Below are 70,992 nucleotides of genomic sequence, written 5' to 3'. Positions count from 1 at the left end.
TGTAAACAAAAAAACACTCTGATAATATATGCATCGTCCTTGAAACTGATTGGTTCACACCAGAGACGCCTTTCTTTTGAGCCTCATCTCAATTGGTGCTAGACCCATAGGACGCCAAAAAAAGGCGTCCGCTGGTCTCGCCAAATGGCGTCCTCTGGTCTAGCACCAATTGAGATGAGGCTCAAAAGAAAGCAGTCTCTGGTGTGGACCAATCAGTTTCCAGGACAATGCATATATTATCAGAGTGGTTTTTTTTACATTTTGACCACAAGTATTGTGGCTAATGCACACATGATTCCTTGTAAAAAGGTTTAAGTTTTGTTGCCAGAAAAAAAGGGAAAAACCCTATTATTAAGTATTTACACTTGCAGCAGATTGGCTAAAGCGCTGTCTAAGGTACCAGTTTCACTGTCGTAATACCAATTGACAGCACTTCTCATTTGGAATGGTCATGAATTGTGACAACTAAAAACCCTCCAGATATTGGTCAAGACACCGTATTGCTCATCACTGAGAGAGTGCACTCTGTCACTGGGAGACAATAAACGATGTCTCTCTCTGATGCTTTTACAGTCTCGAATCACAAGACCAAATACGTTTAAGTCCGAAATATTACATTCGCGTAATTATTGATACTCTAACACGTATACATTTCATCTGCCTAAAAATAAAATCGGAAGAAAAAAATCTATAAATTCTGCTCACTTGTATAATCCACTATTTAAATTGCAAAGAGCAATAAGGAGTGGAATGTTAAACAAATACACACCTGTACCACTTTCTGGAGAGCTTCGGTCGTCCCCTGACAGTTTTATGCCAAACCACTGGGAAGTTTGTGACGCTTGCAAAGTTTTGGGTCACTGCAATTGTGTTTTCGAGGTTGAGGACAACATGCCACCATCCACCTGTAACAAAGGTGAATCACTCTTTCATTTGTTTACATTTCTACCAGTTCACGATTGACAAACAGTAATATTTATAACAGTTCCAACATGAGCACAGTGCCACATTTAATATCTGCCCTTAGCAGATATTAGGAGAAATATAATTGCAACTTATTATGGCATTGCGTTTTGAATTTGTTCACGATTGTACGTACACCTTCATGAATGCCCACATACATCGTATATGTCCCTTTAATGGTAACTCAGTGCATTACTGTACAAAATTTAGCCTGTGTGGCCGTGCCATGTTGTGGCCAGCAGAGGGCAGTGCAGCAAAAAACCATTGTTGTACATTGTTGTACTGTGATTCTATGCTCCTCAGCCTTCACCTCACTGAACTGATCAGCGTGAATTATGGTCCAATAGTCCCATGACACGCACGGGGCATGCAGAGCAACTCGTCAAGCAGTGGATTCATACAAGAGCTGTACATTTACATCTAGCTTTTGTACACATTACTTCATTTGTGTGCACAAGTATTTTAATCGTGAATTTACAAAGCTACCTCTGAATCCTATGTAAATATAAAATTATTACCCACAATTTTTTTATCCATTCATCTGGAATCATCCTCTAAAAACCGGCAGTCATATCATCCTCATAATAACCATTGACCAAAGAAGATCAACATTTTAGACAAATCTAACCATCGTGACTGTGATATAATTTCTTCCATTCAGAGGAAAAAATGAAACTCCAAGAAAATGTCTAAGAAGTGTAACATCTTGCTTCAAATGATGTTTTGGCTTCCAAATGTGGCATGTGCCTAATCACGTGTGCTGCATGCGACACAAACTGGAGTAGTCATGACAAACAAGTCAAGAGAATATTCCCCAACACTGGAGATGCACTTGCTTCATCTCTTCTGTGCACTTTCATTAAAGAGATTAAGTGAACAATAAACAGCTTACCCCAACTAGCAGTGGGTTAAGAAATTCTGAGCATTTCCAAATGGGACATCTATACTTTGATATCATGTGTCACACGTGACTCAGTGTGGATATCACAAGGAAGCACTGGCAATTCCTCTTTCCCAGCATATAGTTGACCTCGTCTCCCTTGTAATATATACATTAAATGCTCGCCATGCTAAGTGACTATGTCCATCGCACAGATGCCGTGTGTCCACCATATGCCTCAAGCACATAACATGATTTAAAGCTTTCGTGACTGCAGGGATTCATCTTCTTGGTTCTTTCGGTAAAATCACGTAGAGTGGAAATAATAAAATAATAATAAAACATTATAAAATAATTCTCACGACGTTTCGCCCACAACGCAAGCAGCCGTCCTCAGGTGGAGAACAGGTCTGTCGAGAAGGCAGCTTAAATAGTCGCTCCAAGCCTGGGGTGTGTCATTCAGACTGTCTTCTCGACAGACCTGTTCTCCACCTGAGGACGACTGCTTGCGTTGTGGCCGAAACGTCGTGAGAATTATTTTGTTTCATTTTTATTATTTTATTATTTCCATTCTACGTGACTTTACCGAAAGAACCAAGAAGTCACATAACATGACACAAATAGACATCACAGAGCACAAAGAATCCATGTTGAATTCAACAATAGCGCAAGGAATGTCTGTTTGATTCCTTTGGTAAAAAATGCTAATAATTTGATTGGGATATGGCCGTGTTAAGTGGGCACCAGGTGTTGTACTCTTATGCGTTGTATATGAACGCAAGGGCTTTGGCAACGATAAAACTAAAGAATGTTGGAAATAGCGAAACAAAAGGGGACTGCCGTTCCAGTCAGCTGGGCCACATTTGTGTACGGAAAATGACGCATTTTATGCCTGTACGTTGCCAGTGAAATAGAGCATAATAAGCTCATTGGGCCCTTCCTGCTGAAATAAATAAAATATAAATCAACACAAGTGTCTGTGCCAAGGGCCACATCAGTGTATCCCTTATGGCTGTGGGGACGCACAGCACTTCCAGAGTGCTTCACGAGTTATTTATTTGGCATCCCTGGTATGCAGGGATTTTAATCAGGGTTAATATTTAGCCATTTAGAGGTTATCTTTGCCTTACTGCTATTTATACTTTTCTAAATGTCATTCATAAATTGGTTACAATGTATATGCAATGTTTCTACATCTAAGCCAAGCGTTCGTTAAATTAGATTATGCTTTATTTGTCATGTACATTAGTTTATAGACACAAATAAAATGGGGGACTGACTTGATAATCACCACATCAAGCTGTTCCACAACAGACTTCACTAACACCAAAGCGTTCCCCTTAATAATACATTTCAGGTCTGCATTTCTTACTGTTTAGTCGATTGAAATGTAATTGATTCTGTTATAATGCGATGCAAGTTCCGTTTAAAAGCACAACGATTTTAGTTTTGGTGATGATAGTTCAGCAGCGATTTGCATCAATAAAAAGCGCTTCCTCTCATTGTTTCACAGCCCTTTGTCAATCCACTGCTGAATAATGACCTCCCCACTGAATCCTGGGGATTGTTTCAGTACTAAGTAGCCTAACCCAAAAACAAACACTGAATATACAGATCAAAGTCAGCATTGATCAGTGCTGGTTGGTATCGGGAAGGGCCGAGGAAGGTTCAGATAGTTGCCATGAACGGGGGCCAAGATTCAAACTCAAGTCATGGGGTTCCTTGCACAGTGCATAAACAACTGCACCACTCCACCCCCTGGTATCAGATTTGTATGAAAGAAAAATCTCAACAAATCCTTCACGTGCAGCCAAGTAAAAAGCATCAGGATTTTCAAGTGCTATGACACAGTACAGCGTCTAAACTTTTCAATAAAAAGAATATATCAAATAAATTTGCATGAATTAAAGCAATCAAAACCTACTCTTAGGTTTTTTTCGGTAAAGTCACGTAGGTAAAAAATAAAATTAATAAAAGTAATAATAGAAATAAAATAATAAATCACGTTTCGGAGGCAACACAAGTCTCCGTCATCAGGTGGGACCGTCACAGCTAGATTTACTGTGTCAAGTGAGGCAAAAATTCCAAGACACAAGTTCTTAATGTGGTAGCCAATGAATACGTTCCATTCATTGGCTACCACATTCAGATAAGCCCCTCCCCCCCCTCCTACCCCCTTAACTTGTATTTAAGAACTTGCACGCCCACAACATAAGATTGTCTGGAATTTGGCCACGTCGGCTTGACAACAGCATCACTTCTGCAGTCAAAAAGTGACGGCAGTTTTTTTTATTTCAGAAAGATGTAGGGATTAAATAACAATGCCATTCTTGTATACATCCCACAAATTGCACTTTCCCTTTAGATGAAGACACCGATATTCTAAAATACATCAAGTTTAACAGGAATGAGGTGAAGATTTCGAGTCGGCTTAGTTTTCACAAAAAAAAATGTAGAGCAGCAGAAATTGTGAATTAACTAAATAATCATCTATCTTTTGATTTAAAGCTTTCGTGACTGCAGGGATTCATATTCTTGGTTCTTTCGGTAAAGTCACGTAGAAGGGAACCAAAAAAAATATAAAACAATAAAATTCTCACGACATTTCGACTGCAACACAAGCAATCATCATCAGGTGTGAAAAACACAGCAAGAAAATTTGAAAAAAGTGCTTGTGTTGCAGTCGAAACGTCCTGATAATGTTATTGTTTTATATTTGTATTCTTTTATTGTTTCCCTTCTACGTGACTTTACCAAAAGAACCAAGAATAATCATCTATTTTTCAATCTCCCACAATTTGCCCTTGACATTCGCAGGCTGCAGGCTTACCTGGGACAAACACTGTTTCTCCAGGCTTCTGCAGGATCTCGAGTGGCCTGAACTCTGGCGGCCAGGAGGGCTCTTGTGTGCGCGGGTAGATGACACTAAACCACGTGATGGCCTCGTCTTGCTGGATGCCTCCCTCTTCCCGTGCCACTTTGATTAGTTCACGGGGTGTATTGGTCGGAAACAGACACCAGCGCTTGTGCCCTTTCACCAGCGCGTTCCAGGCACTCGTGCCCAGTGGATCAATGTGAATTCCTGTTCCTGACCTTGCAGGACCCATCACAAACCACCTGAAGAAAAATATAATTGCTGTAATTACCAGTGTTTATATGTCGTACGAAAAAAAACGAATTGTCTTCACCTGTAAGGTATTTGATAAATATATAATTTGATAAATATATCAAAAATTTATAAGGTGCGAGACTATTTTAAGTAAATACCCCGAGCTTTTGTTTCTCCCAAGCACTTAATCGGAGCAAACACGGGGGCTATCAGTCCTACAAAAAAAGACAAAGGCAACCCAATCCACACTGATAGGTGAACCCACTGATACCCCTTCATATTGCACAGACTGGCACAGGAATATGCTTCACCCACCCCCCCACCCATCTTGCGATGAAGCGTAGATTGAACTATGAACGCACCTCCAAGAAGCACGGTTGGTTACGTACGGTGCTAAAGAAGTTCAACATAATTACCATCGTCACCTCACGAGGTTTTGTTTGAAAAAAATCTGCCATGATCAATTCATGTAAAGCTACATTTGTATTTAATTCTTCAACTTATTTTGTAGTAATGTCACTCAAATAATAACGTTTATACCGCTATTTATTTAATACATTTTCACTTTAAAGTTCAGAAAAATAAAAGGCACCAGATTATAATTATATAAAAAATATAAAACAGCAAGGACTGTGCAAAAAGACTGAACACAAGGGTACAGATAAAACAGCTGATAATATGCGTTGGTGCACAAGCCAGTATACAAACACTCTTCATTCCAGGACACACGGGGAAAAAACATGATACAATAAGATAAACATTGGCATTATAGAAACTGAAGGTTGTACTGAGCTCTCATTTTATACATCAGGAAGACAAGTGTTGCCATCCAGTGTGCATTCTGAGTCACAATGCATTAAGAACTTGAAGTATATTTTGTTCAATGTATTCTTGGTACCAAATCCAAGGGCAAAACATAATTGCTATATTCTGTGATTAACGGTATCACTTAAAAGTCAAAGAACCGACTCCCATCACCTATAATGGAAAAAAAATATTCGATTTGAAAATGTAATCGCCAGCTATCATTGATGATTCATCAAAAATTGCCAGAGGGTCATATCATTCCAGCCTGCTTGTTTTATTAGAGTTTAATATTGTATGAGCTGTAATTTAGTATAAAATGTCAAGATAAACCGAACATTAACTCCACTCATTAAGAATTCTAAGACTGTAGAGTCTTAAAACAAAAACAGATACGTGTTTTGAAGGCATTTTTTTGGCTTAAGATCGTGTTAAGGTGTTACATTCTTTGGAAAATTATAGTACAGCTATTCCTAATGGGACAAAAAAACAAGATGGAAACACATTTTATTTAAATTTCGATTTAAAGCTTTCGTGACTGCAGGGATTCATCTTCTTGGTTCTTTCGATAAAGTCACGTAGAAGGGAAACAATAAAATAATAAAAATAAAACAATAAAATACAATTCTCACGACGTTTCGGCCACAACGCAAGCAGCCGTCCTCAGAAACGTCGTGAGAATTGTATTTTATTATGTTTTATTATTTTATTATTTCCCTTCTACGTGACTTTACCGAAAGAAGCAAGAAGACATTTTATTTAGATGTTTTTAACAGATTCCACTTTGAAAAGTCTGTTAATTAAACACCATATAAACACTATATGCACGGGTTGCCATATTCTAAGAAAACAAGTTTTCATTTTAAATATATGACCATGCAATCCTACAATTGCAAACTAGGAAATATGCAAATGCATGGATCATGTAATACTTTCCAACATGCGTTTATCTTCAGAAGTATTTAAACAGTATGATGGAACCCGACAAGAGATGTCAGAGCTAAATGTATTTGCATGTTTGCAAAGTAATTTTTTCACTTTAATCAGTGTGGCCAGTTTTCAGTAGGGAATGTTCCGAGTAGAAATATAACTATATCTTGGAATATATTTACCAAAGTTATAATGACACCACCCTTTATGGGCGGAAAGAATGTGCAAATCGATAAATTACCACAAGCTTTCAACCGGTGAGAAAGCATTAAAATAAAAAAACAGGCAAAGGCAATGTCACCCACGTTTGAACAATAAAGAAGGATTTACTTTATCTCACTCGTGCTGAACCAAGTGAGGTGAGGAGGTAACATGCTAAAATGACCTATGGACTGGGCGTCATGGTGGCGAGATGCTTACTACCTCTCCTGGAATGTAGGAGGTCGTGGGTTCGACCCAACGCCTGTATATTTGGAGTCTGTGTGGTTGGGTGGATTTTTTCTCCGGGTCCTCCGGCTTTTCCTTCCACATTTAGAAACATGCGTTTAAGAGTATTTGGCTGCTATACATTGCTATGTGATAAACCACTTCGTTGAGCTATTAATTGTGACCAGGTCACTTCTGAAAAAGAGCTATATAGCTCAGTGAGCCATACCTGGTAAAATAAAAAATGTTTTTTAGTAATAGACTTCATTTAATCCTTTGGAATTGGATAATGTAAAATGTCTCCTTTCAATATTCAACATAAAGTAATATATAACCAAATAGAGCATGAGCACGTATTTTTACAAAGATATATTTTAAGTTTTGCAACATGTCCATCTTCCCATTCCCCATCCCCCCACACCACTGTTCCCATAATTTTGTACTGGAGGATACCTCCGCATGCAAGCGTTTAAGACCCAAACCTCTGCACAGATAGATTTAAGAATTCATTCATTTACTGGCATCTGCTAGCCATCCCATAAGCCCAGGCATACAGAACCTGGCATTCCCAGGCAGAATCAAATTCAAGCAATAACAAGGATCAATCTTGCCTAGCTTCCAAGTTCTTGAGAGAGCGAGTGCTTTCAGGGTGACATGGTAGAAGCCATCTGTTAAATTATCCATGGAATTCCAATAATGCTATCCATGACATGGATAGCCGGCCAGGTGCCAAGATATGACCAGGACTATGCTCATATTCACCAGGGTGCCAGTACAGATCCTGATTGCAGAATGACTCTGTTAATCTTCTATGTGAGGCTGATGATATCAGCACCGCATTGTGGTAAACCAATGGAGGTTTTCCAATAGAGGAACTGGCTCCCATCAAGGAAGCATGGAAATTCGGGCATCTGCCAATGCTCAATTGAGAAGGCAGATGCTTTCATAGTTTTTGGTGTTGTCCGTTTTGCTTGTTTTACATTATGTATAAAAATGTTTGGATACAGAATATTATTTTACAATGTTAATGGCAGCCCTTTATTTTTTAAATCACCCTTTGTTTGAACAACACTTTGCTAGCTCTACCCTTTTTCCTACGTTAAATAAATGAAAGTGGTGAAAATAAGGGTATTTACCTGTAGGGTGGTCTTCGCTTTTCCCCAGTGTACTTAAAAAGATCATCTTTAAAAAACACTGGGATCTCATAATCCTCCAGAAGCTTTCCTTTCTTGGCATGGTCTCCAAAGCTGCTATCAAAGATGTACAGTGGGCTGTCGTCATTCGTAGTCTCCATGTAATCTATGTAGTACTTCATCTTCAGCTTGACCGAGTAGCCGTCATTGTCCTCGCCGCATTTAAACTTTTGGTTTCTGTATTTCCTCTTGAGACGATCCAGTGTCCATTTCTCATTCGCTGCCCACGTCTTCTGGCAATTGAGCAGCACACAGGGCTTGTACAGCCTCTCGAACTTCTCGATAAACTCTTCCACTGAAACGAGCTCAGCATCGATCCTCTCCACGTTATCCTGCATGACAGCAAAACTATTTAACTTAAACTTTTAAGCAAGCAACAACGAATAAATAAACCATCACCAGCTAAATAAGGTACAGTAAAATGTTAACAAATATGTACGATTTTACCACTGGGCAAAACAGAATATAATTCAGTTGGATTATATATATTATTTGGAAGGAACACAAACAATACTTAGTGAGCTAAAGATCGGGAAATAAAAAAATCCATGTACACATGACATTGACACAAATATTCAGACTGCTACTTATTTAGGTACATAAACGTTTTTTAAGCAACAAACATCAATCGCAGTATCGGCATAATAGTTGAGGCAAGGAACAGTCCCAGTTATTGCGGCAATGTGGAAGGAAATACCAGGGACAACATAATTTCAGAATTGAAGGAATTCTAGATGAGTAATGCAGTGACAATGACCTGGGGCATGGTGTACCAATGTGCCTCGGTGCAACATTCACAAAGCATCACAGACAACGTGAACTACAAACAAGGCAAGGGAATCAAAGCTCTGATCTCTCTCCACGTTTGTCTCTTTATTTTACTGTGCTTCTACAGTCTTCGCTCGATGTCTATCTATCATTATATCTATTTATCTTTGCGTATCTCTCTCACTGTGGCCGTCTTTCATTCGGAATTCGTGTCAGAACTTTTTCACCTCATCTGGGGATCCGGGCCTCATTACTACTATTTATGAAAGTTTTACAATACAGTATAGGCAAAATCATTGTATGTTATAACTGAAATTGGAAAACGCAAGTAAATATAAAGGTTTGACTTTAAAACTGGTTTATATATCATTTTATATTTACATGTTTGAAAAATAACAAAGCTATTATTTTTCTGCTATCCTGACCATAATGACCGCCAGGACTTCCCTGACATGCCACGAACATTATCGACCCCCATCTTGCACGGACCTTGGCAATAATTAATGGGTTTTAATCTTCACATGGAAATAAAGATAAATTAGGCCAAAGTTGGATAAACAAAAACTACATATGTTATAGTGTAAAAAAAGTTAAATGTATAATTTTTAAAAAGTTTTATTTCACTAAATCAGGAACTTTATTCACCGCAAATTAACAAATGCCATTATTGGTAAAAACAATGGAAAACCATCACAATAAGGACAACCATTTTCGGCATTAATTTTACAAAGACACCACTTAAAATGACACTCAGATTAAAATGGCCTTTTATCACATTCAGCATTATGCCAAGCAAATAGGACAATAAAACGACTTCCTCTCTAAACCGAGCTTCATTTCCTGCACTCAACAAAGGTCACTGGCAAATAAAGACATGACAGGCTATTAAATCAACACAGCACACCGGCTGCAATACGGTACAGTGCTTAACCAAACGATGTCAAATTCGATATTAATTTTGTTTACTTTTCAAGCACAACTGGGCAAGACGTGGTGACACCATTGTACGAACACACTACTAACCCGAGGGGTGTCCCCAATTGCCAACCTCACAAAACCAGTGACATCCTCAACATCCACAAAATACAGCCCTTTCGGACATAACCAAACGTAATATCCAACTTTATCAATTCATTCTCTCGCAGACAGGCAGGGAAAAAACACGTAATTAAGGTTCGCACCAACATACACAATGGCCTCAATGCAAGACCTCACGCCTTTCCTACCTACCTGTACGCTCCATGTATTTACTGAAATACACATGTAGGGTTAATGTAACGTATCTTTCTAAGAATGTGTGTATGCCACAGACAGGTTCGTCATACACGCGTGATATGTTTGAATGAGCTGTGCCTACGCATTTGCCAAGTTTTTTCACTGCTTCCCAGAGAATTCGGATGCAATAATGCACATATCGTTTGTATTCCACCTTAAAAAAACACATTCAACTGCTCAGAATCTGGTGAATTTTGTTTAGAAATTATTGTCATGATCCAACCACTATCACCATCACCGAAAGCCCACATTTGTTCTAATATATGCATCTCTTTCTGTTCACATCAGTATATCCTTAAGGCCTGAATATCGCGTCCTATTTTCCTCTGTGACACTCATATAGAGTAGCTAAGAGGAGCTTTCCAATTACAAAGTCTTGCATTTGATGTTAAAATATGCGCCCTTAAACTCATCACCAAAACCCACAACGCTTCTTCACGACACTGGGCTCCCCGTCAAAGCCAGCACGGTAATCCGATGCACGGATTTCAGAATACAAGGGATATAAATCTGGCTGTCCGTCTGATGCTAGTTGTAATTACTGGAGAAACGTCGTACTCAGAACGTCGCGCTCGGATTTAAATGTTGTGGATTTACTCTCCAATACACCAGTGTGCTGCTGTACTAGTAACTAATCGGCGGCATCTGTTTAGGTGACAAACCTTACTTATTTACGCGATCTAACCCAAGAAAAAAACCTGTATTACGAATATAAATAGGGTCCAAATTGACAAGAATGTTGTTGCACATTTTTACCTTTAACCCTTAACTAAGAAATGAACGCACCACGGCGTTTCACGGGAAACGGTTCCCAATTCCAGAACCTTTGGAACCGGTAATCAATAGTAAGGTTACCGGTTTAAGTTTAACAACCCTGAAAACTACAACCTGGAACTCGAGATGCTAAATGAAGAGACATCAACACCAAAATGATTGGATCCGGACGGAGGTTTGATGAGTGTAAGTAAACAATTGGTAATGTTGATTACGAAATAGTTGTTTATGCAAATTCCACATTTTAGCGCTAAACAATATAACAATTCCTTTACGTTTCAATTTAAAGCTTTCGTGACTGCAGGGATTCATATTCTTGGTTCTTTCGGTAAAGTCACGTAGAAGGGAAACAATAAAATAATAAAAATATAAAACAATAAAATTCTCACGACGTTTCTGAGGGACGGCTACTTGCGTTGTGGCCGAAACGTCGTGAGAATTTTATTTTATTATGTTTTATTATCATTTCCCTTCTACATGACTTTACCGAAAGAACCAATAATAGTAATCCCTTTACGTATTTAGTTTCACGTACGTCTTGTCTCGCTTGCAAAGTACTCGTTCCACTCTCGACTACTTATAAAGTTAACGCACTTATGCGGGTTTCAAATTGTTCTAGGTTATGATTGCTCCAGGTGTGCATCTGGTATATTGTTAGTGTACTGTAGAGTCTTGTCATTGTACGATTTCATGTATTGGCATTGCACTCCGCTCGATGCGTTGTTGCTACGCTGCCAAAAGCCTGCTGCTACTGCCACAATGTGTTGTGTTAATGTTTTTGTTGCTTCCACTGCTGTGTCCACCACACCGCGCTGTGTGCATTGTGACACATGCCACCGCTACGTGGTTGTGCTCTGCCATTATTCCATGTTACAATCGAACGTTGTACACGGCCAAGTGTCGCGTTACGTTGCACTGTTCGAGGCTACTATAAATAGCACTGTGTTATGTATGCTATAAATGTCCCCGTGTGAACCGTGTCACACGTTACTACTACTACATACACACACAGCACGCCCTATCTCCACCACGTTAACCCCCCCCACCGCTCACCTGTACGGCTCCACGCACTCCTCGCAGCTCCCAAGCTTCGCGCAGCCCCTGGCGATTCCACGCGCCGGGCTCACGCAGCTCCGGCCTCGCGTTGTTCTTCGCCTCGCGGATTCGCTTCCTGCTCCTGTGATTCATCGCGAGCGAGCGTGCGGTCAAGTCGCGAGCAGCAGCAGCAACAGCAGCTACAGCGAGTAGCTACAGCAGCACACGTGCGCCGTGCCGCGAGGAGGATGGCGACCGCCCTCTCCTTCCTGTCCCCCTCCCCGGAACCTCAATGACCGGACACGCGGCGGCGGCGCCAAGTGGGAGGGAACCAATCCGTGTCGTCACTTCCGCCCAACCCCCCCCCTCCCCCTGGCACGCGCACCCTTTCGCTGGTACGTGCAGGGGGTTGGGGGGAGGGTGACGTCACCTTTTTGTGACACGCACAGCGTGACGTCATCGCTGTCACGGAGCTGTCGCGCGCGCGCGTTGTGACGGTTGGAGCTCGTGCGGCCTCTGAAATCGTCGGTTTGGTTCACGGGGCTTCTGACGTCATCGCTCGGTTCGGCCTTGACGTCGTCGCTTCGTTGTGCGGTGTCGTGGGACTTATGACGTCATCGCTCGGTGAACGGGCATCTTGTGTGCCCTCTGACGTCATCGTTTCGTTGCGCGTCCTCGTGCGGCCCATGACGTCATCGCTCTGGCATCTCGTACGGCCTCTGACGTCATCGTTTCGCTACGCGTCCTCGTGCGGCCTCTGACGTCATCGCTCTGGCATCTCGTGCGGCCTCTGAGAAGAGTGATGAGCAAAAACCCAAAGTGTTTGTGGTCTGCCAAAGTCAGTTCTGAAACTCATGACTCGAGTGTGTAAAGTGTAAACCGTACTCTTTGGTTCTTTCGGTAAAGTCACGTAGGTATAAAATATAATAAATCACGACGTTTCATCAGGTGGGAAAGCATGGTCTGCTGAATCGAGATTTGAAGCTTTCGTGACTGCAGTAATCCATAATATATTATTTTATTTTATACCTACGTGACTTTACCGAAAGAACCAAAGAGCATGATCTGCTGCTGAAACTGTTTTAAAAGGTTTGAAATGGGTGTAGCCCAAGGGTCATAAAGAAGTGGGGGGGGGGGCTAGTGATGTTAATGTGTAGGGGTGTTAAAGAGAGGGCCCGTTATGCATGGCAGCCTATGGAAAACAAACACAGTGGGCGGGGCTACGTAAGTGCACGAGGGGGTGCCCTCTACGACGTCCGAGCCAGACACCCTGGGGGGGGCTGGTTCGAACGTTATGATCCCCCGGGGCCCCACCCCTCAGGGAGGGGTTGGGTATAAAAGGGGATGTTCAAAGGGCTCGAGTCAGTTATGTTTAAGCTAAGGGAAGAAGACTGAAGACGTCTTAGATAGAGCCCTGGACTCCCCTAGTTCGATGTCCTTTTCAGGGCCGGACAGGACTGAGCCAGCGGCGTGGTCTCGAAAGCCAGAGCCGGTGCTCTTGTAAGAGCTGGTCTGGAACTCCGGGTACCAGGCCCGACTTACCAGTGTCGGGCCAGTTAGCCTCCCCTAGCCCATTAGTGGAGGATTCGGGGCTAGGACAGAGTTAGCTAGGGGTGTATCCCGAGTTATACGGGTGAGGGGGCCGATACCCCCTCGAGTGTGTATATGCCCACTGTCGTATTGTGAAATAAATATACGTGTGCCTCAACCTCGGCGTCAAGCGTCTTCACCGGTACTTCAAATGTGAGAAATTAGCATGTAAAGGTGTTAATTGCGGCGGGAAATATTTCTGTAATTGAAGGGTTGCTGCAGCAGTGCAGTGATGTCGTGCAAATTAGCGCACGCTGGTTTGTTATTTACATATCGATTATATATGTTTACAACTTTTAATACACGTACAGTATGTAATATATCCTCAGTTATCGACATTTACTATAGCAAAATCTAAATATTTACTCATCCTGGATTATCGACAATATGAAATATTTTGTAAGATTTGAAAATATAAACGTAAAAATAACTGAATAGTGTATGCATGCCAACTCGCAGGCCCCCCGCGCGAACCTTGACCCGTGGCCCCACCCCTCCCCTGGCCAACCACACCAGATGTCACGCGCCGGACGTGAAGGGATAATGATCATTAGGGCTGAACGATTTGGGGAAAATATCAAATTGCGCTTTTTCTGACATTGCGATTTGATTTGCGATTCAATGTTTTGAAGCCAAGTTTCAGTTCAATGTTGAGTGCAATAGATTAAAATCATGTGATGGAGCATTACCACATGATACCATGAAAATATGAACTGCTCTATATATTCTAATGCGAGGATGAGAACTTAAAAGACCTGAATTGCTTCCAAAATGTATTTATAAAAATGTTTTAATTGACATAGAACAATGAAGCATAGAACAAATATTAAGTAAAATTAATTGAAAATAATAAAAATAAATTCCAATAAGCCCTTTCGAATCGCAAAAAATTGCAGCCTTTGCGATTTACTAATCGCATTGTTTCAAATTGCGATTTCTATTTTAAAACTCGTACAGCCCTAATGGATAATCTACACTTGCAAAACCCGACATAGATAAATTAGAACACTCAATTGAAAATAATTCTATCTTTGCTTAAAATCGGGGGATAGCGCGAACGCAGTCCCCCAGTACCACAAATTATACAGTCGAGTTTCCCGCATTTGGGGAAATCGCAGGGGTCAACCCACCCGCAGTGCAATGGATGAGCCTCGCCCTGGGAGGACCACCTAAGTGATCATGGTGCCTCCCCTGTCAGGTAAGTATGAGTTGGGCTGCTCCCACTATCCCTATATAACCCAGAATCCTGTACCTTTACTCTATGGGCCCTCGAAAAGATTTTTAAGTGGCGATAATTATAAATGTTTAATAAATGAACGTGCATTATACACGGAAACTACATGATTAAAACAATAATTTGAAAAGAGATCCTTTTATTAAATACTTAACTACATTAAACACTTAACTGACAATGTAGTTTGTGAGCAAGCCCCTGAAATGTATTGTGGGTAATGTCGGCTCAGTTTCGTCCGTACGCATTGAGGGGGAGGGTCTACTGACAATGTACGTAGGCAACGGGGGGGGGGTGGAGCCTCGACAATAATTTGTCTACATTGGCCTTCAAATGAGTTAGATAGTCCGGCGGTGGACTATCTGTTTCCCTATACACGTTAATATTATTAATCTTTGATCGTTTCTGCGTGGATTAAATATCGGCCGTTCTATAGGAATCGGGGGGGGGGGGTGTAAAAAGTCCGCGTGCGTACAGGGAGGGGGGAGGGGTCAAGTTGTGACGTATTTTTGCGTACCTACTAAATGGATGGCCCCTTACTAGATTAATGGTTTGATGGCAATCATTTGTTAGCAAATAATGCATTTAACCGTCAGTGCTCCTCCTAGCGATTACACTGTGGAACAAGCAAAGTTAAGAATCCACTCCATTAATAACATTGTGTAACAAATTTATTTTTATTTTGTGCCTGGGTAGGAAGTGTTATTTCCTCATTGCTTATGCCTCAAAAGTACAGAAAATGGCTATTATTCCCCACAAACTTTGCTTTTGTGACCAGGACAGTGATATTTTGAAATGTACCTATTTTCAATGAGAAAACGCGGTGTGCATTTGTGTCATTCCCTCACGTATAGCCCTGGTCACAAAAGCAAAGTTTGTGGGGAATAATATCCATTTCCTATACTTTTGAGGCATACGCAATTAGAAAATAACACTTAGTACCCAGGAACAAAAACCGTGTTACATAGCGTTATTAGTGTGTTTGAAATATTCAAATAACATTACTCTCTGGTTCTTTCGGTAAAGTCACGTATATAGAAAAAATAATAATAAAAGAACACGACGTTTCGGTCGCAACACAAGCGTCCGTCATCAGGTGATGAAGAATGATCTGCTGTTGTGGCTTTACATAGGCACGAGAGGGGGGTTTGTAGAGTCGTGGCTGCAAGAGTTCACGGGGGGGGGGAGAGGGGTATATGTCCATAATAGAGGTTTTTAGGGGTTAAACCCGCCACCACTCGACACAGCCAATTAGTAAGATTTGTCACGTAAACAATGTCGGCTCACGGTACAAAGTGGGGTTACTAGATTAATGGTTTGATGGCAATTGTTTGTTAGAAAATTACGAGTTACGAGTTTAGCACACCGATGTGTTGGAGAGTAAACCCACATTCATAATTCGAGTATGACGTTTCGCCAGTAATTACAACCAGCCTCATCAGGTGACAGCCAGAGTTGTAGAGAAATGTTCCTGTTTCAGTCTAACATAGAGGGATAAATGTGATGTCGTCACTTGAACCAATCATGTCCAGTCAATGTATAACATGAATGACAAAAGCTATCTCTTATTTTTCGATTTAAAGCTTTCGTGACTGCAGGGATTCATCTTCTTGGTTCTTTCGGTAAAGTCACGTAGAAGGGAAGTAATAAAATAATAAAAATAAAACATAATAAAACAATTCTCACGACGTTTCGGCCACAACGCAAGCAGCCGTCCTCAGGTGAAAACCAGGTCCGTCGAGGCGACAGAGTCTGAATGAAACAGCACACGAGCTTGGTGCATATATATAAGCTGGGCGCATTGACAAAGGAATTTGCATATCAAAAGGAATTTAGCATATTTATGGGAAATGCAGGAATGTGATTAGTACTGCATATGCATGTGCATTATGCAGGATTAACAGCATCAAAGGGAGCTGCAGTTACTGCTGCTGCAGCAGTTGCTGCTGCTGCTGCAGTTTCTGCTGCTGCTGCAGTTGCTGCTGCTGCTGCAGTTGCTGCTGCTGCTGCACTTGCTGCTGCTGCTGCACTTGCTGCTGCTGCTGCACTTGCTGCTGCTGCAGTTGCTGCCTTATCCATTTTATATAACACTATGTATTATTCTACCCACCCTAATGTGTATCATACTGCTATATGTTTACTGTACAATTACGACACCATACATTACTCTGCACACTGCACCATGCCAGTGAGTGGAACGTGGTCTGAAAGTCACCGTAAACGTGAACACAATCAGTTAAGATCCGAAATGGTTTATTACGTCCTTCCAATGATTGCTAAGCCAGAATCCATCTTCTCGGTTGAAATTGTCTCTGTGTTTGTATATGTGGATCGCCTCATGAACGAATCTCTCATGATAGCCAGATGGCTTGCAGAGAACCTCTGTCTTGGAGAAGTCAATGTCATGTGAGCCCACTGAATTGTAACAGTGATCTGCCACGGCTGAGGTGTTTGTCCTACCGTGTTTCAGGTCTGCCTTATGTTCACGGATGCGGTCCGAGACATGTCGTTTGGTTTCCCCAATGTAACTGCTACCACAGAGGAAACTTAGTTTGTAGACGCCAGGGTACTGTATGTCTGGAACCACATCTTTTACAGACGGGACCAGATCACGGATTTTATGTACTGTGTTGAATCGGACCTGGATCTTGTGTTTAATCAGGATTTTGGAGATCTTTTTTGTGACCCCAGCAATGTAGGGTAAGGTGATGGTCTTGAAAGGCTCCTCAACAGGATCCTTCTTGATGGTTGGAGTGATGGCTTTGCGGATTGTGTAGTCGGAGTAACCATTAGCCTTAAGAGCTTGGCGTACGTGTTTGAGTTCACTGGAAATGTGTTCATGGTCGGAGATGCATTGGGCTCTATGATATAGAGTCTTGATGAGGGAATTCTTCTGGGATGGATGGTGGTGGGAATCCGGTTTTAGATAAGCATCCGTGTGGGTGGCTTTCCTGTAGACAGAGTGGCTCATTGAACCATCAGGTCTCCTTTTGATTAGGACATCCAAAAAGGGTAGCTTGCCATCATTTTCGACTTCCATGGTGAATCTGATGGCTGGGTGTATGGAATTGATGTGGTCGAGAAATTGGTCTAGAGCAGGCCGGCCATGTGGCCAGATGACAAAAGTGTCGTCTACGTACCTCTTCCATAAGGTCGGGCGTAGAGTGGCAGTCTGGATGGCGTCCGTCTCAAATTTCTCCATGAAGATGTTGGCTACAACCGGAGATAGGGGAGAGCCCATTGGGGTGCCCTCAATTTGCTTGTAGAAGGTTCCATTCCAGGTGAAGTATGTATTGGTTAAGCAGTGTCTCACCAGGGGGGGTACCCCAGCATTCAGTCCTTGATGAACCAAGTCTTCAATGATTGCGATGGTGTCAGGCACAGGCACCTTGGTGAACAAGGAAACCACATCAAAACTGACAAGACCATCACCTTACCCTACATTGCTGGGGTCACAAAAAAGATCTCCAAAATCCTGATTAAACACAAGATCCAGGTCCGATTCAACACAGTACATAAAATCCGTGATCTGGTCCCGTCTGTAAAAGATGTGGTTCCAGACATACAGTACCCTGGCGTCTACAAACTAAGTTGCCTCTGTGGTAGCAGTTACATTGGGGAAACCAAACGACATGTCTCGGACCGCATCCGTGAACATAAGGCAGACCTGAAACACGGTAGGACAAACACCTCAGCCGTGGCAGATCACTGTTACAATTCAGTGGGCTCACATGACATTGACTTCTCCAAGACAGAGGTTCTCTGCAAGCCATCTGGCTATCATGAGAGATTCGTTCATGAGGCGATCCACATATACAAACACAGAGACAATTTCAACCGAGAAGATGGATTCTGGCTTAGCAATCATTGGAAGGACGTAATAAACCATTTCGGATCTTAACTGATTGTGTTCACGTTTACGGTGACTTTCAGACCACGTTCCACTCACTGGCATGGTGCAGTGTGCAGAGTAATGTATGGTGTCGTAATTGTACAGTAAACATATAGCAGTATGATACACATTAGGGTGGGTAGAATAATACATAGTGTTATATTAAAATGGATAAGGCAGCAACTGCAGCAGCAGCAAGTGCAGCAGCAGCAGCAGCAAGTGCAGCAGCAGCAGCAAGTGCAGCAGCAGCAGCAAGTGCAGCAGCAGCAACTGCAGCAGCAGCAGCAACTGCAGCAGCAGCAGAAACTGCAGCAGCAGCAGCAACTGCTGCAGCAGCAGTAACTGCAGCTCCCTTTGATGCTGTTAATCCTGCATAATGCACATGCATATGCAGTACTAATCACATTCCTGCATTTCCCATAAATATGCTAAATTCCTTTTGATATGCAAATTCCTTTGTCAATGCGCCCAGCTTATATATATGCACCAAGCTCGTGTGCTGTTTCATTCAGACTCTGTCGCCTCGACGGACCTGGTTTTCACCTGAGGACGGCTGCTTGCGTTGTGGCCGAAACGTCGTGAGAATTGTTTTATTATGTTTAATTTTTATTATTTTATTACCTATCTCTTATTGGTTGGATTATTCACAGTTAATCAACACCATCACGCATGCACATTGTGTCGTTTTTGGGCACTCAACATCGTTACACTGACTCCAAAAGAATGAACTTTCAACCATTGCCTTTTATTTAATTATTATCGGGGGATAGCGCGAACGCAGTCCCCCAGTATCACAAATTATACAGTCGAGTTTCCCGCATTTGGGGAAATCGCAGGGGTCAACCCACCCGCAGTGCAATGGATGAGCCTCGCCCTGGGAGGACCGCCTAAGTGATCATGGTGCCTCCCCTGTCAGGTAAGTATGAGTTGGGGGGGCTCCCACTATCCCTATATGACTCAGAATCCTGTACCTTTACGCTATGGGCTCTCCTAAAGTTTTTAAGTGGTGATAATTGAAAATGTAGAATTATTTAACACTGTAATTTTACAATAAGAATAAAAATGTTAGTCAAACAATCACTAGTTTGAAAAGGTAACATTTATGTTAGCTGAAAGCAGTTTACGAAGTAAATCCGCAAATGCATTCTGGGTAATATTTGTTCAAGTAAAGTTGCCATTTTAGAGGTTTTACCTTCATTTACAGGAGTACTTATATATTTTTGTTATATCCCACAACTATACCAAGGGAACATTCTCATTACCATAACCATCATAAACCGATAGAACTCATAGCCATTGACAGCAGACTTTCAGGCTTCGCTATTAATTCACATGTCCACAATGGCCATTTCACCCACTATGCGCCCGTCAGACAAGCAGGGTGACCAGCAGAGGGCAGTGCCTCGCGATTGTGGGAGTGTGCGCAGAAAGAACCACGCAGGAGTACAGGAACCCCCCACAATTTCACGAAAAATAAAATATTTAAAAGTACTTTTTTTTAAACATGCTTTAATGAAATGTACTGTCCGAGCTGCCCCTCCCTCTGCCCCCTTCCCCCATCGCCCCTCCCCTCCTTCCACATCCCCCGCCCCTTGGCGTGGCTCCTTGAGGCTTGCCGTGACGTAAGGGACCGTGGTGATTTACAGGCAACGTGAGAGGAGCGTCGACAATTAGAGCCGTTAACAAGTAAACCCGTAAAAACAAAGTTTTTCACTATAAATCCTTTATATGCGTGGCGGCTAGAGTCCTCTCGTCCTCTGGCTTGAGATGGCTGCCACCTATGGGTCAGATGATTGCATTGCACCATTAAGCAATTGGTAATTAAATATAATATTTTTGTCCTAAAAAGTGTAAAATTTTGGGAAAAAAAATTCACGAACATTAATTGTCACGCACAACGAGTCTGTGTGGAAAATGTCAGCTCGATTGGATTACGGGAAGTGGGTTAAAAAACGACCGAAAGATTTGCACGGTCGTAAGCGCGCAAGCAAGTGAACTTAATGTAAAGGATTTAAAAATAATGTTTTCACTCCCGTGAAAATGGATGTCTCCAAGGAGCTTCTTTACACCTCTATGTACCAGGACTCTGCGCCTCACTCAATGGACCTTGTTTCAGTCGCTTTCTCTCTCTCACCGGAAGACGGTCGCTTGTGTTGCGATCGAAACGTCGCGATCAATAAATTTGCTATCTACGTGACTTTACCGAAATAACTAAAGAGTATTGCTGGTAGGAACCTCCTGGTTACACCAGCCCACAGGGGATTATTGTGTCTGTCCGTCCGTCGTGCAGGGAGGGGCTAGGTGGGGGGTACGAGGGGTGGGGCTGGGTGGGGAGGGTGGGGAGGGGCTGGGTGGTGAGGGTGGGGCTGGGTGGGAGGTTGGAGGGGTGGGGCTGGGTGGGGAGGGGCTGGTCACCCCGTGGTGCCCTTATAAAAGTCAACGTTTAACCTACTCACGCCGGCTTGTGCTCGCCCTCACAGTCGGCCATATTTGCGGAATACACCACGCCGCCGTTGACCTAGGCCATTGACCGAGCAACCCAACGTTCCTACCAGCTCCCTCCGCAGGAATGTGTTACTAATTCTGGCTATACATCAACTTCCGTGTACAGTATTTTTCATTCAAAGCAGAGTGCGATTTTTCCGCAACGAAAGACTGTTTTTGATTATAAATATGAAAATAACATCACCTTTCCAAGATATTTCACAACGTGCATATTTATTCATCGAATAAAAAAACGAACATTTCCAATAGTTTAACGATGGTTCTGGCTCAATGCAACTACAAATAAATCATCTTCGTCAGTGGTCCTGCAAGCGATTATTTGTATGTATTAAATGTTCAACGTGAAAAAACCGTAAACTTAGGATGCCCTTATCATACGTTGGGTTCGGATCGGAGACCTCAATTTACCACGTATGATTTAACACGTAGGATTTCACGACCAATATCATCCAAAATAGGTTTTTTTGGGTTACATCGCGTAAATATATAAATGTGTCGTTAAACGCGCCACCAATTGGGAAGGTTTGTCACGTAAATAGAACACGCCAATTCGTTACTCGTACAGCACACCGATGTATTGGAGAGCAAAGCCACAACATTTACAATCTGAGTACGACGTTTCGCCAGTAACTACAACTAACTTCATCAGGCGAAAGCCATAATTTGTGGAGAAATCCTCCTGTTTCGTTCCTTAAACAGAGGGGTAGATGTGATGACGTAACTTGTGAGCTCTTCTTGATCGAAGCGGGGAGTGGGGGTTAATGAATGCATATAAATGGAAATGCGTAACAAATGCCGATTGGGTGATTCATATGCTAATCAACGCATGCATGCGCATTATTACCACAGACCCCCCAACTTATAACATTTGTCCTAATCCGTCGCCGAATAAAGAAACGCTTCATTGACAAACATTATTTTTCTTTAAATATTCGGGGGATAGCGCGAACGCAGTCCCCCAGTACCACAAATTATACAGTCGAGTTTCCCGCATTTGGGGAAATCGCAGGGGTCAACCCACCCGCAGTGCAATGGATGAGCCTCGCCCTGGGAGGACCACCTAAGTGATCATGGTGCCTCCCCTGTCAGGTAAGTATGAGTTGGGCTGCTCCCACTATCCCTATATAACCCAGAATCCTGTACCTCTACTCTATGGGTCCCCAAAAATCTTTTACGTGGCGATAATTGAAACTGTTAAATTATTAAACACCGTCATTTTACAATGAGAATAAAATGTTATTCAAACATGCACTAGCTTGAAAAAGAAACATTTATGTTCGCTGAACGTTTACAAATGAAATCTACAACAGCATTCTGGGTACTGTTGGTTCAAGTAGAGTTGCCATTTTAGAGGTTTTACCTTCGGTTAACGAAGTAATTATTTTCAGAGAAGCAGGGTGACCAGCAGAGGGCAGTGCCTCGCGATTGTTGGACTGTGCGCGGAAATAACAAGGCAGGAGTACAGGAATCCTCCGCAAAATCACGAAAAATTACGTTAAGGGAACTCTGAGTTCTCATAGACATTTTATAAGTCCCCGACCCCACCTCCTGAATCAGCAGCAGACCATGCTTTCCCACCTGATGACGGACGCTTGTGTTGCGCCCGAAACGTCGTCATTTATTTTATTTTGTACCTACGTGACTTTACCGAAAAAAACAAAGAGTAAGCGATTTTCATTTAGTGCTTTAATGCATTTTTCAAGGAAACACCCGAGATCACAAAGTCATGAAAAATACCACTAATGCCACAATGTCAAATCATTTCTTCTTTCAAGATGTCTACGTATGAAATGTAATGATAAAAATCCATTTGTTAAGGGAAGATATTTATCATGCTCATTTTTATGTTTAAATAATGAAACGCCGCTGAAAGAATAATTGTGAGTAAAGCTGATAAAGGCATTGTGGTGGATAACGTTGGCTCTATGTGTTTGGTTAATTGTGCTGATTTTGTTTTCACGGTGTAACTTGCGTGTTAAACCAGCAGGTGCTCAAACTTTACTCTGGTTAATCAGTGACGCGCGGTGAGATAATACACTGAGGGGGCGTGAACTCACTGAGGGGGGCAGATGTGATAGCTGCCTCCCCTGGTGCTTTTTAATTGCAGTTTCATGACGAGACCAGCGAGCCTGAATATCTGTATACACGTACGTGAAAAAAGTACGGAAGGCGAGGAAATGAAATGGTCTACAAACATTACATTGGTGACATACTGAGATAGTAACAGGCACGCGCTTATTGCCCGCGCTCCATCCAATTACTGAGGGGTTGCACAATCCGAGGGGAGGCTGAGCTCGTCGCTGCCTCACCTCTCGTTTCTTCCTGTATTTGCAGCAGAGATTTGCAAATTTAGTAAAAAAAATTATTGGAATCGTACAGAAATTACATTTATAACACAGATAAGTGGAAAAATCGTAATATTAATTGTATTCTTACTTTTCGTTGGGAGTATTACAGGTGAGGCTCTGGTCCCCCTGTCCGCACGTCACTGTGGTTATTATAATAGAAAGACGCGTACTCCACATTAATGAATCTATTTTTTTCTTAAATATTCGGGGGATAGCGCGAACGCAGTCCCCCAGTACCACAAATTATACAGTCGAGTTTCCCGCATTTGGGGAAATCGCAGGGGTCAACCCACCCGCAGTGCAATGGATGAGCCTCGCCCTGGGAGGACCACCTAAGTGATCATGGTGCCTCCCCTGTCAGGTAAGTATGAGTTGGGCTGCTCCCACTATCCCTATATGAGCCAGAACCCTGTACCTCTACTCTATGGGTCCCCAAAAATCTTTTACGTGGCGATAATTGAAACTGTTAAATTATTAAACACCGTCATTTTACAATGAGAATAAAATGTTATTCAAACATGCACTAGCTTGAAAAAGAAACATTTATGTTCGCTGAACGTTTACAAATGAAATCTACAACGGCATTCTGGGTAATGTTTGTTCACGTAGAGTTGCCATTTTAGAGGTTTTACCTTCGGTTAACGACGTAATTATTTTCAGAGAAGCAGGGTGACCAGCAGAGGGCAGTGCCTCGCGATTGTTGGACTGTCCGCGGAAATAACAAGGCAGGAGTACAGGAATCTTCCGCAAAATCACGAAAAATTACGTTAAGCGAACTCTGAGTTCTCATAGACATTTTATAAGTCCCCGACCCCACCTCCTGAATCAGCAGCAGACCATGCTTTCCCACCTGATGACGGACGCTTGTGTTGCGCCAGAAACGTCGTCATTTATTTTATTTTATACCTACGTGACTTTACCGAAAAAACCAAAGAGTAAGCGATTTTCATTTAGTGCTTTAATGCATTTTTCAAGGAAACACCCGATCAAAAAGTCATGAAAAATACCACTAATGCCACAATCAAATAATTTCTTCCTTCAAGATGTCTACGTATGAAATGTAATGATAAAAATCAATTTGTTAAGGGAAGATATTTATCATGCTCATTTTTATGTTTAAATAATGAAACGCAGCTGAAAGCATAATTGTGAGTAAAGCTGCTAAAGGCATTGTGGTGGATAACGTTGGCTCTATGTGTTTGGTGAATTGTGCTGATTTTGTTTTCACGGTGTAACTTGCGTGTTAAACCAGCAGGTGCTCAAACTTTACTCTGGTTCTAGATTTACTTGATACAGCTATCGTGCTGTGACGGTTCCACCTGAAGACGGGAGCTTGTGTTGCCTCCGAAACGTCGTGATTTTTATTTTTTACCTACGTGACTTAACCGGAAAAACCTAAGAATATGCTTACTCTGGTTGTGAGATTCACACACTGAGGGGGGCGTGGTCTCACCGAGGGGGGAGTGGTGTGTGTCTTATAACACGCCCCCCTCAGTGAGGCAGATGTGATAGCTGCCTCCCTTGGTGCTTTTTCATTGCAGTTTCATGACGAGACCAGCGAGCCGAAATAGATTTAAACACGTACGTGTAAAAAAAGTTACCTGGAGTAAGGGGTCTACAAACCTTACATTGGTGACATACTGAGATAGTAACAGGCACGCGCTTATTGCCCGCGCTCCATCCAGATACTGAGTGAGCTCGTCGCTGCCTCACCTTCTCGTCGCTTCCTGTATTTGCAGCGGAGATTCTCAAATTTAGTAACAAAAATGATTGGAATCGTACAGAAATGACATTTATAACACAGATAAGTGGAAAAATCGTAACATTTATTTTATTCTTACTTTACAGGTGAGGCTCTGGCTCGCCTGTCCGCACGTCACTGTGGTTATTATAATAGCAAGACGAGTACTGTACATTAATTATTCTATTTTTTCTTTAAATATTCGGGGGATAGCGCGAACGCAGTCCCCCAGTACCACAAATTATACAGTCGAGTTTCCCGCATTTGGGGAAATCGCAGGGGTCAACCCACCCGCAGTGCAATGGATGAGCCTCGCCCTGGGAGGACCACCTAAGTGATCATGGTGCCTCCCCTGTCAGGTAAGTATGAGTTGGGCTGCTCCCGCTATCGCTATATGAATCAGAATCCTGTACCTTTACGCTATGGGCTCTCGTAAAGTTTTTAAGTAGTGATAATTGAAAATGTTAAATTATTTAACACTGTAATTTTATAATAAGAATAAAAATGTTAGTCAAACAATCACTAGTTTGAAAAGGTAACGTTTATGTTAGCTGAAAGCAGTTTACGAAGTAAATCCGAAAATGCATTCTGGGTAATGTTTGTTCAAGTAAATTTGCCATTTTAGAGGTTTTACCTTCATTTACATATATCTTTTTGTTATATCCCACAACTATACCAAGGGAACATTCTCATTACCATAACCATCATAAACCGATAGAACTCATAGCCATTGACAGCAGACTTTCAGGCTTCGCTATGAATTCACATGTCCACAATGGCCATTTCACCCACTATGCGCCCGTCAGACAAGCAGGGTGACCAGCAGAGGGCAGTGCCTCGCGATTGTTGGACTGTGCGCAGAAAGAACCACGCAGGACAGGAACCCCCCACAATTTCACGAAAAATAAAATATTTAAAATTATTTTTTTTAAACACGCTTTAATGAAATGTACTGTCCGAGCTGCCCCTCCCTCTGCCCCCTTCCCCCATCGCCCCTCCCCTCCTTCCACATCCCCCGCCCCTCGGCGTGACTCCTTGAGGCTTGCCGTGACGTAAGGGACCGTGATGATTTACAGGCAACGTGAGAGGAGCGTCGACAATTAGAGCCGTTAAAAAAATAACCCGTAAAAACAAAGTTTTTCACTATAAATCCTGTATATGAGTGGCATCGGTTTCATTTTATTATTCATTTCAGTTTTTCTTGAGTAAGCAAGCAAGCAAGTGAAGTTAATATATAGGATTTAAAAATGAAAGATCACCTCTTGACATGCCCCGTATATTCCCGAGGGCACAAGCGTTGACCCGTTTTACCACTTTCAAGAACCTGGCGGCTTCAATTTAACTGCTCTATAAATAGTCTCCATTGTTCAGCGTGGGGGCAGGAATTTCATGCCATGTGGTTAGTCAACATTTGCGTCATCATGAAACGGGCGGCTACAGTCCTCTCGTCCTCTGGCTTGAGATGGCTGCTACCTATGGGTCCGATGATTGTCTACCACAATTAAGCAATTGGTAATTAAATATTTTTAAAAAATTCCCTAAACAGTGTAAAATTTTGGAAAAATTTTTTCACGAAAATTAATTGTCAAGCAAAACGAGTCTGTGTGCAAAATGTCAGCTCGATTGGATCACGGGAAGTGGGTTAAAAAACGACCGAAAGATTTGCACGGTCGTAAGCGCGCAAGCAAGTGAACTTAATATAAAGGATTTAAAAATAATGTTTTCACTCCCGTGAAAATGGATGTCTCCAATGAGCTTCTTTACACCTCTATGTACCTGGACACTGCGCCTCACTCAATGGACCTTGTGTAGGGCTGTTACAGAGGGGCTGTTTGTGTAGGGCTGTTTGCATAGGAGCTAACGGATAACAAACACAGTGGGCGGGGACTCCGTGAGTACACGGGGTGGTGCCCGCAACGACGTCCGCACCGGACGGCGTGAGGGGGGTTTCGATCCTCTAGGGGGGTATAAAAAGGGATGAGCCAGAGAGCTCGGGGTTCAGTCTTGGAGTAATTAAGGGAAGACGGAAGACCGGCCAGATAGGCCCTGGACTCCCCCTGGGACGCCGCCCTTGTAAGGGCAGCGCAGGCTGGAGCCAGTGGCGTGGTCCCGGAACCAGAGTTAGTCCTCTGGGACTCCGGGTACCGTAGCCCGACTGACCAGTGTCGGGCCAGACAGCCTCCCCTAGCCCGTTAGTGGAGGACTCGGGTAGGAAGGCTAGCTAGAGGTGTATTCCCAGTTATACGGGTGAGGGGGCCGATACACCCCTCCAGTGCTGTACGACATTGTGTAAATAAATACGTGTGCCTTACTACGGTGTCCAAGCGTCTTCAAGAGTACTTCATCTGGCGTCAGAAGAACCACGAACATGGACACGCGCCAATCAGCTCGGGCCAAAGTACAACAAATGGAAGACGCCGCCGAAATTGTCGAGCCCGAGATGGCTCAACAAGACAACGTGCAGCCGGGGCCGGACGCGTTCTTACCGGAGCGTCGGCATGAAGAGGAGCCGCGGACAGACGAGCTGAGGCTGGCTCACGAGAGGCTGGCTGAACTGCTCTACGCCGCTGCCGCCACGCTGGAAAACATCACGCGGCTGGGGGCTGGTGGTCCACCGCGGGGCGAGGGGAGCCGGCGTCCGGAGCGCCTTCCCGCCATTTCCGAAGATTCAAACTTTGAATTTCCCGCCATCGACGCGGCGACCGCTAGGGGCGTGGCCAACCTCAACCTCGGGTCCGACATCGGCCGCGCTGGGGCTGCCGCGTCAACGACGGAGGAGGGCGCGTCATCAAGGCTGCGACAGGCGATACCATCTGCCGTTCGCGCCGAGACACAGCCGAGTCGGGGAGACAGCAGCCCGCGGGACTCCACGGCAACCGCTGCGCTGCACCAAAGACTGCCTCCGCTTAAAGAATTTGTGGGCGCAGAGGGCGACTGGGGCGGCTTCCAGAGACGCTTCCTCGCCCACCAAGAAATGGCCAAATGGACAGATGCTGAAGCTCTCTGCGCGCTGCCGGCGCTCCTCGACGGCGACGCGCTCGCCGCCCTCACATCAGCGCCGAAGGAGAAGCGCTCTACGCTACCGATGGCGCTGCAGCTGCTGGCCGGGGTCTACGGGCCTTCCGCGGAGTGTAGGCAGCAGTTCTACGACCGCCAGCGGGGCGCGAAGGAGTCGCCGCTGGCATACAGAACAAGTCTCCTGGCGTTGGCCAAGACAGCCTTTCCTCGCATGGACGAGGACGGGGTCGACGCCATGGTGACTGAGAAAATCCTCCTGCTGGCAGACGACCTGGACATCGCCGTCGTGGCACAGGAGGATACAGAGATGACTTCTCTACAAGCGGCGCGACTCCTCCACGCCAACCTGCTGTCGCAGCGGCGGAAGGCCAGCAGGGCAGCGGCTGGGCGTGCGGTGGCGGCAGCCACCCTCCCGGCGGAGGAGGTCTTCGCCGTCAACCATCGTCGGCAGCAGGGGACGGGAGCACGGCCGGGCCGGGATGGGTCGAGCCGCTTCGACCGTCCGTCATCGCCGCCGGCGCTCCCGCGCTGCTTCAACTGCGGCGTCCGGGGCCATGTCGCCTCGGGGTGCCGCTCTCCCCGACAGCGCGGGACGACGCCTCGCCAGGACGCCGGGCCTCCTCCTCCTCCCAAGCTCCATCAACATGATCCGGCGAGTCGCGACACCACACATGTTTGGCCAACACACACACCTGTCGCACACTCTCGCATCGCAACGAATGGGGGGACGACGTTGCATCGCGACGGGCCGGCGCGTACCACTGTGGGGACTCGAATCGAGCCCGGGCAGTGGTCCGCGTTGGCCCATCGCGTTGTGGCCGCATCGTCAGGGTCGTCGGCCGTCGTGGGACATATTGACGGGGTTGAGGTACGCATCCTGGTTGACACGGGGGCATCGGCGACCATTATTTCCGAATTGATTTACAACATTTTACCTGTCCAAAGCCGTCCGTTACTGCCAGTTAATGTCCCATTCTATGCGGCGAACGGGGGCTCCCTTGGCATCATTGGACAGATTCGAGCGCAAATTTGTATCGGGGATATCAAATTATCAGGCCCGATTTTTGTTTCCTCCTCGCTGGCGGTTCCGTGCCTGCTGGGGACGGACTTCTTGGGTAAAATGCCGATCCGTATTTTAATAGACCAGGGATGCATTGAGCTCCCGTCGGGACGGCGCATGGCGTTTTTACCCTCCCCTTCTGTGATTCGGACGGCGTTCGTAACTATACCAGCGTCCGTCGTTGAAACGGTTCGTGTGCCGCCGGGAGCTCAGATGTTAGTGCCTCTAAGACTTCGTCGGCCCTTCGCAGAGGGCATCGGGGCCCAGGGAATCCTGTTGGGACCGTCTAGGGCCGGGGTTAGTTGACCGCATTTGATTCCGGCCCTGACCGTCGTGAGGGGAGATGGGGACCCTTTCATCGCGGTCCTCAATGTGGGATCGCAACCTGTTGTAGTTCCTCGAGGGACGGTGCTTGCGCACGCGACGCCGATGCCCTGCGAGGAACCGGTTGCGAATAATGTCGGCACCGCCGCCCGACTGCACCCACATTCGGACAGCGATGACGGGTGGCTCGACGCGCTTTGTGCGGGATCGACGGACCTGTCAAATTCAGAGCGCCAACAGCTTAGATCGCTACTGCAGGAATTTTCCGACGTTTTTAGTCGGAATAAATACGATTTGGGTTGTACTCATCTGCTGCGTCACCATATTGACACGGGTGACAGCGCGCCAATTCGCCAAAATCCGTTTCGGTTGAGTCCCGCCGAAAAAGACCATGTCAAATTGGCTGTTGATGACATGTTAGCCGCCGACATTATTTCTCCCTCTACCAGCCCTTGGGGAGCGCCGATCGTCCTGGTTAAAAAGCAGGACGGCTCGTTGCGGTTTTGCGTTGATTTTCGGCGCCTTAACAAAATTTCGGTTGCCGACGCATACCCGCTCCCATGGATGGACGAATCGCTGGACGCCTTGGCGGGAGCGCGATTCTTCTCCACGCTGGATTTACTTTCGGGATTCTGGCAGCTTCCTCTGGATGATGAATCGAAACCTAAAACTGCTTTCCGTACACCGCACGGCCTGTTCCAATTCAACCGGTTGCCGATGGGCTTACACTCAGCGCCGGCAACCTTCCAACGTTTGATGGAATTGGTTTTGGCTGGATTGCAATGGGAGTCGTGCCTGATTTATTTGGATGATGTTATTGTCTTCGCTAAAACTTTTGACGAACATCTCCAGAGGTTGCGGGCGGTTTTCCTAAAGATGCGGGCTGCTAATTTGAAGTTCAAGCCCCAAAAGTGTCATTTGTTACGCGATTCCATGCGTTATTTGGGCCACATCGTAGGGCGCTCGGGTATTGCTACCGATCCCGCCAAAACGCAGTGTGTCAGCTCCTGGCCGACTCCCACCTCGGTGGGAGAGGTCAGGAGTTTCGTCGGCTTCGCGTCATATTACAGACGGTTCGTCGCCGACTTTGCAACAATTGCCAAACCCCTACACGCATTAACATCAAAAGGGGTTCGGTTCCACTGGGGTCAAGAGGAGGAGGCTGCTTTTTGCTCCCTTCAGGACGCCCTGGTAAAAGCTCCTCTCTTGATCTACCCCGATTTTTCAAAGCCGTTTCTGCTCGACACCGATGCGAGCAACACGGGTATTGGGGGCGTTCTTTCCCAGGTGGTTGACGGCGTCGAACGGGTGGTTGCGTACCGCAGTCGGGTGTTGTCTCAAGCAGAGCAAAGATATTGTGTCACCCGCAGAGAACTGTTGGCAATTGTCTATTTCATCCAACAGTATCGCCCATATCTGTACGGTCGGCGTTTCACCGTCCGCACAGATCATGCGGCACTGCAGTACGCCCTGCGAGTTCAACAGCCATCGGGACAATTGTCCCGATGGTTGGAGATCCTCCAGGATTTTGATTTCGACACCACATACCGTAAGGGCGTTCGCCACACCAACGCGGACGCTCTGTCGCGCATGCCAACCACCTCGGAATGTGCGTGCCTCCTGGGGTCGGGACGTTGCAAGCCAGCAGGGGACGTGTCGGTTCCGGGCCTTGCGGCCGCCGCCGACGGCGGGACAGTTGTTCCGAATTCTATTGAACAACAAGGGAAAGATTCCCTGCTGGGTTTGCACATTCAGGAATGGGGGCGCCTCCAAATGGAGGATACCTCCCTCCTCGCGTTGCGTCGTCGCGCCGGGGAGGCAGGGCGGGGATCGGGTGATGCCGACGCATGGGAAATGCACGCGGGGTTGCTGTTGCACTGGGACGGAAAATCCCACCGACACCGGCTGGTGGTCCCTTCGGGCTTACGGGGTAGGGTGGTGTGGGCTGCTCATGAGCGCCTCCTCCACCTGGGTACCCAAAAGACCCTCGCCTTGCTCCAGCGTGATTTCTTTTGGCAAGGCATGACAAGGGATGTCTCAGATCTGTTGGCTTCATGCCCGCGGTGTGCACAGCGAAAACCACCAGCACGAGAATCAAACCCGCCCTTGCAGTCTATCAGGGTCTCCAGAGTAAACGAACTTGTCGCGCTGGATATTCTGGGCCCATTCCCCGCCACCCCTAGGGGTAATAGATATTTGTTAACCGGGGTCGAGTACTTTACGCGCTGGCCTATGGCCTGGCCCCTGGCCAATCAGTCGGCAGCAGCCATCGTCGACGCCTTTGTCCAAGGCTATGTCATGGACAAAGGTGCCCCGGAGCGGCTGCTGACCGACCAGGGTAGAAATTTTTCCGGAAAACTCCTCCAACAGGTTTGTGAGCTCCTAGGAACGAAAAAGATTCGTACTTCCCCCTATCACCCGCAAACTGACGGGATGGTCGAGCGTCTGCATCGCACCATCTCGTCTATGTTATCACAGCAGGTTTCGGACTCACAGACTGATTGGGACTTGAAAATCCAAGGGGTCTTGGCAGCATACAGATTGGCCCCCCATGCTGCAACGGGATTTTCACCATTCTTCCTCATGTATGGGCGCGACCCTGACCCACCCATTCGGGCGCAGCTGCAGATCCCCACACCACTGGGTAAAACAAAATTAATTGACCATGTCAAATTCAACCTTGAAAAATTGACTGAGGCACGGGATGCTGCCATGCTAAATTCAGAACAGCGTCAAAAAGCAAATGAGCGCCTCAGACTGGGTCGCGCGCACGTGCTGCAGTGGAAGCCGGGGACAGGGCATGGCTGCACTGCCCCCAGGTACCACTCGCAACATCCCCTAAACTGGCGCGGCCGTGGAGGGGTCCTGTAGAGGTGGTCGAGGTTCTGCGGCCTCAGTGTGTTCGCATCAAATGGGGGAAGCGCCGGTGGTTTGTGCACCCCTCGAGACTAAAACCATTCGTTGCGGTGCGAGGCCCCACTCCACACACGCGTGGCCAAACATGTGGGGGGTCGGCCGACTCAAAGGGTCCGTCCTTGCTGCCCTCGCCTGACGTGTCGCCGGCTGTCCCGCCCACAGGTGCACCGGGATTGACGGGCTCGCACCCACCTACCGCTGCGAGGGATGCCGAGGGTCTCGCGACGTCAAACGCGGACTCAATACGGAATGAACAACTGCCACCGGCCGGTCCGCCATCCGGGGTTGCCCCGTGTGACGGGCCTGCAGCAAGGACGCGCGCAAAAATGCGCAGACTCTTATGATGCATTGGAAGAACACTTAATTCTCTTGTGTACGGTTGCGGGGTGCTGCGTCGGTGGGGAGCTCCTGCCACATTTTTGTTGTGTTGCATGTGTGCTAGAGGTTCCCTGCTAAACCTGTATATACGTCGCTCTTACGGAATTCGTATTTATTCAGGGGGGGTGCGTCGGATTGTTCCCTTCGGGGTTTGTGGGTTTTGTTGTTGTTGTTGTTGTTCCCTTCATGTTATCGTTAAAAAGTTTTTTTGAGGCACACGCGGGGATCCAGGGGTTAATTAACCTTTATTGAAGTTGTTGCAGCCGGGACGGCTGCGAGCTGTACAGGGGGGGGTGATGTAGGGCTGTTACAGAGGGGCTGTTTGTGTAGGGCTGTTTGCATAGGAGCTAACGGATAACAAACACAGTGGGCGGGGACTCCGTGAGTACACGGGGTGGTGCCCGCAACGACGTCCGCACCGGACGGCGTGAGGGGGGTTTCGATCCTCTAGGGGGGTATAAAAAGGGATGAGCCAGAGAGCTCGGGGTTCAGTCTTGGAGTAATTAAGGGAAGACGGAAGACCGGCCAGATAGGCCCTGGACTCCCCCTGGGACGCCGCCCTTGTAAGGGCAGCGCAGGCTGGAGCCAGTGGCGTGGTCCCGGAACCAGAGTTAGTCCTCTGGGACTCCGGGTACCGTAGCCCGACTGACCAGTGCCGGGCCAGACAGCCTCCCCTAGCCCGTTAGTGGAGGACTCGGGTAGGAAGGCTAGCTAGAGATGTATTCCCAGTTATACGGGTGAGGGGGCCGATACACCCCTCCAGTGCTGTACGACATTGTGTAAATAAATACGTGTGCCTTACTACGGTGTCCAAGCGTCTTCAAGAGTACTTCACTTGTTTCAGTCGCTTTCTCTCTCTCACCGGAAGACGGTCGCTTGTGTTGCGATCGAAACGTTGCGATCAATAAATTTGCTATCTACGTGACTTTACCGAAATAACTAAAGAGTATTGCTGGTAGGAACCTCCTGGTTACACCAGCCCACAGGGGATTATTGTGTCCGTCTGTCCGTCGTGCAGGGAGGGGCTAGGTGGGGGGTGGGAGGGGTGGGGCTGGGTGGGGAGGGTGGGGAGGGGCTGGGTGGGGAGGGTGGGGAGGGGCTGGGTGGTGAGGGTGGGGCTGGGTGGGAGGTGGGAGGGGTGGGGCTGGATGGGGAGGGGCTGGTCACCCCGTGGTGCCCTTATAAAACTCAACGTTTAACCTACTCACGCCGGCTTGTGCCCGCCCTCAAAGTCGAGCATATTTGCGGAATACACCACGCCGCCGTTGACCCTGGCCATTGACCGAGCAACCCAACGTTTCTACCAGCTCCCTAGGCAGGAATGTGTTACTAATTCTAGCTCGACATCAACTTCCATGTATTTTTCATTTAAAGCAAAGTGCGATTTTTCCGCAGCGAAAAACTGTTTTTGATTATAAATAGGAGCCCTGCACGCAGGGCAACAAAAAAATGTTTACAGACTCATTGAATTGTTCCTCTCCACGGAAATATTTAGTAAAGGTATTTAAAAGTTTTTATTTCAATTATATACAGTCAACAGTTTCAAAATCACAACAACAAACCACGAGAGGGACATTGCCTCCGAAACAGAATCCCCTGCAGTTTCGCAACACATGGAAAGTACTGACAACCACAACACTATTTCCTGGTCTATCAGATACATAGCAAACAAGAATCCGCCATTGCCGACCCGAGTCGCACTCCTCAATTCCCAGTACTATTGCTAAATTTATTTTTATAAGTGCTGCCTATATCAACATGCGCGGCATGGAGGCGGAGGCCACTGCCATTTCTTTTTGGCTGCCTCACTGCCCATTATTGCCTTATCCACCTCCACCACCCGCCAAAGCAGCCTGCAGGTTAGGCGGTAAACATCTGCAGGTGTCATATCGGTTCCCCTGGTCATCAAACCTCGCGCCTTCCACAAGGCTTCTTTTACAGCCCCAACAATGGCCCATGCCTGAGCCCAGGCCCTTCCCGCTCTCCGCCGAAAGACTCCCCAAATAATGCTTGGCACATTAACCATGACAGGATAGAAAGGTGCTAACAAAGGCTGGCACAGCTTCCACACTTCCTTTGCGAAAGGACATCGCACAAACACATGACCCGCGTACTCATCCGCACTACAGCCCCTTGGGCACTTAGGGGTGCGGGCCAATTGGCGTGAATGCATAAACGCTCTGCATGTCAGCCTATCCCATACCGCCAGCCAAGATATATCCCTTTGCACCTTAGTTAGTGCCTTAGAAGACACATTTCCCCATATTTGCTGGTGAAGGACACTCCGTGCACCTGGTACCCCTTCGCAGGTCTCCTTCTTGACCATCTCAGCAAGAACACTTCGTGGGAGCCACGAATCTCTTACAAGGGCCGGCTCATATTCTGCAATGTACTTGCTAACCGCAGCACACAGCCACCCCTGCGTCCAAGCGAGGGGCGTACAAAGAGGCAGTGAAGCCATCCCTAATCTACGTAGGAGCCATGCCAGTCTATATCGCACAAAATATGAGGCTTTTGCCTGGAGCCCATCTGCAAAAAACAAGCTAATTGTATTACAAACAAAGATTGTTCTCAGAGTACGTGCGACGTTAGGGGCTCCCCTCCCACCGTTCGCAGGATTTTTATACATGATCTCCCTCTTCACCCGGTCCATTCCACCCCCCCAGATGAACCTGAAAAACAGCATCTCAATATAATGCAACGTTTGTGCACCTGGCGGAAAGATGTATGCCAGGTAATTGAGCACAGGTAACATTTCTGCTTTCAAAACCAAAATCTTCCCTTCCATAGTAAGGCTTCTGGTCATCCATCTGACAAGCCTGCCCTTCACAACCTTAATCTTTTCCCTCCAGTTCATTTTTCCAGAATCCTTTAGATAAAATGTGACCCCCAATATCCTAATCCCTTCCACCTGTACTCTCAGCTCTGTCGGGCAACCTTCGAAGAGCTTAGGGTTTCCAAAAAACATAATCTCACTCTTACTCAGGTTAATCCTAGATCCCGAGGCTAAGTGAAAAAGTTTCGCCAACTCCAAAACCCCCCATACCGAGGAGACATCCCTACAGAACACCACGATATCATCCATATACAGAATTATTTTTACCTGCTCTCCACTCCCCGGGATGGACACCCCTCGAATCCTCTGACTGGCTCTGACAGCCTGGGCAAAAGGTTCCATGCAAATAACAAACAAGACTGGTGACATGGGGCACCCTTGCCTCACACCCGATCTAACTGGAACAGCTTCAGACAGGACCCCATTTATCAAAAGTCTACTAGAAAGATTACTATATAACTTTTGTACCCAACTAACCAGTTGTTCTCCTATCCCCATATGAGTCAACACTGAAAACAAGTAGTCATGTGATATGCGGTCAAAAGCTTTCTCTTGATCTAAACTAAGGAGCCCCAGTGGCCCTCCCCCTTCTATTGTGGACTCTATGACTTCCCTTAATAAGATGAGGCTGTCTGAGATATGTCTGCCTGGGACAGCACATGTTTGGTCTGCTTGTGTAACTTCCGCCACCACACTTCCCAATCGTGCCGCAATGGTTTTGGCCAATATCTTGTAATCTGTATTCAACAGAGTAATTGGGCGCCAGTTCCCGATGTCGCTGCGGGCCCCCTTCCCCTGATATAAAAGGGATATAACCCCTCCCCTCATGGACTCCGGCACTGGCCCATCAGCCAAGATTTCCCTGTATAATTGCAACAAGTCCTGTTTAATAGTGTCCCAGAACTTGACGTAGAATTCGGCTGGTATCCCGTCGCTACCAGGAGTCTTTTGCAGCCGCAAACCTCTCACGGCCTTATTCAGTTCCTCCATTTGTATTTGCCCATTCACCTCGTCCGGGGCCTCGACCTGTTGTTTAACTTCCCCAAGAAAAAAAGCCCGGGCGTCCACCTCCGATATTTTATGGCTATAGAGGTCTTCATAATACTCTCGTGCAACCTCAACAACACCTTCCGTCTGTGTCTGCCTACCAAGGCTAGGGCTAACGAGCTCATGGATGACACTGCTGGGTTTCCTGCACTTTCTAAAAAAGAAACGCGTACACTTTTCTCCCTCTTCCACTGCCCTAACCCGTGCCCTAAAAACGAACTGCGCTGCCTGATTTTCAAGTGACAAGGAAATCTTGTCTTTTAAATGCCTTATTTCGTCTACCATAGGAAAACCTAATTCCAGCAACCGGTATGCCTTCTCCAGCTTGTCGTTCAAGCCCTTCATCTCATTCCTAACACTCATCCTTTTACTGTGTGCCTGATAGAAACCCCTAGTCCGACTTTTAACCATCTCCCACCATTCAGCCATGGTGCTGAAGCAACACTGTAGGCTCCTCCATTCTTCATAATGTTGAATGAAGGCCCTCACGAGCTTCTCATCTTCCAGGAAACTCGTGTTCATTTTCCAGATCCCCTTCCCTAACATTACTCCCCCTGGGATTTGAATCTTCGCCATAATCAATTTGTGATCCGAGAAAGAGACTGGCACAGTCTCTACATGCTCCACTGTAACCTTAGCAGAAACAAAAATAAAATCAATTCTCGAATGCAAAGATCCAGAGCTACTGACCCAGGTGAAGCCAGGAAGTGCTGGGTGCAAGAACCTAAAGGTATCAGTCAAATCAAAATCTTTAACTAAAGCACTGAGCCCTCTAGAAGAAGGATCTATCCTCCGACTCCCAGTGGCAGGCAGAACGTCTGATAAGCTGAGTGGGCAGTTAAAATCTCCACCCAGGACAACATGTCTCTGTGTGACCAGCAGGGCAGATATATTACCCCACAGCTCCACTCGCTCCGAACACTGCGTAGGAGCATATACATTAATTAGACGGACTGCAGTTCCTCTATATATGGCATCGACATAATGCAGTCGGCCAGGAACAACTTCCTGGGCCTCCTGTACCTCCACACTTCGGCTTCCTATGAGGATGGCAACCCCAGAGCATCTGTTAGCATTGCTCCCAGACCAAAAACATTGTCCATCCCAGGATTCAGTCAGTTTTGCCTGGTCGAGGGAATAAGGCAGGTGGCATTCCTGCAAAAAATAAATGTCTCTCTTTAGAGTCCGCAAATAATGAACAGTTGCTTTACGTTTAGCTGCTCCCCAGATTCCTCGCACGTTGACCGATGCAACAGAGAGCGCCATGACCAAGGGTGTTTAGTCCGGCTCAGCAGAAAAGTCCTCCAACAATGAGTAGCAATTTTCATCAACAAGGTCCAACAAACTCTCGGCCTGCACAGATTTCGGGTAAGACCCAATCTCTTGGCTCAGCTTGGCTGTCATCTCTTCTTCAGATGAAGCCAAGTTTTCTGTTGAAGAGTCAGACAATTGGGGGCATTTCCCTGGAGCAGACCATGATGAGGCACTCGGTGCTCTCCTCTTCCTCTTTGCTTTCTGCCAGCCTGTCCTCTCGAATGACACTCTCTTGTCCACTTTCTTCTGCCGTTCTCCATCGTCCTCTGTCGTCTCAGCTTCCACTGCCCAGTCAGCCACAGTTGGCTCAGAGACTGCCTCCTCCATCACATTGGCCCTGGAGCTGTCTTCCTGCTGACTCGTAGATTCTCCCCCATCCACAGGCAGCACTTCCAGCTCCTCTCTTTCATCCTCCTGCTCCAATAGTGGCGCTCTCTGGACGACTGTCGCTCCATCGACATCGTCAGCAACCAAATTATGTGGAGTGTGCTCCAACAAAGGTTCGGCTTTCTCATCAGCAGCCTGGTTTTTACGTGCCCGGACCATATTTGCATATGATTCAGGGCAGTTCCGGTAAAAATGGTCCTTGCTTCCACAGAGGTTGCATTGCGCTGGGGCTTGGCAATTATCCACTGTATGATCCAGAGACTTGCAGCGGTAGCACACTCGTGCTTCACATGCCACTGCTAGATGACCCCGTCTACCGCACCTTCTGCAGAGCTTGGGTTGGCCTTCGTAGACAACGAAGCCTTTACTCCCACCAATGTTGAGGGCGCTCGGAATGTGTTGCAGGGCACCGACCGCAGCTCTCAGCCTCACCCGCCACTGTCTAGCACCAGTCCAGATGCCCAGTGAGTCCTGGACGCGTTTGCAGTTTGACAACAGATGGCAATGTTGTCGCAGCCACACCTCCACATCATGATCCGGAAGCGATTCATTATACAAAAAGACCGTCACCATTTTCGTGTCCAATTCTGAGAGCAAATGCAGCTTGAGCAGAGACAGGGGCCTCTCGCCTGCTTTCTCCTCAAAACGTGTCAGAAAGCGCTGTAGTAAATTGCTTGTCTTAAAACTAACATCAAAGGCTCTGCCACCTGGCAAAGCTATCAAGCAAAATAGGTCCATGGGCTCAAATTTCAGCATACCCATAACCACAGTTCGCACAAAAATCGAGCGGTCCATAGTCACCTCTTCTGGCACGTCCTCCTTGAAGGCAACTCGGACACAGTTGTGGCGTCTGGCACGTTCCGGTGTGAAGCCTGCTCCCGGCCCTCCGCGCCTACGGCCTGCACGTTCCTGGTGCTGTTCCGCCGATGCAGGTTCTGCATTCACCTTTGCAGTCTGTGCCCGCTGGCCAGCAGGCTCCCCGATGTCCGTAGCACTCCTGTCGTGGCCAGCAGGCACGTCCAGCCTCCCCAGCAGCTGGCTCCCCTCAGTCGAGACTGACGACTGAGCCAAGGCACTCTCCTTCCGCGCTCCAGACCGTTGAGCTGTGGCAGCTTCCACCTCCGCAGCAGTCGACGTGGTTTGCTCATCCCGGATCATCTGCACAGCTTGGCAGGTCTCCATATTTATTGGCAGAGCACACCCTGGCCTCACGGCCAGGGTACCCACCTCTCCACGGAAATCTTTAGTAAAAGGCGAAAGATGTATTCGCTTTGAAGAGAAACCAGAGCATTTAACTTCAACAACCCACCCGTCACGTTATTAGATAAGAGCCCTATCTCTCTACTATATGGGGTCCCTAACCCTGACTCTCTCTCAAATGAAAATAACATCACCTTTCCAAGATATTTCACAACGTGCATATTTATTCATCGAATAAAAAAACGAACATTTCCAATAGTTTAACGATGGTTCTGGCTGAATGCAATTACAAAAAAACAATCCTCTTCTTCGTCAGTGGTCCTACAAGCGATTATTTGTATGTTATAAATGTTCAATGTGAAAAAAAGTAAACTTAGGATGTCCTTCTCATACGTTGGGTTCGGATCGGAGACCTCAATTTACCACGTATAATTTAACACGTAGGATTTCACGACCAATATCATCCATAATAGGTTTTTTTTGGGGTTACATCGCGTAAATATATAAATGTGTCATTAAACGCGCCACCATCCGACATCCAATTGGTACGGTTTGTCACGTAAACAGAACGTACCAATTCGTTACTCGTACAGCACACCGGTGTGTTGGAGAGCAAAGCCACAACATTTACAATCTGAGTACGACGTTTCGCCAGTAACTACAACTAACTTCATGAGGCAAACCATATTTGTGGAGAAATCCTCCTGTTTCGTTTCTTAAATAGTGGTAGATGTGATGACATAACTTGCGAGCTCTTCTTGATCGAAATGAATGCAGATAAATGACAATGGGTAACAATTGCCGGTTCGGTGATTCATATGCTAATCGCATTATTACCACAGACCCAACTTATAACGTCATCTTTCGTTGTCCTAATCCGTCGCCGAATAAAGAAACGCTCCATTTACAAACATTATTTTTCTTTAAATATTCGGGGGATAGCGCGAACGCAGTCCCCCAGTACCACAAATTATACAGTCGAGTTTCCCGCATTTGGGGAAATCGCAGGGGTCAACCCACCCGCAGTGCAATGGATGAGCCTCGCCCTGGGAGGACCACCTAAGTGATCATGGTGCCTCCCCTGTCAGGTAAGTATGAGTTGGGCTGCTCCCACTATCCCTATATGAATCAAAATCCTGTACCTTTACGCTATGGGCCCTCGTAAAGTTTTTAAGTGGTGATAATTGAAAATGTTAAATTATTTAACACTGTAATTTTACAATAAGAAGAAAAATGTTAGTCAAACAATCACTAGTTTGAAAAGGTAACATTTATGTTAGCTGAAAGCAGATTACGAAGTAAATCCACAAATGCATTCTGGGTAATGTTTGTTCAAGTAAAGATGCCATTTTAGAGGTTTTACCTTCATTTACAGGAGTACTTATATATTTTTGTTATATCCCACAACTATACCATAACCATCATTAACCGATAGAACTCAGCCATTGACAGCAGACTTTCAGGCTTCGCTATGAATTCACATTGTACGTAATCGCCATTTCACCCACTCTGCGCCCGTCAGGCAAGCAGGGTGACCAGCAGACGGCAGTGCCTCGCGATTGTTGGACTGTGCGCAGAAAGAACCACGCAGGAGGACAGGAACCCCCCACAATTTCACGAAAAATAAAATATTTAAAAATAAGTTTTTTTTAAACACGCTTTAATGAAATGTACTGTCCGAGCTGCCCCTCCCCCTGCCCCCTTCCCCCATCGCCCCTCCCCTCCTTCCACATCCCCCGCCCCTCGGCGTGGCTCCTTCAGGCATGCTGTGACGTAAGGGACCGTGGTGATTTACATGCAACGTGAAGTTAGCGTCGACAATTAGAGCCGTTAAAAAATTAACCCGTAAAGACAAAGTTTTTCACTATAAATCGCTTATATGCGTGGCGGCTAGAGTCCTATCGTCCTCTGGCTTGAGATGGCTGCCACCTATGGGTCAGATGATTGCCTGTTACCATTAAGCAATTGGTAATTAAATATTTTTTTAAATGTCTAAAAAGTGTAAAGTTATGGAAAAAAACATTTTCACGAAATTAAATTGTCACGTACAAAGAGTCTGTGTGCAAAATGTCAGCTCGATTGGATCACGGGAAGTGGGTTAAAAAACGACCGAAAGATTTGCACGGTCGTAAGCGCGCAAGCAAGTGAACTTAATATAAAGGATTTAACAAGTATAACCCGTAAAAACAAAGTTTTTCACTATAAATCCTTTATATGCGTGGCGGCTAGAGTCCTCTCGTCCTCTGGCTTGAGATGGCTGCCAACTATGGGTCAGATGATTGTCTGGCAGCATTAAACAATTGGCAAGTAAATATTTATTTATTTTTCCCTAAACAGTGTAAAATTTTGGAAAAAAAATTTCCACGAAAATGCATTGTCACGCACAACGAGTCTGTGTGCAAAATGTCAGCTCGATTGGATCACGGGAATTGGGTTAAAAAACGACCGAAAGATTTGCACGGTCCTATGCAAGCAAGCAAGCGAACTTAATATAAAGGATTTAAAAATAATGTTTTCACTCCCGTGAAAATGGATGTCTCCAAGGAGCTTCTTAACACCTCTATGCACCTGGACCCTGCGCCTCACTCAATGGACCTTGTCTCAGTCGCTTTCTCTCTCTCACCGGAAGACGGTCGCTTGTGTTGCGATCGAAACGTCGCGATCAATAAATTTGCTATCTACGTGACTTCACCGAAATAACTAAAGAGTATTGCTGGTAGGAACCTCCTGGTTACACCAGCCCACAGGGGATTATTGTGTCCGTCCGTCCGTCGTGCAGGGAGGGGCTAGGTGGGAGGGGTGGGGCTGGGTGGGAGGTGGGAGGGGTGGGGCTGGGTGGGGAGGGTCTGGTCACGCCTTGGTGCCTTATAAAACTCAAAGTTTAACCTACTCACGCCGGCTTGTGGTGCCCTTATAAAACCTACTAACGCCGGCTTGTGCCCGCCCTCACCAGTCGGCTATATTTGCGGAATATACACCACGCCGTTGTTGACCCTGGCCATTGACCGAGCAACCCAACGTTCCTACCAGCTCCCTCCGCAGGAATGTGTTACTAATTCTGGCTATACATTCACTTCCGTGTACAGTATTTTTCATTCAAAGCAGAGTGCGATTTTTCCGCAACGAAAGACTGTTTTTGATTATAAATATGAAAATAACATCACCTTTCCAAGATATTTCACAACGTGCATATTTATTCATCGAATAAAAAAACGAACATTTCCAATAGTTTAACGATGGTTCTGGCTGAATGCAATTACAAAAAAACAATCCTCTTCTTCGTCAGTGGTCCTACAAGCGATTATTTGTATGTTATAAATGTTCAACGTGAAAAAAAGTTAACTTAGGATGTCCTTCTCATACGTTGGGTTCGGATCGGAGACCTCAATTTACCACGTATAATTTAACACGTAGGATTTCACGACCAATATCATCCATAATAGGTTTTTTTTGGGGTTACATCGCGTAAATATATAAATGTGTCATTAAACGCGCCACCATCCGACATCCAATTGGTACGGTTTGTCACGTAAACAGAACGTACCAATTCGTTACTCGTACAGCACACCGGTGTGTTGGAGAGCAAAGCCACAACATTTACAATCTGAGTACGACGTTTCGCCAGTAACTACAACTAACTTCATGAGGCAAACCATATTTGTGGAGAAATCCTCCTGTTTCGTTTCTTAAATAGTGGTAGATGTGATGACATAACTTGCGAGCTCTTCTTGATCGAAATGAATGCAGATAAATGACAATGGGTAACAATTGCCGGTTCGGTGATTCATATGCTAATCGCATTATTACCACAGACCCAATTTATAACGTCATCTTTCGTTGTCCTAATCCGTCGCCGAATAAAGAAACGCTCCATTTACAAACATTATTTTTCTTTAAATATTCGGGGGATAGCGCGAACGCAGTCCCCCAGTACCACAAATTATACAGTCGAGTTTCCCGCATTTGGGGAAATCGCAGGGGTCAACCCACCCGCAGTGCAATGGATGAGCCTCGCCCTGGGAGGACCACCTAAGTGATCATGGTGCCTCCCCTGTCAGGTAAGTATGAGTTGGGCTGCTCCCACTATCCCTATATGAATCAAAATCCTGTACCTTTACGCTATGGGCCCTCGTAAAGTTTTTAGGTGGTGATAATTGAAAAGGTTAAATTATTTAACACTGTCATTTTACAATAAGAAGAAAAATGTTAGTCAAACAATCACTAGTTTGAAAAGGTAACATTTATGTTAGCTGAAAGCAGATTTACGAAGTAAATCCACAAATGCATTCTGGGTAATGTTTGTTCAAGTTTAGTTGCCATTTTAGAGGTTTTTACCTTCATTTACAGGAGTACTTATATATTGTTTGTTATATCCCACAACTATACCAAGGGAACATTCTCATTACGATAACCATCATAAACCGATAGAACTCATAGCCATTGACAGCAGACTTTCAGGCTTCGCTATGAATTCACATTGTACGTAATTGCCATTTCACCCACGATGCGCCCGTCAGACAAGCAGGGTGACCAGCAGAGGGCAGTGCCTCGCGATTGTTGGACTGTGCGCAGAAAGAACCACGCAGGACAGGAACCCCCCACAATTTCACGAAAAATAAAATATTTAAAATTATTTTTTTTAAACACGCTTTAATGAAATGTACTGTCCGAGCTGCCCCTCCCTCTGCCCCCTTCCCCCATCGCCCCTCCCCTCCTTCCACATCCCCCGCCCCTCGGCGTGGCTCCTTGAGGCTTGCCGTGACGTAAGGGACCGTGATGATTTACAGGCAACGTGAGAGGAGCGTCGACAATTAGAGCCGTTAAAAAAATAACCCGTAAAAACAAAGTTTTTCACTATAAATCCTTTATATGAGTGGCATCGGTTTCATTTTATTATTCATTTCAGTTTTTCTTGAGTAAGCAAGCAAGCAAGTGAAGTTAATATATAGGATTTAAAAATGAAAGATCACCTCTTGACATGCCCCGTATATTCCCGAGGGCACAAGCGTTGACCCGTTTTACCACTTTCAAGAACCTGGCGGCTTCAATTTAACTGCTCTATAAATAGTCTCCATTGTTCAGCGTGGGGGCAGGAATTTCATGCCATGTGGTTAGTCAACATTTGCGTCAACATGAAACGGGCGGCTACAGTCCGCTCGTCCTCTGGCTTGAGATGGCTGCTACCTATGGGTCAGATGATTGTCTACCACAATTAAGCAATTGGTAATTAAATATTTTTTTTAAATTCCCTAAACAGTGTAAAATTTTGGAAAAAAAATTTCACGAAAATTAATTGTCAAGCAAAACGAGTCTGTGTGCAAAATGTCAGCTCGATTGGATCACGGGAAGTGGGTTAAAAAACGACCGAAAGATTTGCACGGTCCTAAGCAAGCAAGCAAGCACGCAAGCAAGTGAACTTAATATAAAGGATTTAATAAGTATAACCCGTAATAAGTATAACCTGTAAAAACAAAGTTTTTCACTATAAATCCTTTATATGCGTGACAGCGTACTTAATATAAAGGATTTAAAAATATATTCGCCTGTGGAGGACGCGGGGATCAATCCCGCGACCTTTGGCATGGGAAGCGAGGGCGCTACCAACTGCGCTACTCCGCCACAGCCTGTGGAGGGGTTACGCTCTGGGCTCTTACACTGTGACGTTCAGCCAAAGCCATGAATGAGTTCTATTTGAATATATGCAAAATAAAAAAATTTTGCCTAAAAAGTGTAAAATTTGTGGAATTTTTTTTTCACGAACATTAATTGTCTCGCACAACGAGTCTGTGTGGAAAATGTCAGCTCGATTGGATCACGGGAAGTGGGTTAAAAAACGACCGAAAGATTTGCACGGTCGTAAGCAAGCAAGCAAGCACGCAAGCAAGCACGCAAGCAAGCAAGCAAGCGAACTTAATATAAAGGATTTAAAAAGAATGTTTTCACTCCCGTAAAAATGGATGTCTCCAAGGAGCTTCTTTACACCTCTATGCATTTGGACCCTGTGCCTCACTCAATGGACCTTGTTTCAGTCGCTTTCTCTCTCTCACCGGAAGACGATTGCTTGTGTTGCGATCGAAACGTCGCGATCAATAAATTTGCTATCTACGTGACTTTACCGAAATAACTAAAGAGTATTGCTGGTAGGAACCTCCTGGTTACACCAGCCCACAGGGGATTATTGTGTCCGTCGTGCAGGGAGGGGCTGGGTGGGGAGGGTGGGGCTGGGTGGGGGGTGGGAGGGGTGGGGCTGGGTGGGGAGGGGCTGGTCACCCCGTGGTGCCCTTATAAAACTTAACGTTTAACCTACTCACGCTGGCTTGTGCCCGCCGTTGACCCTGGTCATTGACCGAGCAACCCAACGTTCCTACCAGCTCCCTCCGCAGGAATGTGTTACTAATTCTGGCTATACATCAACTTCCATGTACAGTATTTTTCACTCAAAGCAGAGTGCGATTTTTCCGCAACGAAAAACTGTTTTTGATTATAAATAGGAGCCCTGCACGCAGGGCAACAAAAAATGGTTTACAGACTCATTGAATTGTTCTTCTCCACGGAAATCTTTAGTAAAAGGCGAATAATTTATTAGCTTTGAAGAGAAACCAGAGCATTTAACTTCAACAACCCACCCGTCACGTTATTAGATATGAGCCCTCTCTCTCTACTATATAGGGTCCCTATCCCTGACTCGCCCTCACATGAAAATAACATCACCTTTCCAAGATATTTCACAACGTGCATATTTATTCAACGAATAAAAAAACGAACATTCCCAATAGTTTAACGATGGTTCTGGCTGAATGTAATTACAAAAAAAATCCTCTTCGTCAGTGGTCGTGCAAGCGATTATTTGTACGTCTAATTTAACACGTAGGATTTCACGACCAATATCATCCATAATAAGTTTCTTTGGGTTACATCTTGTAAATATATAAATGTGTCGTTAAACGCGCCACCATCCGATAGCCAATTGGTAAGGTTTGTCACGTAAATAGAACACGCCAATTCGTTACTCGTACAGTATACCGGTGTGTTGGAGAGCAAAGCCACAACATTTACAATCTGAGTACGACGTTTCGCCAGTAACTACAACTAACTTCATCAGGTGAAAGCCATAATTTGTGGAAAAATCCTCCTATTTCGTTCCTTAAACAGAGGGGTAGATGTGATGACGTAACTTGCGAGCTTTTCTTGATCGAAGTGGGGGGGGGGTTAATGAATGCAGATAAATGGCAATGTGTAACAATAGCCGATTGGGTGATTCATATGCTAATTAACGCATGCATGGGCATTATTACCACAGACCCAAATAATCTGTCGCCGAATAAAGAAACGCTCCATTGACAAACATTTTTCTTTAAATATTCGGGGGATAGCGCGAACGCAGTCCCCCAGTACCACAAATTATACAGTCGAGTTTCCCGCATTTGGGGAAATCGCAGGGGTCAACCCACCCGCAGTGCAATGGATGAGCCTCGCCCTGGGAGGACCACCTAAGTGATCATGGTGCCTCCCCTGTCAGGTAAGTATGAGTTGGGCTACTCCCACTATCCCTATATGAAGCAGAATCCTGTACCTTTACGCTATGGGCCCTCGTAAAGTTTTTAGGTGGTGATAATTGAAAAGGTTAAATTATTTAACACTGTCATTTTACAATAAGAAGAAAAATGTTAGTCAAACAATCACTAGTTTGAAAAGGTAACATTTATGTTAGCTGAAAGCAGATTTACGAAGTAAATCCACAAATGCATTCTGGGTAATGTTTGTTCAAGTTTAGTTGCCATTTTAGAGGTTTTACCTTCATTTACAGGAGTACTTATATATTGTTTGTTATATCCCACAACTATACCAAGGGAACATTCTCATTACGATAACCATCATAAACCGATAGAACTCATAGCCATTGACAGCAGACTTTCAGGCTTCGCTATGAATTCACATTGTACGTAATTGCCATTTCACCCACGATGCGCCCGTCAGACAAGCAGGGTGACCAGCAGAGGGCAGTGCCTCGCGATTGTTGGACTGTGCGCAGAAAGAACCACGCAGGACAGGAACCCCCCACAATTTCACGAAAAATAAAATATTTAAAATTATTTTTTTTAAACACGCTTTAATGAAATGTACTGTCCGAGCTGCCCCTCCCTCTGCCCCCTTCCCCCATCGCCCCTCCCCTCCTTCCACATCCCCCGCCCCTCGGCGTGGCTCCTTGAGGCTTGCCGTGACGTAAGGGACCGTGATGATTTACAGGCAACGTGAGAGGAGCGTCGACAATTAGAGCCGTTAAAAAAATAACCCGTAAAAACAAAGGTTTTTAACTATAAATCCTTTATATGAGTGGCATCGGTTTCATTTAATTATTCATTTCAGTTTTTCTTGAGTAAGCAAGCAAGCAAGTGAAGTTAATATATAGGATTTAAAAATGAAAGATCACCTCTTGACATGCCCCGTATATTCCCGAGGGCACAAGCGTTGACCCGTTTTACCACTTTCAAGAACCTGGCGGCTTCAATTTAACTGCTCTATAAATAGTCTCCATTGTTCAGCGTGGGGGCAGGAATTTCATGCCATGTGGTTAGTCAACATTTGCGTCATCATGAAACGGGCGGCTACAGTCCTCTCGTCCTCTGGCTTGAGATGGCTGCTACCTATGGGTCAGATGATTGTCTACCACAATTAAGCAATTGGTAATTAAATATTTTTTTAAATTCCCTAAACAGTGTAAAATTTTGGAAAAAAATTTTCACGAAAATTAATTGTCAAGCAAAACGAGTCTGTGTGCAAAATGTCAGCTCGATTGGATCACGGGAAGTGGGTTAAAAAACGACCGAAAGATTTGCACGGTCCTAAGCAAGCAAGCAAGCACGCAAGCAAGTGAACTTAATATAAAGGATTTAATAAGTATAACCCGTAATAAGTATAACCTGTAAAAACAAAGTTTTTCACTATAAATCCTTTATATGCGTGACAGCGTACTTAATATAAAGGATTTAAAAATATATTCGCCTTTGGAGGACGCGGGGATCAATCCCGCGACCTTTGGCATGGGAAGCGAGGGCGCTACCAACTGCGCTACTCCGCCACAGCCTGTGGAGGGGTTACGCTCTGGGCTCTTACACTGTGACGTTCAGCCAAAGCCATGAATGAGTTCTATTTGAATATATGTAAAATAAAAAAATTTTGCCTAAAAAGTGTAAAATTTGTGGAATTTTTTTTTCACGAACATTAATTGTCTCGCACAACGAGTCTGTGTGGAAAATGTCAGCTCGAATGGATCACGGGAAGTGGGTTAAAAAACGACCGAAAGATTTGCACGGTCGTAAGCAAGCAAGCAAGCACGCAAGCAAGCACGCAAGCAAGCAAGCAAGCGAACTTAATATAAAGGATTTAAAAAGAATGTTTTCACTCCCGTAAAAATGGATCGAAACGTCGCAATCAATAAATTTGCTGTCTACGTGACTTTACCGAAATAACTAAAGAGTATTGCTGGTAGGAACCTCCTGGTTACACCAGCCCACAGGGGATTATTGTGTCCGTCGTGCAGGGAGGGGCTGGGTGGGGAGGGTGGGGCTGGGTGGGGGGTGGGAGGGGTGGGGCTGGGTGGGGAGGGGCTGGTCACCCCGTGGTGCCCTTATAAAACTTAACGTTTAACCTACTCACGCTGGCTTGTGCCCGCCGTTGACCCTGGTCATTGACCGAGCAACCCAACGTTCCTACCAGCTCCCTCCGCAGGAATGTGTTACTAATTCTGGCTATACATCAACTTCCATGTACAGTATTTTTCACTCAAAGCAGAGTGCGATTTTTCCGCAACGAAAAACTGTTTTTGATTATAAATAGGAGCCCTGCACGCAGGGCAACAAAAAATGGTTTACAGACTCATTGAATTGTTCTTCTCCACGGAAATCTTTAGTAAAAGGCGAATAATTTATTAGCTTTGAAGAGAAACCAGAGCATTTAACTTCAACAACCCACCCGTCACGTTATTAGATATGAGCCCTCTCTCTCTACTATATAGGGTCCATCCCTGACTCGCCCTCACATGAAAATAACATCACCTTTCCAAGATATTTCACAACGTGCATATTTATTCATCAAATACAAAAAACGAACATTTCCAATAGTTTAACGATGGTTCTGGCTCAATGCAATTACAAAAAAATCCTCTTCGTCAGTGGTCCTGCAAGCGATTGTTTGTACGTCTAATTTAACACGTAGGATTTCACGACCAATATCATCCATAATAGGTTTCTTTGGGTTACATCGTGTAAATATATAAATGTGTCGTTAAACGCGCCACCATCCGATAGCCAATTGGTAAGGTTTGTCACGTAAATAGAACACGCCAATTCGTTACTCGTACAGTATACCGGTGTGTTGGAGAGCAAAGCCACAACATTTACAATCTGAGTACGACGTTTCGCCAGTAACTACAACTAACTTCATCAGGTGAAAGCCATAATTTGTGGAAAAATCCTCCTATTTCGTTCCTTAAACAGAGGGGTAGATGTGATGACGTAACTTGCGAGCTTTTCTTGATCGAAGTGGGGGGGGGGCTAATGAATGCAGATAAATGGCAATGTGTAACAATTGCCGATTGGGTGATTCATATGCTAATTAACGCATGCATGCGCATTATTACCACAGACCCAAATAATCTGTCGCCGAATAAAGAAACGCTCCATTGACAAACATTTTTCTTTAAATATTCGGGGGATAGCGCGAACGCAGTCCCCCAGTACCACAAATTATACAGTCGAGTTTCCCGCATTTGGGGAAATCGCAGGGGTCAACCCACCCGCAGTGCAATGGGTGAGCCTCGCCCTGGGAGGACCACCTAAGTGATCATGGTGCCTCCCCTGTCAGGTAAGTATGAGTTGAGATGCTCCCGCTATCGCTATATGACTCAGAATCCTGTACCTTTACGCTATGGGATCTCGTAAAGTTTTTAAGTGGTGATAATTGAAAATGTTAAATTATTTAACACTGTCATTTTACAATAAGAAGAAAAATGTTAGTCAAAAATCACTAGTTTGAAAAGGTAACATTTATGTTAGCTGAAAGCAGTTTATGAAGTAATTCCACAAATGCATTCTGGGTAATGTTTGTTCAAGTAAAGTTGCCATTTTAGAGGTTTTACCTTCATTTACAGGAGTACTTATATATTGTTTGTTATCTATATATATATAAAATCGTTCATGTCTGTCTGTCTGTGTGTGGACTTTGGCCCATACGCACTTTCATTGGACGGCGGTTGCCCCTGGCAACGGCTAGCCACGCCTTCGCCGCTTTCATTGGACCTGGCAACGGCTAGCCACGCCTTCGCCAAGGGCTGCAGTTTCATTGGACGGCGGTTGCCCCTGCCAACGGCTAGCCACGCCTTCGCCACTTTCATAAGCTCCGTATTTAATTAAATAATAGCCATTACACAGTATTGTTGGAGCGCTAGGGGGGGGGGGGGGGAAGGAACGCCACCCGTACCCTGCCTCTTCCAAGCCGACAATTTTAGGCGAGGCCGCAGGCTTTGCACGCTACTAGGCCTCGACACCCACCACGCCACTCTGAGGTAAATTCATCAAAGTTTTTCCTACTCTTCACTACACCCCCACCACAATGTGTGCTATTAATATTACTTTTAAACCCAACGCGCCAACAATCGATTACTTTAATGTTCACTGTACAAATACTCATTAAGCTGGGTGAGCGTACTGCCAGTCTATCATGTACACTGTAGCCTGCTTATTAAGCTTGGTGAGCGTACTGCCACTCTATCATGTACACTCTAGCCTGCTTATGAAGCTGAGTGCGTGTACTGGCAGTCTATAATGTGGACTCTTGCCTGGTTATTATAATCGATTCTTTATATGTTCTTTGTACAAACAGTCATTAAGCTGCTTGAGCGACCCCAGTTCGATTCCAACTCACGCCCACCACCGCTGACGATTATTTGAAACGGACCTGGCCCTCCCCTAGGTCCACTCAGCCTCAAAAGCGTAACTGCTGTCGTGTGTGAACATCGTCACTGGGGAGACAAAGGCGGCGGGGCATCGTGGATCCAAGTCCCGGGCGAAGCCGGGTCATGTGTATGTGTGTTTGTGTTTATGTGTATGTCTGTGTGTCTCTATGTATGTGTGTATGTATGTGTATGTATGTGTTTGTGTGTATGTGTGTGTGTATGTGGGTTTTTTTTATGTCTTTATGTGTATGTCTGCGTGTCTCTATGTATGTGTGTATGTACGTGTGTGCATGTGTTTGTGTGTATGTATGTGTGTGTCTATGTATGTGTGTGTCTATGTATGTGTGTGTAAGTGTGTTAATGTATGTGTGTTATGTGTCTGTCTGTGTCTGCATGTATGTGTGTGTGTATTGTGTATGTGTTTGTGTGTATGTGTTTGTGTGTATGTGTTTGTGTGTATGTGTGTGTCCGGCAAAACAACCTCCTACCTCCTCGCGGTGCCGGACGGGCAACACTGTCGTGGGCAGTGCTGTGGGGGGAGGGCCAATGCCCATTGGCCTCTCCCCTCATGGCGTCTGTGACCACCACAGTGGCTAAACGGGGGCTCTGGACGGGTGTGAGGGGCTGGTAACCCCTCCACCTTCAATTCATTACCACTAAACCACGAATTAAACATAAATCTGTAACAAATAAGCTTGTGCCGGAGGCCCCGGGGGGTCAGGCTTTTATGACGTCTCCTGGCCAAACCCCATTTGGCGGAGCCAGGAGATTGAATTTTCACCCTCGGGGCTCCTCCAGAAACAACAAAAAACCATTGCGGATGGCCACGTGGAATGTTCGAACGCTCACTGCGGAGGAGAGGCTGCCACTCCTCTGTCGGGAGCTGGACCGGTACCGCCTGGATCTCTGTGGCATTCAGGAGGTCCGGTGGACCGGTTCTGGCTCCTGCCACCATGAGGGGTGGACAGTCCTCTACTCGGGGCAGGAGACTGCCAAACAACAGGGTGTGGCTCTTCTTCTGAACAAAAGAATGAAGGGGGCGTGGGAGCGTGGCGGTGAGGTGTGGGAAGCTGTAAGCCCCAGGATACTTTGGGCTCGCCTTCCCATCAACCAGAGGCGAGGAGTGGTGGTCGTGGTTACTTATGCCCCCACCGAAGACGAACATCCGTGGAGGGATGCAAGCAAAGCCGATGAGTCAGACGCTTTCTATGACCTCCTGTCACAGGTGCTGGCTAAAGTGGCCACTCGGGACAGAGTCATCTTGTTGGGTGACTTCAATGCCCGAGTTGGTCATGATGCTGACACCTGGTCTGGAGTGATTGGAAGGCATGGGCCAGATCAGCTCAATAATAACGGTAGGAGGCTGCTAGATTTTTGTGCAGCCCATGGGCTTGTAATTACCAACACGCTCTTCCGGCATCGGCGCATCCACACAACATCATGGATACATGCCGGGTCCAAGCAAGAACATCTGCTGGACTACATAGTGACGGACCAGCGGATGCGAACCCATGTCCTTGACACCAGGACCTACCGTGGAGCTGATCTGTCCTCTGACCATCGACTAGTCATCTGTAAGATGCGCCTGCCTTTCTTCCACTCCGGTGGTGGGTGTACACCCAGGATCCCATTCCAACCAAAAGTGGCCTGGTCTCAGTTAGCTGATGAAAGTTGCAAGCGAGAATTTCATCATCGCTTGCAGCTGGGGTTGGCATCGTCCCCCACTCCACCTGATGTCGAGGGTAAATGGGCGAGGTTTAGGACTGTGACTCATGCAGCTGCAATGGCTGCTTTGGGTACGCGGTCCAGACCTCCCCAGAAACCCTGGCTGACAGAGGAGGTGTTCAGGTTAATTGAGAAAAAGCGACAGGCCCACTCTCATCGCCTACAGCATCCCACGTCAGAGAATGAGGAGGTTTACCGCAGCCTTCGCTCGGAAGTTCGGAGAGCCGTAAGGCGTTGTAAGGATGGGTGGTGGTCGCGGGTTGCTGAGGAGATGGAGTCTGCCTCAGTGGCCCGTGATCACAAATCACTATTTAACTCCATCAAAAAAGTAACCTGCAGCGCCACACCTATTACCATCATTAGAGGAAAAAACGGTGATCCAATCTCCGACCCCCAGGAACAGGTTTGCAGATTTGCTGAGCATTTCTGTGAGGTCCTGGGGGAGGGAAATTCTCTCAGCCAGGAAAACATCATGGCACAAAGTGGGGATAACCCTGCTGAGGCTGCGGTGCCTCAAATATTGGAAGAGGTCACCCCCTGTGAGTGGCTGGCTGAGGTTCCAGCTGTTGAGGAAGTACTGAGGGCGATCCGGAGTCTGAGACCAGGGAAGGCACCGGGCAGAGATGATCTCCCAAGCGAAATGCTGAGGGAGGGTGGCGTTTGTGCACAGACTGCCCTATATGACATCATAACAACAGTCTGGACCACTGGACGGGTTCCGCAGGACTGGAAGGATGCCCTGGTGGTCCCCCTCTTTAAGAAGGGGGACCGCACAGACTGTAACAACTACAGGGGCATCTCACTCCTCAGTGTGCCGGGTAAGGTCCTGGCAAGGATTATTCAACATCGCCTTGCTAGGCACGCTGAGGAGGGGCTTGCGGAGCCCCAATGCGGTTTCAGGAAAGGGCGGTCCTGCACAGATGCCATATTTTCTGTCCGTCTGCTACAGCAGAGGTGTAGGGAATTCCAAAAAGACCTACATCTCTGCTTTATTGACCTGGTCAAGGCCTATGATACCATCAGTAGGACTGGACTCTGGGTTGTTCTTCGTGCTTTCGGAGTCCCTGACCCTCTGCTCACGATCATTAAGGACCTTCATGATGGTGAGCGGGCCCGGGTAAAACTACGTGGCCGGGAGTCGGAGCCTTTCCCTGTACACCTTGGGGTGCGACAGGGATGTCCTCTGGCTCCCACATTATTTAACATCTATTTTGACCGCGTAGTTCGTGAAGCCTTCAATAGCTGTACCGGGGGAATTTCCGTTTGGTACAGATATAATGGGAGGCTGATCGACGCCCGGGTGCGATCAAGGGATGGCTCCCTATTGGTCAACCACGTTATGTATGCCGATGATTTGGTAATAGCTGCTCATTCAGAAGAGGAGTTGGAGGCGCTGCTGCTGAGACTGGAGCGTGCCACTAAGAGGTGGGGCCTTACCATCAGCCCCACCAAAACCAAGCACCTGCCTGGGTATTTTGTACCATCGGACACTCCACCCCCACAACTCCCAATTGGTGATGGGGCAGTTGTGGAGAGAGTGGAGAGTTTCCCATACCTGGGCAGTGTGCTTATGACCGGCTCCAGTCTATCAGCAGAGGTCTCACTCCGAATCAGTCGAGCGGCAATATCTTTTCATCGGTTGCGTAACGCTGTGTGGAAGCTACCTGGTCTGTCGCTCCGCACGAAGCTTCAGGTCTTCTCGGCCACGGTCATTCCCTCCCTTCTCTACGCTTGCGAGACGTGGACCCCCCTGGTGGAGCATCTTCGCCGGTTGGAAACATTTAGGCTGGCCTGCCTACGATCCATCCTGGGTTTAACCAGGCTGGATTGTGTGAGGAGCTCACAAATCCTTGAAAGATCTGGGCAAAGTCCCATCAGTGAGCTCCTCCGGCAGGCAAGGCTGCGTTGGCTGGGTCATGTAGCCCGCATGCCCAGCCACCGCATGCCTAAACAGCTTTTGTTCGGCCGGATCGAGGGGGCTAGACGGGCGCGGCACGGGCTGGAGAAGAGATGGAGTGATGTGGTACAGGAGGACGTGGAGCTGAGTGGACTTGCCGATGACTGGTACCAGCGGTGTCAAGATCGGCCTCAGTGGAGGAGGCTCGTGAAGGACGCTACTGGGCAGTTGGAGGCAGTCGCCCTCCAACAACAACGGAGGGCGGAGGAGCGACGCTCACAACAACGAGCGGAGCGCCGGGTGGCTAAAGCACAGCAAGTTGGCACAGTAGGGGGCACAGGTGGTGCATCAGCCAGTCATCTCGGTCATCTCGGTCAGTCGACCAGTGGCACCTGGGTCTGCCCCGTGACCTCCTGCCAGCGGGCTTTCGACACTTCACGTGGCCTCAAGGTGCACTTGGCCTGGCACAAGCATCGTGGTGACGTCACCGCCACTTAGTGGCGAATGGCGGTTGTTGTTGTTGTATGTATGTGTGTGTATGTGTTTGTATGTGTTTGTGTGTTTACGCTCGCATTACACAAATGTGTTGCTGGTCTAAGGCGTTCCTCGCACAGCATTGCCGCTTTATTATTTCAGTCGTTTACTGCCTTACGCACCCTGAAAGTCGTGTGTGTCTGCAGCAAGCGCGTGTATGTGTACCTATGGACGCGCGCGCGTGTGTTGTGTAGGGGGAACGGTAGTGTAGTGCTTAGCGTGCTGTCTGTGTCTGTGTGTGTGTGTGTCTGTCTGTGTCTGTCTGTGTGTGTCTGCGTGTGTCTGTGTGTGTGTCTGTGTGTGTGCGTGTGTGGTGTGTGGGGAGCGGTAGTGTAGTGCTTAGCGTGCTGTCTGTGTGTGTGTGTGTCTGTCTGTGTCTGTCTGTGTGTGTCTGCGTGTGTCTGTGTGTGTGTCTGTGCGTGTGTGGTGTGTGAGGAGCGGTGGGTGTAGTGCTTAACGCTACGCTGCGCTACCAACCCGGCGAACCCAGTTCCATTCCCGCTCACGGCCACCACCGGTGACGATTATTTGAACCTCCCCTAGGTCCACTCAGCCTCAAACGAGTAACTGGTGTGGCGTATTAACATCGGCACTTGGGAGACAAAGGCGGCTGGGCGTGGTAGATCCAAGTCCCGGGCGAAGCCGGGTCATGTGTATGTGTTTATGTGTATGTCTGTGTGTCTGTATGCATGTGTGTTTGTATGTGTGTGTATGTGTTTGTGTGTATGTCTGTGTGTGTATGTATGTCGGTTTTGCCGCCGTGGTGGATCCAAGTCCCGGGCGAAGCCGGGTCATGTGTAAGTGTGTATGTGTTTATGTGTATGTCTGTGTGTCTGTATGCATGTGTGTATGTATGTGTGTGCATGTGTTTGTGTGTATGTATGTGTGTGTGTATGTATGTGGGTTTTTTTGTATGTGTTTATGTGTATGTCTGCGTGCCTGTATGTATGTGTGTATGTACGTCTGTGGATGTGTTCGTGTGTATGTATGTGTGTGTCTATGTATGTGTGTGTATGTGTTTCTGTGTTTGTATGTGTGTGTATGTATGTGTGTTATGTGTCTGTCTGTGTGTCTGCATGTATGTGTGTGTGTATGTGTTTGTGTGTGTTTGTGTGTTTACGCTCGCATTACACAAATGTATAATGCGGGTCTAAGGCGTTCCTTACACAGCATTGCCGCTTTATTATTTCAGTCGTTTACTGCCGTATGCACCCTGAAAGTCGTGTGTGTCTGCAGCAAGCGCGTGTATGTGTACCTATGGACGCGCGCGCGTGTGTTGTGTAGGGGGAACGGTAGTGTAGTGCTTAGCGTGCTGCCTGTGTGTGTGTGTCTGCGTGTGTCTGTGTGTGTGTCTGTGTGTGTGTCTGTGCGTGTGTGGTGTGTGAGGAGCGGTGGGGGTAGTGCTTAACGCTACGCTGCGCTACCAACCCGGCAAACCCAGTTCGATTCCCGCTCACGGCCACCACCGGTGACGATTATTTGAACCTCCCCTAGGTCGACTCTGCCTCAAACGAGTAACTTAACTACTGTAGCGTATTAACATCGCCACTGGGGAGACAAAGGCGGCCGGCCGTGGTAGATACAAGTCCCGGGCGAAGCCGGGTAGTACAGCTAGTACTGGTAGGAACAAAGTGGACCAGACCACCAATAGATTAATGTGTCCGTCCGTCCGTCCGTGTATCAACATCGCCCCCTACTGCAAACACTTGGCATGACCCTGTCCGACAAGATGGCCGCCCGCTCCCCCTGCAATGTGAATTAAACAAGATGGGCCGCCCGCTCACCCTGCGATGTGAATTAAACAAGATGGCCGTCGCTTCCGGTGCATAACGGCACACTTTTAAAACTTCGCTTCAAAATTACTTTACTGAAACGCAGCACGTTTTTTTTTTTTTTAACAACAGAGACAAGAAACATTTATTAACACAGAGACGAGATACATTTAATCACCTTATTTGTGCACGAAAGCACGGCGCGAGGCCTAGTGCGGCAGGCTTCACAAGGCCTAGTGCGGCAGGCTTCGCGAGGACCTAGTGCAGAAGGTGCGCTGGTGGGGGCTGGTGGTGGGGGCTGGTCGGTGGGGGGGTGGTTGTGGGGGCTGGTGGTGGGGGGTGGTGGTGGGGGGTGGTGGTGAGGGGTGGTGGTTGGGTGGCGTGGTTGGTGGTGAGGGGTGGTGGTGGGTGGTGGTGGGGTGGTGGTGGTGGGTGATGGTGGTGGTGGGGGTGGTGGTGGGGTGGTTGGTGGGGGGTGGTGGTGGGGTTGGTGGTGGGGGGGTGGTGGTGGGGGGTGGTGGTGGGGGCTGGTGGTGGGGGTGGTGGTGGGAGGGTGGTGGTGGGGGTGTGGTGGGGCTGGTGGTGGGAGGGTGGTGGTGGGGGGTGGTGGTGGGGGTGGTGGTGGGGGGTGGTGGTGGGGGATGGTGGTGGGGGGGTGGTGGTGGGGGGTGGTGGTGGGGGTGGTGGTGGGGGCGTGGTGGTGGGGGTGGTGGTGGGGCTGGTGGTGGGGGTGGTGGTGGGGGGTGGTGGTGGGGGTGGTGGTGGGGTGGTGGTGGGGGCTGGTGGTGGGGGGTGGTGGTGGGGGGTGGTGGTGGGGGTGGGTGGTGGGGGGGATGGTGGGGGGGCTGGTGGTGGGGGTGGTGGTGGGGGCTGGTGGTGGGGGCTGGTGGTGGGGGCTGGTGGTGGGGGCTGGTGGTGGGGGATGGTGGTGGGGGTGGTGGTGAGGGTGGTGGTGGGTGGTGGGGATGGTTGGGGGGTGGCTGGTGGGGGGGTGGTGGTGGGGGATTGTGGTGGGCCGGTGGTGGTGAGGGATGGTGGTGGGGGCTGGTGGTGGGGGGGTGGTGGTGAGGGGTGGTGGTGGGGATGGTGGGTGGGGCGAGGTGGTTGGGGGGCTGGTGGTGGGGGTGGTGGATGGGGCTGGTGGTGGGGGATGGTGATGGGGGCGGTGGTGGTGGGGGCTGGTGGGGGTCGGTGGTGGGGGGATGGTGGTGGGGGCTGGTGGTGGGGCGCTGGTGGTGGGCGGAGCTGGTGGGCTGGGGGATGGTGGTGGGGGATGGTGGTGAGGGGTGGTCGGTGAGGGGTGGTGGTGAGGGGGTCGGTGGTTGAGGGATGGTGTGGTGAGGGGTGGTGGTGAGGGATGGTGGCTGGGAGGCTGGTGGTGAGGGTGGTGCTGAGGGTGGTGTGGTGGGTGGGTGGTTGGGTGGGGGGTGGTGGTGGGGGCTGGTGGTGGGGGCTGGTGGTGGGGGCTGGTGGTGGGGTGGTGGTGAGGGGTGGTGGGGGTGGTGGTGGGGGGTGGTGGGGTGGTGGTGGGGGTGGTGGTGGGGGTGGTGGTGGGGGCTGGTGGTGGGGGCTGGTGGTGGGGGCTGGTGGTGGGGGTGGTGGTGGGGGTGGTGGTGAGGGCTGGTGGTGGGAGTGGTGGTGGTGAGGGCTGGTGGTGGGGGGTGGTGGTGGGGGCTGGTGGTGGGGGCTGGTGGTGGGGGGTGGTGGTGGGGGGTGGTGGTGGGGGGGTGGTGGTGGGCGCTGGTGGTGAGGGCTGGTGGTGGGGGGTGGTGGTGAGGGCTGGTGGTGGGGGGTGGTGGTGGGGGTGGTGGTGGGGGTGGTGGTGGGGGCTGGTGGTGGGGGCTGGTGGTGGGGGTGGTGGTGGGGGTGGTGGTGGGGGTGGTGGTGAGGGGTGGTGGTGAGGGGTGGTGGTGAGGGGTGGTGGTGAGGGGTGGTGGTGAGGGTGGTGGTGAGGGGTGGTGGTGGGGGCTGGTGGTGAGGGGTGGTGGTGAGGGGGTGGTGGTGGGGGTGGTGGTGGGGGCTGGTGGTGGGGGCTGGTGGTGGGGGCTGGTGGTGGGGGGTGGTGGTGGGGGGTGGTGGTGGGGGGTGGTGGTGGGGGCTGGTGGTGGGGGCTGGTGGTGGGGGGTGGTGGTGGGGGGTGGTGGTGGGGGGTGGTGGTGGGGGGTGGTGGTGGGGGGTGGTGGTGGGGGGTGGTGGTGGGGGGTGGTGGTGGGCGCTGGTGGTGGGGGCTGGTGGTGGGGGCTGGTGGTGGGGGCTGGTGGTGGGGGGTGGTGGTGAGGGGTGGTGGTGAGGGGTGGTGGTGAGGGGTGGTGGTGAGGGGTGGTGGTGAGGGGTGGTGGTGAGGGGTGGTGGTGAGGGGTGGTGGTGGGGGCTGGTGGTGAGGGGTGGTGGTGAGGGGTGGTGGTGGGGGCTGGTGGTGGGGGGTGGTGGTGGGGGCTGGTGGTGGGGGGTGGTGGTGGGGGCTGGTGGTGAGGGTGGTGGTGGGGCTGGTGGTGGGGGGTGGTGGTGGGGGCTGGTGGTGAGGGGCTGGTGGTGGGGGCTGGTGGTGGGGGGCTGGTGGTGGGGCTGGTGGTGGGGGGTGGTGGTGAGGGGTGTGTGGTGGTGAGGGGTGGTGGTGGGGGCTGGTGGTGGGGGGTGGTGGTGAGGGGCTGGTGGTGGGGGATGGTGGTGGGGGTGGTGGTGGGGGGTGGTGGAGGCTGGTGGTGGTGGGGGTGGTGGTGGGGGCTGGTGGTGGGGGGCTGGTGGTGGGGGAGTGGTGGTGGGAGGGCTGGTGGTGGGGGGTGGTGGTGGGGGCTGGTGGTGAGGAGTGGTGGTGGGGGATGGTGGTGGGGGGTGGTGGTGGGGGGTGGTGGTGGGGGGTGGTGGTGGTGAGGGTGGTGGTGGGGGTGGTGGTGGGGGCGGTGGTGGTGGGAGGGTGGTGGGGGCTGGTGGTGGGGTGGTGGTGGGGGGTGGTGGTGGGGGTGGTGGTGGGGGGTGGTGGTGGGGGTGGTGGTGGGGGGTGGTGGTGGGTGGGGTGGGGCTGGTGGTGGGGGGTGGTGGTGGGGAGTGGTGGTGGTGGGGCTGGTGGTGGGGGTGGTGGTGAGGGGGTGGTGGTGGTGAGGGTGGTGGTGGGGGCTGGTGGTGGGGGGCTGGTGGTGGGGGGTGGTGGGAGGGCTGGTGGTGGGAGTGGTGGTGGTGAGGCGTGGTGGTGGTGAGGGCTGGTGGTGGGGGGTGGTGGTGAGGGCTGGTGGTGGGGGGTGGTGGTGGGGGTGGTGGTGGGGGTGTGGTGGGGGGTGGTGGTGGGGGGTGGTGGGGGGGGGTGGTGGTGGGGGCTGGTGGTGGGGGCTGGTGGTGCGGGCTGGTGGTGGGGGGTGGTGGTGGGGGTGGTGGTGGGGGGTGGTGGTGGGGGCTGGTGGTGGGGGGGTGGTGGTGGGGGCTGGTGGTGGGGGCTGGTGGTGGGGGTGGTGGTGGGGGGTGGTGGTGGGGGCTGGTGGTGGGGGTTGGTGGTGGGGGTGGTGGTGGGGGTGGTGGTGGGGGTGGTGGTGGTGGCTGGTGGGGGGCTGGTGGTGGGGTGGTGGTGGTGGGCGCTGGTGGTGGGGGGTGGTGGTGGGGGCTGGTGGTGGGGGCTGGTGGTGGGGGCTGGTGGTGGGGGTGGTGGTGGGGGCTGGTGGTGGGGGCTGGTGGTGGGGGTGGTGGTGGGGGCTGGTGGTGGGGGGTGGTGGTGGGGGCTGGTGGTGGGGGGTGGTGGTGGGGGTGGTGGTGGGGGCTGGTGGTGGGGGCTGGTGGTGGGGGTGGTGGTGGGGGGTGGTGGTGGGGGGTGGTGGTGGGGGTGGTGGTGGGGGCTGGTGGTGGGGGTGGTGGTGGGGGGTGGTGGTGGGGGGCTGGTGGTGGGGGCTGGTGGTGGGGGCTGGTGGTGGGGGTGGTGGGGTGGTGGTGGGGCTGGTGGTGGGGGGTGGTGGTGGGGGGCTGGTGGTGGGGGTGGTGGTGGGGGCTGGTGGTGGGGGCTGGTGGTGGGGGTGGTGGTGGGGGGCTGGTGGTGGGGGTGGTGGTGGGGGGTGGTGGTGGGGGTGGTGGTGGGGGCTGGTGGTGGGGGGTGGTGGTGGGGGGTGGTGGTGGGGGTGGTGGTGGGGGTGGTGGTGGGGGCTGGTGGTGGGGGCTGGTGGTGGGGGTGGTGGTGGGGGCTGGTGGTGGGGGCTGGTGGTGGGGGCTGGTGGTGGGGGCTGGTGGTGGGGGCTGGTGGTGGGGGCTGGTGGTGGGGGGTGGTGGTGGGGGCTGGTGGTGGGGGGTGGTGGTGGGGGCTGGTGGTGGGGGCTGGTGGTGAGGGGTCTTTAAATCTCACAGCGTTTCTTGTCAAAACAAACACATTAACGTTACACTAGAATACAGTAATTGTGTCTTTAACTCCTCTATACCCGGTCGATATCCCTGTACCGGTACTAAGTATTATTCCTACCAGCCCACCCCGCAGGGTCCTGTTTATCCCACAACTATACCAAGGGTACATTCTCATTACCATAACCATCATAAACCGTAGCCATTGACAGCAGACTTTCAGGCGTCGCTATAATTGTGGCTATACATCAACAGCATTATTCATTCAAAGCAGAGTGCCATTTTTCCGCAACGAAAGACTGTTTTTGATTATAAATAGGAGCCCTGCACGCAGGGCAACAAAAAATTGTTTACAGACTCATTGAATTGTTCCTCTCCACGGAAATCTTTAGTAAAAGGCGAAAGATTTATTCGCTTTGAAGAGAAACCAGAGCATTTAACTTCAAAAACCCACCCGTCACGTTATTAGATAAGAGCCCTGTCTCTCTACTATATGGGGTCCCTAACCCTGGCTCTCTCTCAAATGAAAATAACATCACCTTTACAAGATATTTCACAACGTGCATATTTATTAATCGATTATTGAACATTTCATTGAATGTTTACGTTTAACTATTGATATATTCTTTCTTTAAAAAGATGCTGTCACGTTATATTTATCAGAACCGGAAGTAAAATTTGCATACCGACCTCACAACCGGAAATCGTCCGAGTGGGAGCGTCACGTGTCCAATGACAAAGGTCCCCCGTGTAGCCTCTAACAGACTCAACGCAAGGGGGGGAATGGGCCAGCAAACAACACCCGACCGCCTTTGTCTCCCCACAGTGGCGATGCTTATACACACCGCACCAGGTACACATTCGAGGCCGAGTAGACCTAGGGGAGGAGGCCCCCACGGGTGCCGGTTCCATGTAATCGCCGGGTTCGTAGCGCTCCCCGCTACTCCACCACCACCTCCACACGTGCTGTTCGCCCCCTATCGGACGCACTGTGGCTAAGGCTTCGTTTTTTTGCCTCGGGGTGGGTGGGCGATCACGAAGGACATTCACGATTTAAATACGACGGCACCGGAGCGCAGATATAATCGCGTTTATTTGTATTGTGAAAAAAAAAATAAACCACCCCGACTCGTTCTTGTTCTATTGTGTGTGGATGCCGTGAACGAGTGTGTCTCTGTACGCACCGCTCATGTAAATGGTGCTCTGCTAATGTTAAGAGTGTAATGTGCATCTTACAACTGCAATTTAAGTGCTTGGAGTGAACGTAATCGCTGCTGGTGAACGGACTTCGGCCAAGAAGAAACTTTAAGAGGCTCCTTAGTGGATTACTTATCCATAAAGATGTGTTTTTTTAATGTTATATCGCGTAAATATAAATGTGTCGTTAAACCCGCCACCACCCGACGCGGCCAACGAGTACGGGATGTCACGTAAACAACACGTGGCAATTACCAGTTACTTTAGCACGACGGTATGTTGGAGAATAAACACAAATTACTTTATTATGGATATTGGTCGAGGATGCCGACGTATTTACGTGGAACTTAATTTATACTCTTCCATACTTAACCACGCCGTGTCAGTACGGATTGGTAAGGGCGGGAGCATAGATTAGTGCAGTACAATGGATTTGGGATATTTCTGCACTGCCCCCTACTGATAGTCATCGCAACAAAGTGGAGGGGCCTCATCCATCCAGTAGTAGATTGACAATGATATAGCTATACTATACACTACTATCCTACACACTATACACTACAATATAGGATACACTACCACACTATACACTACTAGACACTACTATACACTACACAACACTACTATCCTACACACTATACAGTATACACTACACTATACACTACTATACTATACACTACTATCCTACACACTATACACTACTATACAGTATACACTACCATACACTATATAAACTACACTACTATACACAACACTGCTATACACTACACTATACACGACACTACTAAACACTACTATACTATGACGGGCATACACCATGCTCCCACCCCCCACCCATATGATTTACCTGTATTTTTGTACAGAGGAATTGAGTTTTCAGGTCCGTTCGGCGTACAACCAACCATTTCAATGCGGGCAACAACATGTTTTTGTCTATTTGTTTGTGTTTCTCCCTTGTGATGGGACTTCGTATGATTAACGTTGAGATTTATAAGGATGACCAAAAAGGTCTGAATTTGTAATAATGTCGGCACTCCTAAGGGTTCACAGATATGCAATTAATTATTCGTGTGCCATTCGTTGTGATGGTATTGAATGATCAGACCCAGGAACATTATCTGAATGTGTAAGACATGTTCTGGCTGGTCGTGTTTACGATTGATCAGGATAATCGTGTTTGTTTGTCCGGTTAGATTATGTGAGCGAATGACCTGAACTAGGAATGGACTTGCAGTCTATGTTGCCTCCAGTGTGTATAAAACGACTTCTGTTTTGTCGGAAATCACAAATAACACATTTTTCAGCTTTGTGTTTTTTATCGTTCATTACAACTATTAAACTTTGCGAAAAGATGGCATTCAAAGGGGGGGGGGGGTGTCGGTGACATTTGAACCCCTGGCATCGCCAACCGCGTTATTCAGAGAAGTGTCAATTAAGGTCAACCAAACAGCCTAATTACTCGGGTGGTGCGCGTAAAGCCACATTTTGGCCACCCCTAGGTGCGATTAAAGCCACATTTCTTCAGTACTGGATTCACCCATGTGCTGCAGGATTGCTATCTTACACATTTCACAAACGTACAAAGTAAAGTTGTTACAGAAGTTCTGAATTTGTTGCTATATTCAGTGTTTAGTGATTAGGGTAGTTAGTTTTAATTGGATGTTTCACTGCTAATTCTATTAATAGGATCGCATCACACGCCCGGTGGTAATTAACCACACCGCTTCAACTACGAGTCAACGTGACGGGCTCATTGATAAATCGAATCATTCACAAAACATCGATGACTCGAAATTCCCTGGTGGGTGCGTTTCAGGTCATCGCCGAGAGTTAAGTTGGAAAAGCTTTGGGAGCGGTGCATTTGGAACGCATTCCATATTTTATATAATCTAATCACCGGAATAATAACATCCGTTCTAGGCAGCAGAGGGTTGTTTTTGTGTCGCTGCGACTGCTGCTGCTTTCATCTGAAGATTCCAGCGAGGAGCTTTGCCTGACTGCCTTTCTTTCCCTGCTCTCCATACAAAAAAAGGTACATAAAGAACCAAAAGATTTCGTAATTATTGTTGTTGAACAAGCGAATGTTACAATGTTGTGACTTGGACAAACAGGAATCTTATGAAACGGTGACGATAAAATAGAGAGAATGTGGTGGTAATGATGGCAATGATGCTCGCGCAAGATTTCCGCAAGTGAATGCGGTCTGCATTGTAAGCAGGGCTGGCGTTACACTCACTGTGCTTGCTGATCTATGTGTGTGTGCTTCGACTAATCCTAGCATTGTGTAAGGAAAATGACGTTATTCTTGTAAAAATATGCGAGTGTCCACGTGTATGCTGTACTCTGTTCTCTGTGTGTGTGTGTGAATATAAGCGATTGTGCGTTTAGATCGGTATGTGTGTGTGTGCTTGTGCGTTTTAGGGAGTACGGGGTTTTATTTCTGTTATCAACGCTTGCACATGTCCATGGCGTGGCTCACCGATCTTGGGTGTTGACGAGGTCGGCTCGGCCTGAACATGAGCACTTAGTGCGATGTAAACACGCCAGCACAGTTCACGTGTTGGTCTCTGTGTTCTGGCTAAACTCGGTTCATGCGTAACACCAGGATCTCTGCCAGCGAGTATTCGACGCTTCATGTGGCTTCAAAGTGCACCTAGCCTGGCACAAACGCTGCGGTGACGTCATAACTTCGTGGTGGCTGTTGTGGTTGTTATATAGTACTGGACTGCATTCTTTTCACATGTTGTGGGTGTGTTAAATCGCATTTGTCAATGACTTGAGCATGTGTATGGGGATGTAATCTGTACGTCATGTGTGCTAGAATAATTATGTGTATCCACCCCATGTTGTGTGGATGAAACAATGTTTTATTTATGCGTGAATAGCCAAATAGGTGTTTATCGTATCCATACTACTGTAGTTCTGTTTGGTTGTTCACCACTGAGCCACTTTGCTTGGTGTTGGCGATTTAATTATGAAGTGGAGAACGTGGGCATTTAGACCCAATCGGCCGAAATCCCTCGTTAAATTATAACATCTCCCTCTATTGGACTTACCTAACTAATTTAGAAACTCTTTCTTTAAAAAGAGCCATTCATCTCTATGCTAATTTGGTGAGATGATACGGTTTATTAATAGACTACCAGGAATGCTTTGACAATCCAACAATGGGGCTGTAAGTTGGGTAGCCAGTGGCTAACGAAACTCGGTGCTCCGTCCATGCAATGAGCCACTGCTGCGAAGATCCGGGTTTAAATCTGGGCCTCCCCAAGAGCAAAATAGTAACCAGTGACCACACAAACAAAAACACGGTACAGTTTGATTTTGATTTAATATGGTAAAGACCAGGGGTCGGAAACAAAAAGAACCAGAGCCGTTTTTTCTAATTCAGTAAAAAACTTTCAAGAGCCACAATCATCATACCTGTAAGTGCCTCGCTTAGTGCAGACCAATTCAGACATTATCGATCACCCCGTGCCCTTATAAATCCAACGTTCATCCTATAAAGTCCCATCGCAAGGGAGAAAAACAAATAGACAAAACACATGTACTCAATTTCCCTATATAAGAATGCGGGTAAACCGTATGGGTTGACAGGTATGCGCAATGCATGTGAACACGAGAAGGTCTTCAGTAAATACGTCGCGAAGCGGTTTTTCATGATCCGCAGGTTTGCCAAACCCGAGCATAGACCAACGACAGAGGTCGCAAACGGGTTTTGATTCCTTACCCGTACCCGGCCGCACCAGGGTCGCAAACGGGTACCCGTACCCGGCCGTACCTGTACCCGGCCGTACCTGTACCCTACCCGTACCTGGCCGGGTACCTGGCCGGGTACGGGTAGGGTACGGGTATCGGGTACTTGATTGCGACCTCTTGGATGAGCATGAAGCCATGTTGCAGGCCTGGGTGGGTTGATTCTAGGAACTTGAATTGTGAGAAGAGACAAGACGTTGGGAAATGAGTGACAAACAGTTACTCACCAGTGACTCGCGGTCTACCCGTACCCGTACCCGGCCGTACCAGAGTCGCAAACGGGTACCCGTACCCAGCCGGGTACGGGTAGCCGGGTATTGGGTAGGGATACGGGTATTGGGTACCCGGTTGCGACCTCTGACCAACGATGGGGTTGCTTGGTCGAAAATATTGATGACAACCTGGTCGGAGGGCATGAGGTTTAGCGCCACCTGATGTGTGCATACGTAGAAGTCCATTGGAGAGGACAAGTCAAGTTGTGCAGTGATTACGTCTGCGAATGTTCCTTGGTGAAGAAGATTCTCTGCTGCCAGTAGAAGGGTGGTGGTCTGAAATGGACACCTTTGCAATGTGATATCTAATTACCTAGGTCAAAGCGACTCTGAGCTCAAATTATACATTAGGCAGTGTTCATCTCAGTTTTCTCAGTTTCTCAGTTTAATTAATTTGGTATAGCCCTGTGAGCCATTCGGCTCTTGAATCGGGTGCAACCGCAACAAACTAAAAAACAAAACCTGAAACAAAAACATTTGCAGTCCTGACCCAGTTCTGGAACTTCCAAATTTCTGTGGTGGCACTCTCTGATCCAACACTAACTTTTGATTGTCGTGATGTATGTTAGTTTAAATGCAAAGAAACAGAAGAAAGTTGTAAATAAACATTCAGTACTGGTGTATTGTTACATCACAGGATTGTGAAATGTGGCGTTGGCTTGTAGAGACCTTCATCCAGCAGTAGATTGGTCATGGCTGATGATGCTGCTGAAGTAAACACAAGTTGTTTAAGTTACTGTAACATACATGGTTAATTAAAACTGCAAGACTTGAAGTTCAAATGGGCCTAAATTATTATTTTCCATTTTTGCAAGGAGATTTGGTGTATTATGCAGATAATAGAACCTTGATTTAAACTGACCGCCCCAGTCCATGGCAACAAACATTTGTATATATGTTACGTGGATTTCTCTTTACACTTTAGTTAATTCCTATAATAAATATTTTCAACATTTTTACCATCCAATCCAAATAGGACCCAGCTGAAATCTTCAACACTTGGTTTGCCTTTGAGGATTACCGTACTCTTAACGTTAATTGTCGGCAACTAATACTGTATATTAAAAGTTAAAAACTTTCATTTACATCCCTCTGTGATCAATACAATCGGTACCACTTTACGGGAAGTAGTCTGTGTTCGCCGTAGCAATGTAAAACTTCTCAGACTTGCTCAATGCCATCATCAACAGACAAGTGGCGCCCACATTGCTTGTTGTGACCAGGGATTAACCTTTTTTGCCTTGATAACTTTTTCAGTACGTGCCTGTGCATGTAGGAATTTTAGCCTTACCTGACTTCTGCCAGAGAGGTGATGTAATTGCTCAAAGTGTTTAATGATGAGCATGCGCCATGCCAAGATCTCACTTTTATTGGAAACACAAAGTTTTGAGGACAGTTTGTTTTCTGCTTTTTTTGACCTCTCTTCTTACAAAGTGCATTTTAGAATTGCCCTTTAAAAACGTTTGGCTCTCCTGTGCTGCACGCGAACACTCATTACTTTGTAACACATTCGTTATCCGTTGACTGAGAGGGCAAAGTACAATCCTGGTAAGTCTATAAACACATTTTATCTACTGTACTGACCTTTCAAATTAGCTTTTTTTAAAATAAATCTTACCTGTTTTTAAAGTGACACTTTTGTTCAGATGACGTTGGTTCCCTAGCTTGTAGTGTCTCAGTGTGTGCTATTTCAGATGAATGTGTTGGATTTGGTGGTGTCTTTTAGAGACTTTTATTGATTTCCACAAGGGTTAGCTCATGATCCAAGTTGAACCAAGTCTTAACATTGCGCATTCTGCAAGGCTATGACAAGGCAGCATGCTAAAAGCTCAAATCGGCATACAGTGCAGTGTTCGCAATTTCTTTTATATTTAAGCTTTGACTTTATTGCTGTTTTCTGTACCTCTAAAAATAAATGTCATGCATTGAGTTATTGATACTGTGCAACCAATAACATTGTGTAAAACCAAATGTTTTTTAAAAAACCATTCATCAATCCGCTGATAAAAAAAGAGAATCACGATAGCACCTGAAGACGGTTGCTTGTGTGGCGATCAAAACGTCGTGATCTATTATAATTTTTCTACCTACGTGACTTTACCGAAATAACCAAAGAGTGGATTCCTGCAGTCGCGAAAGCTTCAAATCAAGATTGATAGCACCTTGCAAAGGATACCGGCAATAAAACAGCGTGACACACAACATGGTTGGGCTAAGCTATCGCAGTTCAAATAACAGCATACATCTTGGGAAAATCCAGAAACAAGACTGAATGAAATTTGCTGGTCCATTCCACCATCTGAGTATCCGCCCCAGCCCAAGCAACACCAACCCCACCGACTGCACATCCTCCACCCCAGAAGAGGCCCCATACTTCAATCACACGCGCTCCAGTTTCCCCAGATACAGTCCCAGCAAATTCCAAAGCAGACAGATTTCGGCAGGTCAGCAGATCACAAATAGCCCATGGGCCAAGGCTGTGAATCCGTTTGTATCTACCAGCTTCAGTAGCACATGTACTGCCTAATTTCAGCCAGAAAAGTCTAACGTGATTCCAAAATTACATATAAAATAACATGTCCAATTACAGACGTTACACTTTAACAAGAAAAACATGAGGAAAGAAAACCAAAAGCCTTGGTAGTACAATTTTTCACACTAACCACCATAGTTCAACAATATTGGAATTGCACATAGCAATCATCGCCCCTGCTGGCAGGCTAATAACCACTTGCAAGGCTGTACTTAAGTCACTTTGTACCGCGCTGGGACAGCTGCCACTGGAGGTGCTCTTCGAATGTTTGGGATGACATGTGACGTTAAGATGCTTTGAGTTGCTGAGGCATTTAAGCACCTTTTCTAAGTGCACATATTTACTAGGTTATGGTGAGGAGGGTGGTTCCCTTAAAAGCAATTATTTTGCTGGTTTTTTCAATTACATACAGAACTGTAATTGGCAGTACACGTTTCCGTGACAAGTCCTGACACTGGTAGAAAATTTGTATTTTATTGATGTTTTCCAGAGAAAATACATTTAATAGTAGATTTTTTATGTGGGCCCGATTTAGATTTTTGGGAACGAAAGTTTTTTAGGTCCGCATTAGCCCTGTGCCGGGTCTTCTCCAGCACTTTGGTCAAACACGAGGGAAATAGGTTCACAAAGGGACAAGTTTGAAGATTTATTACTCTACTAGGAATGTGGTCAGGCCATAAAGATGTATGGGTTGATGCAATGACTGTGGTCTATATTTGACACCGTATTGCCAATAGAGGTTAAATACATCATGAAACGTAACTATGTTAAAAATAAGAGATTTCTTAACAGTTGTGGTCGATGCTCTTCCTGATAATTCGATACTTCATGTACAGCTATAGGTGCCCGTCAAAAGATTATATTTGAATGTCTGTTTCCAAAGCGAACTGTCTTGTACTGTAAGGTGGACTTGCAGACCCTGTTAAGTCATTCGCAATAGTAAGATGCTGTGTGCTGGGCCCATTGGCACAAGTGTCAATACATCTGACATTCTTCTGCGTTAAAGCAACGCACCTTATAAAACTATCGGTAGAGTACTTTTTGGAAATGAATAAAGAATCTTAATGGACTTTCACCCAGGACATTAATTATGCAGTA

The 70,992-nt window shown here is 47.4% G+C and overlaps 1 protein-coding gene, 12 non-coding genes and 1 pseudogene across 14 annotated transcripts in view; all 14 read right to left on the bottom strand.

Annotated features, from left to right (window-relative positions):
• The window catches only part of JMJD6 (jumonji domain containing 6, arginine demethylase and lysine hydroxylase), a 17,092-nt gene extending 4,628 nt beyond the window's left edge, over window positions 1-12,464 (bottom strand). Inside the window, exons 1-4 of one of the 2 annotated variants that reach the window (XR_009756400.1) lie at window positions 12,176-12,464; window positions 8,249-8,637; window positions 4,674-4,960; window positions 770-905 (exon numbers count right to left, since the gene is read on the bottom strand). Coding sequence is in view for 1 of the 2 variants with exons in the window: in XM_061569860.1 (XP_061425844.1) it covers window positions 770-905; window positions 4,674-4,960; window positions 8,249-8,637; window positions 12,176-12,310 (947 nt within the window). In the remaining variant the exon portion in view is untranslated. The remainder of the gene's footprint in view (window positions 1-769; window positions 906-4,673; window positions 4,961-8,248; window positions 8,638-12,175) is intronic. The other variant, XM_061569860.1, reaches the window with a different exon arrangement.
• Window positions 12,465-14,789: 2,325 nt separating this feature from the next.
• On the bottom strand, window positions 14,790-14,953 carry LOC133353724 (U1 spliceosomal RNA). Its single transcript, XR_009756453.1, has one exon. It is a non-coding gene; the product is annotated as a U1 spliceosomal RNA (small nuclear RNA).
• Window positions 14,954-19,630: 4,677 nt separating this feature from the next.
• LOC133353728 (U1 spliceosomal RNA) lies at window positions 19,631-19,794 on the bottom strand. The gene has a single exon (XR_009756457.1). It is a non-coding gene; the product is annotated as a U1 spliceosomal RNA (small nuclear RNA).
• Window positions 19,795-22,308: 2,514 nt separating this feature from the next.
• LOC133353723 (U1 spliceosomal RNA) lies at window positions 22,309-22,472 on the bottom strand. Its single transcript, XR_009756452.1, has one exon. It is a non-coding gene; the product is annotated as a U1 spliceosomal RNA (small nuclear RNA).
• Window positions 22,473-23,928: 1,456 nt separating this feature from the next.
• LOC133353722 (U1 spliceosomal RNA) lies at window positions 23,929-24,092 on the bottom strand. Its single transcript, XR_009756451.1, has one exon. It is a non-coding gene; the product is annotated as a U1 spliceosomal RNA (small nuclear RNA).
• A 1,575-nt stretch (window positions 24,093-25,667) lies between these two features.
• Window positions 25,668-25,831, bottom strand: LOC133353721 (U1 spliceosomal RNA). The gene has a single exon (XR_009756450.1). It is a non-coding gene; the product is annotated as a U1 spliceosomal RNA (small nuclear RNA).
• Window positions 25,832-39,970: 14,139 nt separating this feature from the next.
• On the bottom strand, window positions 39,971-40,024 carry LOC133353701 (U5 spliceosomal RNA; annotated as a pseudogene).
• An 852-nt stretch (window positions 40,025-40,876) lies between these two features.
• Window positions 40,877-41,040, bottom strand: LOC133353720 (U1 spliceosomal RNA). Its single transcript, XR_009756449.1, has one exon. It is a non-coding gene; the product is annotated as a U1 spliceosomal RNA (small nuclear RNA).
• A 2,806-nt stretch (window positions 41,041-43,846) lies between these two features.
• Window positions 43,847-44,010, bottom strand: LOC133353719 (U1 spliceosomal RNA). The gene has a single exon (XR_009756448.1). It is a non-coding gene; the product is annotated as a U1 spliceosomal RNA (small nuclear RNA).
• Window positions 44,011-46,436: 2,426 nt separating this feature from the next.
• LOC133353693 (U5 spliceosomal RNA) lies at window positions 46,437-46,552 on the bottom strand. The gene has a single exon (XR_009756430.1). It is a non-coding gene; the product is annotated as a U5 spliceosomal RNA (small nuclear RNA).
• A 755-nt stretch (window positions 46,553-47,307) lies between these two features.
• Window positions 47,308-47,471, bottom strand: LOC133353718 (U1 spliceosomal RNA). Its single transcript, XR_009756447.1, has one exon. It is a non-coding gene; the product is annotated as a U1 spliceosomal RNA (small nuclear RNA).
• A 2,311-nt stretch (window positions 47,472-49,782) lies between these two features.
• On the bottom strand, window positions 49,783-49,898 carry LOC133353692 (U5 spliceosomal RNA). The gene has a single exon (XR_009756429.1). It is a non-coding gene; the product is annotated as a U5 spliceosomal RNA (small nuclear RNA).
• A 753-nt stretch (window positions 49,899-50,651) lies between these two features.
• LOC133353707 (U1 spliceosomal RNA) lies at window positions 50,652-50,815 on the bottom strand. Its single transcript, XR_009756437.1, has one exon. It is a non-coding gene; the product is annotated as a U1 spliceosomal RNA (small nuclear RNA).
• An 11,641-nt stretch (window positions 50,816-62,456) lies between these two features.
• On the bottom strand, window positions 62,457-62,572 carry LOC133353742 (U5 spliceosomal RNA). Its single transcript, XR_009756468.1, has one exon. It is a non-coding gene; the product is annotated as a U5 spliceosomal RNA (small nuclear RNA).
• Window positions 62,573-70,992: the final 8,420 nt, after the last annotated feature.

This window comes from Lethenteron reissneri, chromosome 44 (assembly GCF_015708825.2).
Source record: "Lethenteron reissneri isolate LAM-NWPU_2019-01 chromosome 44, ASM1570882v1, whole genome shotgun sequence".
Taxonomy (NCBI): domain Eukaryota; kingdom Metazoa; phylum Chordata; class Hyperoartia; order Petromyzontiformes; family Petromyzontidae; genus Lethenteron; species Lethenteron reissneri.
Note: the sequence above shows the minus strand (reverse complement) of the source record. Positions and strands in the feature narration are given on the sequence as shown.